General features: G+C 36.0%; 1 protein-coding gene across 1 annotated transcript; it reads right to left on the reverse strand.

The window, feature by feature from the left end:
* Nucleotides 1–28,462: 28,462 nt before the first annotated feature.
* On the reverse strand, nt 28,463–29,156 carry LOC307187133 (transmembrane protein 126A-like; the record flags this gene model as incomplete). Its single annotated transcript, XM_079922891.1, is given in 2 exon segments — nt 28,463–28,570; nt 28,574–29,156. Coding segments are annotated over 2 exon segments (588 nt in total). The 5' UTR covers nt 29,054–29,156.
* Nucleotides 29,157–72,089: the final 42,933 nt, after the last annotated feature.

A 72,089-nucleotide genomic window follows, 5' to 3' on the forward strand; every position in this document is an offset into this window, starting at 1 on the left:
TGGACGCGCAGGCTCAGCAGCCATGGCTCACGGGCCCAGCCGCTCCGCGGCATGTGGGATCCTCCTGGACCGGGGCACGAACCCGTGTCCCCTGCATCAGCAGGTGGACTCTCAACCACTGCGCCACCAGGGAAGCCCTGATCATATGGTTTTTATCCTTCAATTTGTTAATATGGTGTATTACATAGATTGATTTGCATTTACTGAAGAATCCTTGCATCCCTGGGATACATCCCACTTGATCGTGGTGTTTGATCCTTTTAATGTGTTGCTGGATTCTGCTTGTATTTTGTTGAGGATTTTTGCATCTATATTCATCAGTGATATTGGTGTGTAATTTTCTTTTTTTGTAGTATCCTTGTCTGGTTTTGGTATCAGGGTGATGGTGGCCTCATAGAATGAGTTTGGGAGTGTTCCTTCCTCTGCAATTTTTTGGAAGAGTTTGAGAAGGATGGGTGTTAGCTCTTCTCTAAATGTTTGATAGAATTCACCTGTGAAACCATCTGGTCCTAGACTTTTGTTTGTTGGAAGATTTTTTTTTTTTTTTTCTGTACGCGGGCTTCTCACTGTTGTGTTCTCTCCCATTGCGGAGCACAGGAAGATGTGGGATCTTCCTGGACTGGGGCAGGAACCCATGTCCCCTGCATCAGCAGGCAGACTCTCAACCACTGTGCCACCAGGGAAGCCCTGTTGGAAGATTTTTAATCACAGTTTTAATTTCATTACTTCTGATTGGTCTGTTCATATTTTCTACTTCTTCCTAGTTCAGTCTTGGAATGTTATACCTTTCTAAAATTTGTCCATTTCTTCCAGGTTGTCCATTTTATTGGCATAGAGTTGCTTGTAGTAGTCTCTTAGGATGTTTTGTATTTCTGTGGTGTCTGTTGTAACTTCTCCTTTTTCATTCCTAATTTTATTGATTTGAGTCCTCTCCCTCTTTTTCTTGATGAGTCTGGCTAATGGTTTATCAATTTTGTTTATCTTCTCAAAGAACCAGCTTTTAGTTTTGTTGATCTTTGCTATTGTTTTCTTTGTTTCTATTTCATTTATTTCTGCTCTGATCTTTATGATTTCTTACCTTCTGCTAACTTTGGGTTTTGTTTGTTCTTCTTTCTCTAGTTCCCTTATGTATAAGGTTAGATTGTTTATTTGAGATTTTTCTTGTTTCTTGACATAGGCTTGTATAGCTATAAACTTCGCTCTTAGAACTGCTTTTGCTGCATCCCATAGGTTTTGGATCATCGTGTTTTTGTTGTCATTTGTCTCTAGGTGTTTTTTGATTTCATCTTAGATTTCTTCAGTGATCTCTTGGTTATTTAGTAATGTATTGTTTAGCCTCCATGTGTTTGTGTTTTTTACGTTTTTTCCCTGTAATTCACTTCTAATCTCAGTGTGGTGGTCAGAAAAGTTGCTTGATATGATTTCAGTTTTCTTAAATTTACTGAGGCTTGATATGTGACCCAAGATGTGATCTATCCTGGAGAATGTTCTGTGTGCACTTGAGAAGAAAGTGTAATCTGCTGTTTTTGGATGGAATGTCCTATAAATATCAATTAAATCTATCTGGTCTATTGTGTCATTTAAACCTTCTCTTTCTTTCTTTATTTTCATGTTGGATGATCTGTCCATTGATGTAAGTGAGGTGTTAAAGTCCCCCACTGTTATTGTGTTACTGTTGATTTGCTCTTTTAGAGCTGTTAGCAGTTGCCTTATGTACTGAGGTGCTCCTATGCTGGGTGCATATATATTTATAATTGTTATATCTTCTTCTTGGATTGATCCCTTGATCACTATGTAGTGTCCTTCCTTGTCTCTTGTAACGTTCTTTATTTTAAAGTCTACTTTATCTGATATGAGTATTGCTACTCCAGCTTTCTTTTGATTTCCACTTGCATGGAATATCTTTTTCCATCCTCTCACTTTCAGTCTGTATGTGTCCCTAGGTCTAAAGTGGGTCTCTTGTAGGCAGCATATATATGGGTCTTGTTTTTGTATCCACTCAGTGAGCCTGTGTCTTTTGGTTGGAGCATTTAATCCATTCACGTTTAAGGTAATTATCAATATGTATGTTCCTATGACCATTTTCTCAATTGCTTTCGGTTTGTTTTTGTAGGTCCTTTTCTTCTTTTGTGTTTCCCACTTAGAGAAGTTCCTTTAGCTTTTGTTGTAGAGCTGGTTTTGTGGTGCTGAATTCTCTTAGCTTTTGCTTGTCCCTAAAGCTTTTGATTTTTCCATTGAATCTGAATGACATCCTTGCCCGGTAGAGTAATCTTGGTTGTACGTTCTTCCCTTTCATCACTTTAAGTATATGATGCCACTCCCTTCTGGCTTGTAGAGTTTCTGCTGAGAAGTCAGCTGTTAACCTTATGGGAGTTCCCTTGTATGTTATTTGTCGTTTTTCCCTTGCTGCTTTCAATAATTTCTCTTTGTCTTTAATTTTTGCCAGTTTGATGACTATGGGTCTCGGCATGTTTCTCGTTTGGTTTATCCTGTATGGGATTCTCTGCACTTCCTGGACTTGGGTGGCTATTTCCTTTCCCATGTTAGGGAAGTTTCTGGCTGTAATCTCTTCAAATATTTTCTCGAGTCCTTTTTCTCTCTCTTTTCCTTCTGGGACCCCTATAATGTGAATGTTGTTGGGTTTAATGTTGTCCCAGAGGTCTCTTAGGCTGTCTTCATTTCTTTTCAGTCATTTTTTTTTATTCTGTTCTGCAGCAGTGAATTCCACCATTCTGTCTTCCAGGTCAATTATCCATTCTTCTGCCTCAGTTATTCTGCTATTGATTCCTTCTAGTGTAGTCTTCATTTATTGTATTGTTCATCTTTGTTTGTTTGTTCTTTAATTCTTCTAGGTCTTTGTTAAACATTTCTTGCATCTTCTCGATCTTTGCTTCCATTGTTTATCCGAGGTCTTGGATCATCTTCACTATCATTATTCTGAATTCTTTTTCTGGAAGGTTGCCTATCTCCACTTCATTTAGTTGTTTTTCTGCGATTTTATCTTGTTCCTTCACCTTGTACATAGCCCTCTGCCTTTCCATCTTGTCTATCTTTCTATGAATTTGTTTTTTGTTCCACAGGCTGCCTGATTGTAGTTCTTGCTTCTGCTGTCTTCACTCTGGTGGATGAGGCTATCTAAGAAGCTTGTGTAAGTTTCTTCCTCATTGTAGTTTTGATTTGCATTTCTCTAATGATTACTGATGTTGAGCATACTTTCATGCGTTTGTTGGCAATCTGTATATCTACTTTGAAGAAATGTCTATTTAGATTTTCTGCCCATTTTTGGATTGGGTTGTTTGCTTTTTTGATATTGAGCTGCTTGAGCTGCTTGTATATTTTGGAGATTAATCCTATGTCAGTTGCCTCATTTGTAAATATTTTCTCCCATTCTGAGGATTGTCTTTTCATCTTGTTTATGGTTTCCTTTGCTGTGCAAAAGCTTTTAAGTTTCATTAGCTCCCATTTTTTTATTTTTGTTTTTCTTTCCATTTCTCTAGGAGGTGGGTCAAAAAGGATCTTGCTGTGATTTATGTCATAGAGTGTTTTGCCTCTGTTTTCCTCTAACAGTTTAATAGTGTCTGGCCTTACATTTAGGTCTCTAATCCAGTTTGTTTATTTTTGCATATGATGTTTAGGAGTGTTCTAATTTCATTCTTTTACATGTAGCTGTTCAGTTTTCCCAGCACCACTTATTGAAGAGGCTGTCTTTTCTGCATTGTATATTGTTGCTTCATTTATCATAGATAAGGTGACCATATGTGCATTGGTTTATCTCTGGGCTTTCTATCTTGTTCCATTGATCTATATTTCTGTTTTTGTGCCAGTACCATACTGTCTTGATTACTGTAGCATTGTATTATAGTCTGAAGTCAGTGGGTCTGATTCCTCCAGCTCTGTTTTTTTACCTCAAGACTGCTTTGGCTATTCAGGATCTTTTGTGTCTTCATACAAATTTTAAATTTTTTTCTTCTAGTTCTGTAAAATATACCTTTGGTAATTTTATACAGATTGCATTGAAGCTGTAGATTGCTTTGGGTAGTATAATCATTTTCACAATATTGATTCTTCCAATCCAAGAACATGGTATATCGCTCCATCTGTTGGTATCATCGTTAATTCCTTTCAACAGTGTCTTATACTTTTCTGCATACAGGTCTTTTGTCTCCCTAGGTAGGTTTATTCCTAGGAATTTTATTCTTTTTGTTGCAATGGTAAATGGGAGTGTTTCCTTAATTCCTCTTTCAGATTTTTCATCATTAGTGTATAGGAATGCCAGAGATTTCTGTGCATTAATTTTGTATCCTGCAACTTTACCAAATTCATTGATTAGCTCTAGTAGTTTTCTGGTAACATCTTTAGGATTCTCTCTGTGTACTATCGTGTCATCTGCAAACAGTGATACTTTTACTTTTTTTCCAATTTGTATTCCTTTTATTTCTATTTCTTCTCTGATTGCTGTGACTAAAACTTTCAAAATTATGGTGAACAATAGTGGTGAGAGTGGGCAACCTTGTCTTGTTCCTGATCTTAGTCGAAATTGTCATTTTTGCACCTTTGAGAATGATGTTAGCTGTGGGTTTGTCATATATGGCACTTATTATTTGAGGTAAGTTCCCTCTCTGCCTACTTTCTGGAGGGTTTTTTATCATAAATGGCTGTTGAATTTTGTCAGAAGCTTTTTCTGAATCTATTAAGATGATCATATGGTTTTTATCCTTCAGTTTGTTAATATGGTGTATCACATTGATTGATTTGCATATATTGAAGAATCCTTGCATTCCTGGGATAAACCCCACTTGATCATGGCATATGATCCTTTTAATGTGCTTTGGATTCTGTTTACTAGTATTTTGTTGAGGATTTTCACATGTATGTTCAGCAGTGATATTGGCCTGTAGTTTTCTCTTTTTTTTGATATCTTTGTCTGGTTTTGGTATCAGGGTGATGGTGGCCTTTTAGAATGATTTTGGGAGTATTCCTCCCTCTGCTGTATTTTGGAAGAATTTGAGAAGGATAGGTGTTAGCTCTTCTCTAAATATTTGATAGAATTCGCCTGTGAAGCCATCTGGTCCTGGGCTTTCGTTTGTTGGAAGATATTAAATTACAGTTTTAATTTCATTACTTTTGATTGGTCTGTGTATATTTTCTATTTCTTCCTGGTTCAGTCTTGTAAGTTTGTACTTTTCTAAGAATTTGTCCATTTCTTCCATGTTTCCATTTTATTGGCATATAATTGTTTATAGTAATCTCTCATGATCCTTTGTATTTCTGCAGTGTCAGTTGTTACTTCTCCTTTTTCATTTCTAATTCTATTGATTTGAGTCTTCTCCCTTTTTTTCTTGATGAGTCTGGCTAATGGTTTATCAATTTTGTTTATCTTCTCAAAGAACCAGCTTTTCATTTTACTGATCTTTGGTATGGTTTCCTTCATTTCTTTTTCATTTATTTCTGATCTGATCTTTATGATTTCTTTCTTTCTACTAACTTTGGAGTTTTTTTGTTCTTCTTTCTCTAATTGCTTTAGGTGTAAGTTTAGGTTGTTTATTTAAGATTTTTCTTGTTTTTGAGGTAGGATTATATTGCTATAAACTTCCCTCTTAGAACTGCTTTCGGTGTGTCCCGTAGGTTTGGGGTCATCGTGTTTTCATTGTCATTTGTTTCCAGGTATTTTTTTTTTCCTCTTTGATCGCTTCAGTGATCTCTTGGTTATTTACTAATGTATTGTTTAGTCTCCGTTTATTTGTGTTTTTTACATATTTTTTTCCTGTAATTGGTATCTAGTCTCATAGTGTTGTGGTCGGAAAAGAAACTTAATCTGATTTCATTTTCTTAATTTTACCAAGGCTTGATTTGTGACCCAAGATATGATCTATCCTGGATAATTTTCTGTGAGCACTTGAGAAGAAAGTGTATTTTGTTGTTTTTGCATGAAGTGTCCTATAAATATCATTTAAGTTCATCTTGTTTAACATGTCATTTAAAGCTTGTGTTTCCTTATTTGTTTTCATTTTGATTGATATGTCCATTGGTGAAAGTAGAGTGTTAAAGTTCCCTAGTATTATTGTGTTACTGTCAATTTCCTCTTTTATAGCTGTTAGCATTTGCCTTATGTATTGAGGTGCTTCTATGTTGGCAGCATAAGTACTTAACAATTGTTATATATTCTGGATTGATCCCTTGATCATTATGTAGTATCCTTCTTTGTCTCTTGTAATAGTCTTTATTTTAAAATCTATTTGTCTGATATGAGAATTGCTACTCCAGCTTTCCTTTGATTTCCATTTGCATATAATACCTTTTTCCATCCCCTCACTTTCAATCTATATGTGTCCCTAGGTCTGAAATGAGTCTCTTGTGGAGAGCATATATACAGGTCTTGTTTTTGTGTCCATTCATCCTGTCTGTGTCTTTTGGTTGGAGCATTTAATCCATTTATATTTAAGGTAATTATCGATATGTGTTTTCCTATTACCATTTTCTTACTTGTTTTGGATTTGTTATTGTAGGTCTTTTCCTTCTCTCGTATTTCCTGACTAGAGCAGTTCCTTTAGCTTTTTTGTAAAGCTGGTTTTGTGGTGCTGAATTCTCTTAGCTTTTGCTTGTCTGTAAAGCTTTTAATTTCTCTGTTGAATCTGAATGGGATCCTTGCTGGGTAGAGTAATCTTGTTTGTAGTTTTTTCCCTTTCATCACTTTAAATATGTCCTGCCACTCCCTTCTTGCTTGTAGAGTTTCTGCTGAAAGATCAGCTGTTAACCCTATTGGGATTCCCTTGTATGTTATTTGTTGCTTTTCCCTTGCTGCTTTTAATATTTTTTCTTTGTATTAAATTTTTGATAGTTTGATTAATACATGTCTTGTCTTGTTTCTCCTTGCATTTATCCTGTATCAGACTCTCTGCACTTCCTGGACTTGACTATTTCCTTTGCCATATTAGGGAAGTTTTTAACTATAATTTAGATCTGTAATAGCATGACCTCGCATAAGGCCCAACATACAAAGGATAGCCACCACTGACCTCCATGATCCAGATATCTCTACACACACACACACACACAGTGTCTTTCTTACTATCTTGTTAAATATAGTGTCCTATGGGCCATCCCAATGAAAGTTATCAGGAGAAACCTATGAGGAAGTAATTAGGATATGGCAGGAGAAAAAGCTAAATTAATATGCGATTTTAGCACTTGATTCCATGTGTAACTCTGGAGCACAAATGGCATCACAAAGTTCTTCCATCTTGATGCATAAGAGCTGAGTATTTTTTTACCCTTATCAGTCAGTTCTGGCTGAGAACCTCTACTGGGAAGGGTGACATAACCTCCGAGGAGTCCCAGGGTTAGATGGCTCCTGTTGGCCAAAGATAATTCTCCAGAGAAATATGTAGATGAGTCATTACCAGTCAACACTCATAGTAGCTGCTCAATATGGGTGCACCAACCCAGTAGTTCTAGGCAGGGCACCACCTTTACTATAATTTAGAAGACTACACTGGTAAGACAAAGCTGCATAATGTAATGGAATTGAGCTTGGACATAAAAAAATGATTAGAGCTAATTAGCAGCTTCAATGGAAAGGTTAAACAAAGGGAAAGAGACCGGGTTAATTATAGTATAGAATTATTGGAGCAATTAGGATTCCAGAATCCAGATATGACCTATTCAACTACTGCATCCTCTTTTTCATTATTTACTATTTTATTTTTCCTTTGAATATATAATACATTCACAAACATTCAAAATTAAAAATGTACAAAAGAGGATGCAATTTTTAAAAAAGCCTTCCAAACTTATTCATCTGTCATTCATCCAGTTTTCCTAAACAGAGTCAAGTCATATCTCCTTTCAGAGATAGTCTGTTTTCCTTTTGCCTTCTTAATTACATAACTGTAAATATACACGTGAGATCAGACCATCTTATTAATAAAAATTTCCTCATCCTTTTTTTCAGCTGCATAGTAGTTTTGTATGATTGCATAATATTTTATTTATACATTTCGCTGTTGATGAATATTTAGGTTCTTAATCATCTATTAGCATAATAACAGCAACAGATTATCTACCTACCTACCTATCATTTTATACACTCATGAGTATAGGTATAGAATAAATACCAAGAAGTAGAACCACTGAGTAAAATACTGTATCAGTTAGTTCAGACTAAATTATGTCATAATAGCAAATGGTGTCAAATCCTTAGTAGCTTACAAAACTAAAAGCTAATCTCTCACTTATGTTACATCTCTATTGCAAGATTCTTTGTCTCTTTTCTACATCATCCTCATTCTAGGACCTAGGCTAAAAGAGCAATCCCTTTCCAGAGCAAACTAGGTTTTTGGTAGAAGGAAAAGAGGACATGGTTAACTATATGATAGTTCTCAAAGCTTCTGCTTGAAAATAGTACCTGTCACTTCTACTTACAGTTCAGTGGCCAGAGAAGGTCATGTGGCCAAGCCAGACATCAGTAGGATATGGATGTACATTTCTTTCCTCATAGGAAGGACAAGCAAATAATTAGAATACCAGCACAGTTCACCACAATGTGTGGATATATTTTATAAATTTGAAAGATGCCAAATTGTTCTCTCTAAAAGTATTACAAATTTAAACTCATAAAAAATATATGAGTGTCTCCACCATTCCCTCACTGATACATTATGATATCAGACTCTTTGATCTTGGTCATCTGAAAGGTGAAATATATTTTGAAGTAAGCTTAATTTGAATTTTTCTTATCCTGAATGAAGTTCAGACTATATTCATATTCAAATATGTCTTAGCATGGAAATGTTTGAGTGCTTCTTTCATTAACAGTCTTATTCCTTTTATTTAGACACTATATTTCTGTTAATTCGACCTGTGGTCAGTAGTTTTCTGTTGTTATCAAGTTAGCTTGTACCGCTTTAAGATCCAGATTTTTTCCCACATACTGACAGCTGGTAAGTCTGTTCTTTACAGCTGACAAGCTATGTCTCCACCATTTTGTAGTTTTATAATATATTTTTAAAAATAAAACACAAATGTAGTACTTTTTATATCTTCCTTTTGAATATCATCTTGTGTTTAGCTCAATATTCAAACCTGTCTGACCCTTTTTGCATATTTTAAAATATTTTTTCTTATTAAAAATAATACATACAGAAAATATTAAAAATCCAGGCAAGGAAATAAAAATAACCCCTATACCTATTCTTCGTAGACAGCCATTTATTTTGAATGTATGTCACCTTTCATGTTAGATCATCTGGAATAGAGTCATTGGGGAATTTTATAAATAAGCTTCCCAAGGCTTTATTCATACCATCAAAATAATTAATAGTACCAGACAGATTTCCAGCTTTCCCTCTTGGCTTCTTCTCACTTGGCAATTATCAAGCAAATGGGTAATGATTAAAATCCAACGTGCTCCCGACAAACTTTTCTTTCTATGGTAGGGTGTCTCTTTACTTGGGTTTTTAGGGGTAATTAAGAATTGTAAATGTAGGCTTAAAGTGGCAAAAAAAGAAGAGGTGGGGAAGACTGAATTATTTGGGCTGGCTCTGGAGCAGAAACTTTTTTTCTAGAGGCAAAAGAGAAAACCAAACAACAATCCACTGTATAAAGTCAACGTCCCCAAACAGGAAAGATCATCTACCAATACAAAGTCTAGAAGGTCCAGAGATGAGAATCAAGGTTGGCAGTGGAGAATTCTTGGGTTTAGAGCCTTGTCAAGGAAAGATCAAACCAGCTATTGTTTGGGGACAGGGAAAATTCAAATTGTGCTCAACTGCCTTGAATATTTAACTTGCTCTTATAGGCTAGGGAGGAGGTATCTGGGGCACACAGGATGTCTGGACTGTTTTAAAAGTTCATTGTATCAGAGTCACTTGTCAGCCTCCTGTGTCTTTTAGTCCTTAGATCTAACAGGTGCTCATAAGGAGGTTTACATTTATGGTTCCAAACAAAAAATTGAAAAGTAATAATGTGATGTTCTAGAATGGACCTGGAAAAGTTGCTGGTTGCCCATTAATTAATATCTAATAATATTTACTAATTTTGGTGAAGCTCATAAAATCTCAGTGGCAGAAACTTCAGAAGTTATATCCTGGTGCCTGAATATCAAATGTCTGATATTCAGAATCCAATCAAAGACTTTCACATAAAGAAATTCATGAAGTTAAGTCTAAAAAAGAAGAGAGAGATGATTAAAGGATTCTTCCTGATCCCTGAAGTTAGTCATTTTTTGCCTGCCATCTTTTTTTTTTTTTTTTTTTTTTTTTTTGCAGTACGTGGGCCTCCCACTGTCACGGCCCCTCCCGCTGCGGAGCACAGGCTCCGGACGCGCATTGCCTGCCATCTTGATCTTCTCTTTTTCAATTGCTCAGTTGCAAATTCTGTGAATAAGTGGTTCGGGTTAAATGCAACCTAGCCATGCAATTTGTTTTCTGTCATGACCTATGGCACTGAAAACTATTTTCTTTGTATTTATTTCTAGGCTAGTTATCTTATAATTTTGACAAATGCCCTATGCCTGTCCTTGTAAGTAAAAAAACATGGGGCAGTTTTTCTAGTGAGACTCCCTATTTGTATCATCTTTACAGTTCAGAGGATTATGGTGACAGGTGATTGACAGAAGAGAAATAGAGTATATAAAGTGTTTTTTTTCACAAAATATAACCATTGATGAGGTCCTGAACTAGGCTGAGAATGGGGAAAGAAAAGAAGACATATCAAACTGGAAAAAAAGAAAAGCTGACAAGATTTGGGAATTGATTGGCTTTGAGGGATGAGGGAGACGCAAGGAGAGGGAGGAGTCAATTATGATTAAGGTTTTGAGTAAGGTGAAAGAATTGAAATAATAATGGCTTATTCGTTTGTTTTCTGAAACCAGTCAGAACTTTGAAAGCTGAGTAAAATGTTCTGATAAACATTGTCGTGACTTGAAAACCATATACCTGAGCAAACTGGATTTCAAAATTACCATGCTACTCTTATGGAAAATGGTGTGAAAAGAAATCCAACAGAAACTTCTAATAAAAATATCTTGTATTTGCTGTAAGGCTGTGCTGACAACTAGAGGAAATTACTCATCTGATTTTCTCTCTGTTTTTAAACAAAGAACCATCCCTTAGTAAAGAGGTGGCAAACTAGTCTGTTTAGCAAATCTGGCCAGCCTCCTGCTTTTGAACAGTTTGTGAGCTAAAAATGATTTTTAAATTTTTAAATTATTGAAAACATTAAAAGAAGAATAATATTTTATGGCAAGTGAAAATTATATAAACTTTGAATTTTAGTGTTTACAATTAAAGTTTTATTGGTACACAGCCATGTCCTTTCCGTGGCTGCTTTCATTTACAATGGCAGAGTTTAGTAGCTTTAACAGAGACCATATGACCTACAAAGCTTAAAATATTTATCATCTGATCCTTTAAAGGAGACATTTGTCACCCCTACCTTAATATAAGCTATATATCTAAAGATAAGTTAGGAAAGAATGATAATGTAACTTGAAAGCATAACTAGAAAAAACAGTGGGTTAATTTTAGCAATATTTTTGTTTACCCATTCACTCAATAAATATTTGTGGAGAGCATACTGTCTGTCAAGCACTATCTGAAATGCTACAGACACACATCAATTTAAACACACAGATTTAAACATTAGTCCACTTCTTACTAATGAAGCACTCTGAAAATGAGTGCTTCTTTTGGTTATTCCTGGCAAGAAGATGGCAAGGAAATACACTGCAGTTAGAATAGAGGGCTTCTCCTTAAGACTCAGTATATCTTGCCAGAATTAGAGTCTTGGCAAAACAAGAGGGAAGACAGTGAATAAAGTAAATGTATACATGTTTTTGAATTTGCACATGTTAACAACAGGTAGAAGTTTTCCTGTTCCTAGTGCTTTCCTGGTATATATTTAGTTTTTATTTCTAATCCTTTAAACAATTCAGTGGGGGTATCATCCTCATTTTACATATGAGGAAACAGACTGGGGATAAACTGACATATTTTTCAAAATAGTGCACTATGGCTATAATTGGTATGTTCTAGCATTGAATATAATTCCTCTCATTGCTTGAGTAAAAATATTAAATCTAACCCATAAATATGTTTGGATGATGTAGATTTTGTTGGAAATGGGAAAGCATATTACATCATACAGACTTCTTAAATATTTCTTTTAAACATCTCTTTTCCCCTAAAGATCCTCACAAGTTCTCACTTTTAAAAAAATTTGTCAATACATAGGAAGCCACTGATGGGCCTGTTTATCAATTTCTTACTATAGACTATTTTATAAATCAAGTATAGATGTATGTGTGTTTCTTATACAAAAATGTTATAGTTTCTATACTCTGTTTTATAGAACCTGAAGTTTCAATAGTGGTAATTTAAGTTTTACAAATATTACATATAACTATATATATATAATATTATATAAAATTATTATAAAATTATAATATAGTTATATATATATAATATATTGAAATAAAAATATAATGCTCCATCTTCCAGTTAAACAGGATGGACTGTCCATATATATTTACTTCTGTTCTTTCCAAAATTAGAAAATAACAGTAAAGAGATTCTAAAATGTAAACTCAAAAAGATAAAACGGATAAAACAAGGCAGATTAGGAATAGCTTTTTGCAATGCAAAATGTACAAGTATAAATAGTAACTGACTTAGAAGGCCCAAATATGCTGAAACCTAACCAAACAGTGGGGAAATCCAAGAAATGATCTAATTGTACATCAGAATTCATAACATAAAAGGCTAAGAAATGACAATGGCATGAATATCTGAAGGTGAGGGTACAGGCATGGCTAAAACAAATGGGAACTTGATACATTTCTTGTTAGAAGTCCAGATCCCATCCAGCACCTCAGTGGAAGACTGGAGGCTTATTCTCTGGTGGCAGTAAAATGGAAGTTCCTGATTGCCTCAGGAGGCCAAGTACTGAGGTGTGAAGGGTACTGTTCCCAAAATAGTGGCAGCCCAGGAGTATATATGCAACATTGAAACTGACCATATGTCTTTTCCCATTCAATTTCCAGAAGACTGGCAGCCAGACTTAGAACTTTAGACAAAACTATTCTCTAAGTAATGACCAGAGCTAAAGAAAAGATACTACTATTTTCCAGTGAAAGATTACAACCAAATCAGTACAGTGAAGGCTAAATTCAACAAACCTGTAGCTTCTAAACAATATTTTGTAATCCACTTAATACATGAATAGACAATAAAGGATCAATAGACGCTTCATTCAAGTGTGTAACATGAATGATAGAATCAAAAGACACAAGTATACAAACAGAAAAAAAAGCACTAAAAGGAAACAGATTATGTAAGGAGAGGAAAAATTCAAATATATATGTACTAATAATAATAGAAAAATAAAAAGACATTGCATTCATGACACAAAAATAGAAATATATATATGTATATGTGTTGAATATATATACATATGTTTCCTGTACATATCTTGTATACATTTATATATGAATATATTTATATATAATAATTTATATATAATATGTTTGTTCAGAGAATAAGAAAAACATTTAAAAATTAAAATTATAATAGCAAAAAAAGAAAATCTCATTACAACAGTTAGAAAATAAAATCAAGGAAATCTCCCAGAGAGTAGAGTAAACCAACAAAAAGATGAGAGTTAAATGAAAAAAAAAAAAAAGAAAATTAATGAACCAATCCAAAAGGAAGAACAGTTGAATGATAGAAGTTCCAATGAAGAAAGAACAGACGAATCAGACTCAGGGAATCAGTAAATAAACAATCAAGAAAATTTCTTGTAAGTGCCCACTGAGTAGATATAATGGATCTACTCCAGAGCACTTCAGAGTGGAAATTCAGACTACAGGTTAAATAGAAGATTCTAAAGCTTCCAGAAAGATAAAATAGGTCACAAACAAAGAATCAGAAAACTGGATGGTTTGGGACTTCTCGAGCAGTGCTGGAAACTGAGAGATAATGAAGATATAACTTTGGACCTCTGAAGTAAAAAGATACTGACTCTGGTTTTCTATTTGTAGACAGACTAACAAATCAAGGGTAAGGGTAGACATTTTCAGATATTCAAGGGCTTAAAAAAGTTTACCTCCCATGTGTCCTTCCTTAGGAAACTTTTGCAGGAATGCTGTACTAAAATGAGGGAGTAACGAAGCAAAAGAAAGACAGGGAATCCAGAAAATGGGATTTTCTTTCCTTTAAGAAAGAGGCAAAGAATATCTCCAGGATGGAGATGATGGAATATAACAGGAATGTAGCAAATCATTGGCCGGCAAGAGCAAGAATAGAGCAGCTCAGAAGGTTCCAGGAAGATTATCTCTAACAAAGTAAAAATGATAGAATATCTGATGTAACTGGGAGAGTTTGGGCATTTTTCAGTGATTAGTACATAGAAAATAAAGCCAACAACATAAAACAATTATTAGCTACAGAGGAAACAAAAAGTCACTTAAAGAAGTAAAAGTAGTCACGGCTTATACATAGCTTCTCTGTGAACAGTTCTTGTGTAAACATAATAAAGTTCCCTAAAAATTTTTAATAAAAATTATGCAGTGATTTTAGTGGGAAACTAAAGGACATGGGAAGTATGTGTATTTACTTCTGGGGCCTAGTTGAAGAGAGCTAAATCCTTATTTTCCATTGTAGGAAGTAAATAGATACAATCTAAAAGTGAAAGATCAAGAAAGAGCAATATTGTTATTTTACTTACACAAATGGAGGGAAGTTATCAAAAATAACAGCTAACTAAGAAGCTAAAACAGTTGAAAAAATTTACCTCTGAGAAAATGGAAGTGGCAGGAAGGGTTGGGGCATTGCTATTTTTCTTGGTAAGAATTTCAGAACCACTTGACACTTAAATGTGTGAAAAATAACTTTGGCAATCATAAAAATCAAATGGAGGAAAATGTTAACACTGAAATGTGTTAATTTTTAACAATTAGAAACAGATTCATTGACTTATGCAGCCAGGGTAATTCATTTTTATAGAAATCTCATAACACAGCTACTCTTAAAATATCTATTCGTAGACAACTTATTGTAGCTGGGCTGTTAATTAAAAGTGTGTAGCTTGGTGCTGTTATTACTATCATTATTATTAAGTTATAATCATTAAATTCAGGATTGCATATGTCCATTCACCTAAAATTGTGTGGTCACCTATTAGCTATTTTGGTGAGTGAAATGGGCTCTCCCTCCCCCAATAGCAAATGTTAAATTGATATAAAATTGAACAAAAATTTGCACGCAGAGTGATATAAGGATGCCAGTCTCATCCGTAATCTGTAATTACAGATGTTTGTATTTATTGAAATAACCTTGTTGAAATTACTGAATTACAGAATCATAAAATGCTAGAACTCATTTGAAAACATGGACATTGAGGCCCAAGAGGAAAAATGGCCTGCCCGTGATCTCACATCTAGGGGAAATAGAAAGTAGGAGAAATAGCTGCTTCCCTCTCAGCAGTGCTAATACACTAGGTTGAGCTATGCTGGACTAGATATCACAAGAGGCTGCGTGTTAGCTCATTTCTAAGACCACTGCAATTTCAATGGAAATCTACAGGTTAATTTTCTGTCCCAAGCAGAACACAAATAACCACTAATGAAGATCTCAATAAGTGAATGAGATACTGCATCATTAAAAAAGTAGAGAAAAATTAGGCCCAGCCTAAGAAAAAAAGTGATGTACTTCCAGTCCTGTTCTTTCTGCCCATGAAAAAGATTGTATTGCTACCTTCTCCTTCTGAAGATTAACATCAGCATAACGTTTTTTTTTTTTTGCAGGAACATGTGATAACAAAGGGTAGTTTTCACAATACGAAATAGTACATGTTAACTGTATTTTCCTAGATTCCTTGAAAAATGTCTTTTGTATCACTTAGGAGTTTTTGACTGTAAAAACAGAAACTGGTGCCAGCTAACCTAAGCAAAAGAGGGTTTAAGATAGTTAGGATGCATAGTGGAGACAGGGAGACCACAGAATAGGACTAGAACGAGCCTGGAAGAGCCAAGAAAGCTTCAGAGGCCTAAGAAACCAAATGTAGGTCTGGGCTGGACAGGGAACAGGCTGATCAGGCCACCGCCTCTGTGAAGAGGAAACTCCAACCCATTCTTCTCTTTTTGCATCACTTGCTGAAGATTCAAAGTGTATCTTGATACAGTTCAATTGGCTGAGCTTTGGCCATTTGCTCTCCTAAAACAGTGAGAGGAAGCAGGTGGCACTTCTTTGGTAGATTACCAGCAATCGGACTTCTCTGCCACCAAACTGCATGCTGGGAAAAGCCAGTAGGAAGTGAGGGCAGTATTAGAAATGCCAAAAAGTAGCAAATCCCTACTGTATCAAATCCCTACTGTAACAAATCCCTTTTTGTTAAACATGCCTGAGCTATTGAGTTGACTCAGTGGTCTGCGGAAAGAGCATGCTTCCTTGTTAAGATAGTAACTGGTTTACAGTGTTACATTTTTGGCAAACTGATAGTGAAAAGCTTATTAAGGGGACATAGGTCCTGCCAAGACCTACTTGCTTTCTTTCCGTATATTGGAATTCAAATGCAACACAGGTAAAACTTTTAGCTCAGATCAAAGGTAATACATCTACGTGGATGTAGAAAAATGTGGCATTTACCCAGTGGTCTATGTGGTGATGCTTAAAGATATGTCTTTGTGTATGGCACTGCATGTGTGTGTGTTAGAGGAATAGAAAAGGCCAGAACGGCCTGCAAAGTACTTCAGTATATTGATATCAGGATAATAAGCTTGACCTCTTTCAACAGGCTGTCATTTCCTGTCGGTCTCTTAAATTCATTGATTTTTTTTAGAGTTTTGTTTTATTGTTTCTCATTTCACGGTAAAATAACAGGAGCAGTAAGTCATTTCCTTAATCAGAAAAAAAATGATGATTTTTGGAATTTTATGAGTTGCAATACCCAGGAAAGACCAGGAAGATATATGCTAGAGAGGGTGGGGGAAAGGGAAGCAACAAGGGGAGCGGGCAAGGCTTTTGCTTCAACTTTTCTATACCAATAGCTTGTACAACATTATCTTTTAACAGTTCTGTGATTTTTTTTCTGTACTCTAAATTCCAGCAAGGAATTTACTGAAACAGCAAATCATCTCTCCTACAAACTAAGTGTCAAAAAGCTCAGTGAAGTGTTTAGAAATAATAAAGCAAGTGAAGGAAAAAAAAAAGAAACCGATAATAAGGTGAGGAGAAAATATTTTCAAATGAGATTTAAAATCAAGAGAGAAACATGTGAACTAGAGCTTCAAATAAACAAGGAGCAATGGAAGTCATTTAGGAAACCTGCAGATAAAGATTTTATGTGTTTTATAGAAGTGAGCAAAGTGTCAGCAAGTCTCAAGTCTGGTAAACATTGTTTGAAGTTAAATTTTCTGGTGAGGTGAGAAAATATAATTACATAGTCACTTATCGCTCATTTCTCTGTACTGGAAGTGAGGGTGGCTGACTTTTTCTCTATTGCATGCAACATCAGCACATTCTGAGGTTGCCTACAAAGTTACGGATGCCTCAAATTTATCTTAGCCTTTGATATGATGAGAGTTTAGTCATGTAAAGGGCTTTTAAAATGCAGTGCATTCCTATGCTGGCTAGGCCGTAAGTAACTTTTGAAAATAATTACATTGACCATATATTTTATAAAGGCTAAAGCATCTAAATGTAAATAAAACACAACATTCCTCAAATGTAGGTAGCAAATACCAAGATTAATTTACTTTTAGGGTTTGCAACAGTAAGACAATGTAACTCAGGTGAACTCAAGTGAAAATACCATTATAAAATATAACCATTGTTAGCTGTTCCTAAATTTGTAATTAAGTTTTTATGTTCAACAGAAATATATATACAAATGGTTTAATGGGCCAAACATTTCCATAAGAATTATCAAAATGTTCTGTCCTCCCTGTCTCCTGCATTTCCCACACCTCAGTGTTCGCTTTCAGCACTCACTTGTGTTTATTTCCCTTCATTTAACAATAAACATTGTTATATTGGTAGCTTTAAAGCAATTTTTAAGCATCAATTTATTAATTTCCCACTAGGGGAAATGTGGATTTAGCATTCTTTTTTTCCATCCTCTAACCTTCCTTACTGTACAAATTTCCCCATACTTGAGAGTTATAACATTACTTAGATCAGTACTCAGGGTTCACATCATTATATTTTTGTAAATGTTGACTGTGCTATATTTTATACTAGGATTATGTTTGCCTTCTTGAACAACCTTCTGTATACCTTCTTGCTGTTAAGTGTACTACTTTTTTACTGACTTGGTTTTCTATGCCCTTACTCTCCCTGAGTTTTTCCAAATTCATTAGGATTATATCAAGTTCTTGCAGACAACTCTTCAGAGGCTGCTGATCTGCTCCAACTGGATTGGTTATGCTGTATGCCTTAGAAATGCCATCATCCTAAGATCTACCTTCAATTTAAACCTAGAGAAATCCTATCCTCTCTCCTGAGCTGAAGCTCCCATTCTCTGCACCTCATGCTTTCCTCTTTCTTGATTTACTCTTCCATTAGGGTGAAGCAACTTTTCCAAGGGCTTTGTGAGAAAGACAGCATGGGAAACAAATTGTTAGGGAGGTTGCATATCTGAAAATATCTGTAGACTACCCTCATACTTGACTGGTAGTTTCAGTGGCATGGTGTTAATTGATTCAAAATAATTTTCCTCCACATTTCAAAGGCATTTCTCCATTGTCCTGTATCTTAAGTGTAACTTTGAGACATCAAAATCCTTTCTAATTCCTGATCATGGAAGCTTTTACAATCTTTTCCTTATCACTGAAGTCCTGAAATTTTACAGTTAAATGCCTTTGCGTCTACTGATTTTCAGCTGCTGTGCTTGCCATAATCTAGAAATTCATATCCTTCATTTCTGGGAATTTTTCTTGAATTATTAATGATTTTCTACTTTCTAGTTTTTCCATTCTTTCTGTCTGGGTTTCCTATTAGTCAGATATTGAATCTCCTAAAATGGTCCTCTAATTCATTTCATTTATTTAAAAATTTTTTCAATGGGTTAGGGTTTTGAAAAAAAATGCATGTTTTCTTTTGCTCTACTTTCTGTGAGAATTTCTTTTATCTTTCAAAACATTTTCTGAAGTTTCTATTTCTGTTGTTTATAATTTTTAAGAACAGTTATTCTATTTTATATAGCATTTTATTATTTTGTCATGAATGCAATATTTTTCCTAACTCTGAGCATTGTAATAAAACTTATATTAAAGTTTCCTTCAATCTGTATACTATCTGCTTCTTGTTCATTTTATTCTTTATTCATATTATAAGAGATAGATTAAAAGATTTTGGGGAAGCACACAGGGATAGTTTTTTCTATTGCAGACTGTGCTGTGTGAAGATCTGGCTGTACTGTTTTTTGGGAGACTCTGAATTTTAGTATTTTAGATCTTTCTCTTGGTCTGGTAAAAATTTACAGGAGAGAATATTCCAGATATATGTCTGCCTGCCAACATTCTGGAAACTGAGTGAGGAAAGAGGGCTAAGGGGTCCTCTACATTCCTTATATATATTCCTTATATAAACATTGACGACTCCTAACCATAACCTGCTCTCAACTATAGCTGCTCATCTATACAAAGACCTTTTGTTTTACCCTTCTCAGAGAATAAACCTTCAATCTTCTGTCTTGGTCAGTGTAGTTAGCTCACACTGCCGTGACAGTACCACAGACTGGGTGTCCTGAACAACAGAAATTTATTTTCTTCCAACTTAGGAAGCTGGAAGTTCAAGCTCAAGGTGCCAGTAAAGTTGGTTTTTCCTGAGGCCTCTCTCCCTGACTTTCAGACAGCTGGCTGTTCACTGTGTCCTTGTCTCAGGCTTTTGTCCGAGAATACACTCCTGATCTCTCCTCCTCTTTTTGTAAGGACACTAGTACTAGCCCATAACCTCACTTAACCTTAATTACCTCTTTAAAGGCCCTATCTCCATATCTAGTCACATTGGGGTTAGGACTTCAACATATGAATTTGTGGGGGGCACAGTTCAGTCTGTAACATTTGGAGAGAGGCAGTTGTTCAGCCATATAGAGTGTGATTGAGGATCTGTGGGTCTCTCTACTTCTTAAGCTCACTCCACAAATCCTCTTTTCATCCCACATTCATCCCTACCCCAGAGTTAGCAGGTGATGCCAGTTCCTGAACCTATTAGAGGTTCTATGATATAAATCATGTTGCTTCTTTTTCTCCCTCACTGCCAGCTTAGAATTAAGCTTTTTCAGAGTGACTCAATTAGAACTCCTCTTTCAGCTTCCCCAGTTCCAAAATTTTATATCATTCCTACCCCCGGAATGATATAATATTTAATTATGATAAAATGTTTAATAATGGGTATGTTATGGGAGTCAACCAATCAGAAAAGATGCTGGACTGATCAGGGTAAGCCCCAGCTAGATACCATGCAGGTACCTAGCAGCTGAACACTGGTGTTCTGCTTTCTACTTCTTTTACTCTTTGTGGCTATATGCCATATGAAATAAAATAAAATTCCTTTACCTGTCATTTTATGTTAGTTTCTAGAGGAAGCACAGTTAAATGTGTCTGTTTAATCTATTGTCTTTTGCCAGAAAAACATGTTGTTGTAAAAGTCAAAATTAAATGTGAAGCATTACTTTAATTCTCCTTATTCCTGGCTAAATGTGACTTATGAAATGTTTAAACATTGTAAGTGGACCATTCTCACTGGATAACATTCAGAAAGAGTTTAAGAAAAGATAAATTAAACTTTTAAGTTGCTCCAGGTGTTATAGTTATCTGGCTAATCCTCCAAATCAGGAAATATAAGAATTTTAAAAATCTTTTACTGTCATATTTTCAATATTTTTATCAATGCATGAATCCCTTTTAACCTTCTCTGGTGATCTTCCCTGAAATCTATCTAGTACAATATTGATAAATTTCCCCATTTGATTTCATATATACTTCTATCACTTAACTTACTACTTTTTAATGTGGCACGTATTGTTAATTTCCTACTCAATTATTATTCCTAATTCTTCCTTGATTTGGACTTAGATTTGATGTGTAAAATATTACTTTTCCAGGATCTCTCAAGGTATGTATGGCCATGTGACACAGTTCCAGCCAATGAGATAAAATCAGAAATGTGTTGAAATTCCTGTACACACTCAATGTTTTTAGAATAAATGAGTGAATGAATAAATAACCCCAACAAATGGTCAGATACTGTAGAAAATTTCTTGAGTTGGAAGTTTACAATTTTAACTCTTGTTAAATGACTCATTATTTTTGTAGAACTGAAGATTCTGAATCTTACAGCTCTGCTCTACCATGTTATATATATGTGGTTAAATCCCTGAGTCAGGGGTTCACAAACCACAGAGAGCCTGGGGCCCATTTTTATAAATAAAATTTCACTGGAACATAGCCACACCTGTTTATTTATGTATTGTCTATTGCTGCTTTCACACAACAATGACAGCTGAGTATTGAAACTGAGACCATATGACCCAAAAAGTCTAAAACACCAGCAATTTGGCCCTTTAGAGAAAAAGTTTGTGGATCTCTGTTTCTAAATCATTTAGCCTCTCTGAGGCTTCTTTTCTTTACCTTTAAACATTATAACTTCTGAGCATTTTAAAAAACATTTTTGGATGTATTTTTTATGACTAGAATTTATTAGAAAAGTAGTGAATAACCAGTAAAGATGTCTTTCACATTGTATCCCTTCAAATATTTGAAGACAACAAAGCATGATCTAAATCACCTTGTCTTGAAGCTAAATCACAGCAGTTCATCTAGCTGTTTCTCATATGACAAAGGGCACTATATTTTGTAAAATATTTTATTTTGGTTTGCAATGTTACCGTTAAAACTTAGAGCCCAGAACAAAATACAATCCCACAGTGTGATACAACAAGCACAGAGAATGACTTCCAAAATGGACAACTTTCTTGTAAACCAAATTCTGATTAACTCATTCCAAGATTATGTTTACTTCCTAACCACTTCATCTCGATATTGACTTTTGGAGAATTAAAACTTTTAGGTCTTTTTGACAGCCCCATCAATCATTTAAATTGACATATAAACCTTTTCATTTATTCCTGTCAAAATACGTCTCACTGATTTTAACCCATCTTCTAAATATAGTGAACTAATTTCAAATATTGACTCTGCCATTCATTATTTTAACTATTCCTCTAAATTTTGAAACGTTTAAAAAATTTAATGCAAGTGAATAACAACTCGTTGAAATAAGATATTGCCCTAGGGCAGAGTTGTGTCATCATTATCATCAAATTCATTTACCTGTATATATTTAACATATAAATAAAATCAGTTTTGCTGATTTTTTTACTATGTTTCAGGTCTGTGTTAAATCTTTTTATGCATTATCTTATTACATCTTCATGATAACGAGGATACTCCTAATATCCCCATTTTACGCATGAAGAGTCTGAGGCCCAAAGAAGCTAAATTAAAACTTGGGTAGTCTTACTCCATAATCGGTACTTTTCTACTAAGATGAATTGCTTCTTCCTAAGGGAATGCTAAAAAATATTTCCAAAGGAAGATCTTTTTTTTTTTTTTTTCTCCATTTAATTTCAAGAGAAGGGATTAGGGCACAGTGAGAAGAGGTACAGCCATAAATTGTGAGAATTTGACTTGAACTTTTAAAGCATTTCAACTTTGAGAAGTATATGTATGCACTGGTAGTGAACATGACCTTAAGTGTAAGGTATTTGGACTATGGGAAGGCTAAAGGAACACAGGAGACAGCTATAGATTAGTGTAACTGAGGAAGGAAAACTGCTTAACCTCTGAAGTCATTTTGTCTAATATACTGGCATTTAGTGTTGGAGTATTGTAGGAAGGAAAAAGTGTTTTCCCTCTACCCATCTTAAGTTCATTGGCTGAGGCCCTGGAAATTAGACTAACAAAAGACAGGTTAACGAGAGAAAAACAGACAAGTTTATTAACATGTGCATCCCGCGTACACATGGGAACACTCAGATGAGTAACGGGAAGCATGGTTAGAACTTGGGCTTATATAGCATCTTCACAAAAGTACAATAAATTTTTAAAGAAGTGACAAGGCAAAAGAAAACGACTTTGAGCTTCTAATGACTGGCAAACTGTGGGAGGGCAAATATATGGGGAAATTATTGGTAGATTAGGGCTAGTTTTCACAAGGTTTGTTAGGTAGATTTCTCTGGTGCCCTCTCTGAGCTGTAGGGGTCTAGAGTTTTCTCTTGGGATTAAATTGTGTCCTTCCTGTTTGCGGGGTTGGGGGTGGGACACCTTTACAAATCGATGTCCTGCTTTTAGGAAATAGGAGAGCAGAGCACTTTTCTTGTATCTGCTTCTTCTCAGTTGCCTTCACCTCAAAATACTCCTTATGACAAAATGGCATGTTTTGGACTGGCATATTCTGCTACCCTTCATTATAAATGGATGTTAGGTTCAGGAAAGCATAATTGACTTTAGTTTTATTTACCATATAGACTCCTAAAAGTGTGTGTGTAAAGGAGCTGGTCAGATAAAACACTCAGAATGTACAAAACCTGGTGGGAAGTGGGGAACTTAATGCTAAGAGCTCTTAGAAAAGGATACTTAACAAAAATCAGTGGCCTTGGGTTCTTTCACCTGCCCTCAGGGCATCTAAAAGGGCCTCTAGAGAAGAGAGAATAGAGGGAGATGGGGAGCCCTATTGTCTTTGACTGTCAACAATAAGTGGAAAAGTTACTGGCAATTAATATGGGTGCCAAATGTTGGTCAGTGAACAAGAACAGTCCTGTCTACAACTGTCTACAACTCTCCTGTCTACCATTATTTACTTTAACCTTAAGAAAGTAAGGTTAAGAGGTGGGAAACCGTCCCTTAAGGAGTAGGTTTAGCTTTAAAGGCTATATTCCCACATGTTGTGAAAGGGAAAACAACCAGCAATAATTTGTTTTAAAGAGATTCCTTTCCTTTTCTACCATCATGATTGAAGCAATGGGGAAAATTGCCTAAACTCTAAAATAAAAGCTAAGAACTCTGGCTCTTACTCATAACTATCTAGTAATATGGAGTATGACCTTGGGCTAGTTATTAACTCTGTCCATGTGTAAAACTGAGGATAATGCTAACGTCATTGGAAGAACATCTGAATTCATTAACAATGGTGAAGTATATTTGAAAATGTAATGTCATATTTCAGTATATAACTTTAAATAACCCATGTGCCACCCCATTGCACCAATCACTAAGGTTGCATAACAATTAATGAATCAGTTATGTATCAAACATCATGGGCTCTCCCACCTTATGAGAGTTTTTCTGATTTATAAGCATGAAAGTTATGCCTATGGAGGGAGCAAGTCAGTAAATTAAGAATAAATGATATAGGGCATCCCTGGTGGCGCAGTGGTTGAGAGTCCGCCTGCCGATGCAGGGGACACGGGTTCATGCCCTGGTCCGGGAAGATCCCACATGCCGTGGAGCGGCTGGGCCCATGAGCCATGGCCGCTGGGCCTGCGTATCCGGAGCCTGTGCTCTGCAACAGGAGAGGCCACAACAGTGAGAGGCCCACGTACCACAAAAAAAAAAAAAAAAAAAAAACAAGAATAAATGATATAATTGCCTGATATGTGTTCCACAGTCCTCATTTTTAGCCTGAGGGAGGAATGAGCTTTTCAACATTTTCCATAACAATGGTCTTTTTCAGAGCATTAATGATCTACAGATATATTTGGCCATAAAAACAAGACCAATTGGTTTCAAAACAACTCTAACCTCAATTAATAGGATGCAGGCTCCCCTGAGACTTTGTCAAGGTCTCCATTTTATTAAAGCATACCAGGACTATCAAAATTCAGGGAGCAAATGCTCAAATTGAAACAGATGTGTATATTTGATAGTGATTCACACAGAAGACCACCCTCCGGTGAGTCAGGGTCTTGGGTTCTTGTCCCAAATTTAGCTCCAATTAGTTCTGTGATTTGGAGCAAGTACTTTGTTGGACCTTAGCTTCCATAAATGTATAGTTAAAATTTAAAAGTCATTGAATGAGTAATATAATAATAGTATATTGATAGTTAACAAATATCCAGCTCTGAGTATCTATAGGCACTGAGCTAAGTGGTCCTCTTGCTATATTATCACATTTAATTCTCTCAACAACTGTATGAGATGGGAATTATTATTCTGGTTTTTTGGTGTAAAAAATAGCTGAGTAATCCTCGAGCCAGGGTTCTTAATCACCACTCTAATCATTCCAGGATGTATCTGCTTGTCCTGCACAGGATAAATTTAGTCTAATATACGAATATGCTTAAGAGTAAAAAACTTCTACAGATGTAGTCATTATTTGAGGTACTAAGGCAGTAAGTAGTCTGCTAAATAGAATCTGCTAGTCCAAAAGGGTTAATGTATTTGATGTGTCCAATGAAGGTGCTGGGTAAAGATGAATTATTTGTTGGTTATTCAGTGGTAGAGAGATGAGATAGGGACAAGTGAAGAGGACGGCTAGAGAACTTCTACCAATTAGTGAACAGAAGAGTCTTTCCTTCAGCTCCAGGATTAAGTTTTTCTGAGGTCTAGAAAACCATGTGACTTGCCTTTTCTCTGTGGGCACCTACAAGCATTTCATCCCATTTGTGATCCAAATTTCTCTTAACAGCCTCACTACATCTGTAAACATAAGCCCTCTGGTATCCCACACCCCTAGGGATTATCTATCATGAAAAGCACTCTGGACAAAAAGGACAAGGATGGGAGATGGTACACTAAGGGCCAAAAGATTGGCACAGGGCAACCATTCACCACCCACAAAACACTTGTGCAAACCACCAATTCCTAAACCAAGATTTGGTTTTCTTGATATTCAAATTTAACTCTAAATTAAAATATATAGATTTTCAGCTCTAAACATTTGCATAAAAAATTCTTATGCCAAGAACTTTCTGAGCCTCCAATCTTTGTAAAGTGGACCTACGCCTGAAAGGCCTGACTCCCCAAGTTCCTTATAGAGTCTCAGAGGCTGTCTCCCTCAGGCATTTCTTTCATGGCTGAGCAGCCTTTATGTGTGATCAGATAAAAAAGTTTCCATGATCTTTCTTCCTTGAGTTCCCAATTGACCATTCAAGCTCCGTCTCCCACCAAACCCAAAGCCACATCCTTGCTAGGCATTGTCAGACAAAAGCCAAGTTCCTACTCAGCTGAAGCTCTGTATATAGTACCATAGTCCTAGGCCTCACACTTACATCACAGAGCAGTAATTTTTAATTGAGTCATGGACAGTTTTGAAAATCTACTGGAAATTCTGGACCAAACCTCCGGAAAAATGCACACATGTAGAGAAAAAAAAAACACACATGTACATATATACATAATATACTCTTTCATTTCATGGTGTTCGGGACTCACTGAAGTTAACCCATGGACCTAAGTCAAGAAAACATGTCTCAGAAACTTTCAGGTCTCCCCTATCCTAATGCTCTATTTGGGACCTAGAGCCCATTATGGACATAAATAACATTCCCCCCAAAATAGTAATTAAATGTCTCTAATATTCCCTCACTTCTCCAATATATACCATTGATTCTCATTATTCATAGTTGTTTCTCTCTAAAAGTCACCATGAACACTGAATTAGCAAATACTGAAACACTGCTCCTAGGGGAAATACAGAGTTAGGTTCCCATGAGCTTCTGGTCACAGTAGTCTTATCAACCAATCAATACATAACTTTGTTTCTGTTTAAAGACAACTTATTTAATATATACTGTTTATTCACTTACACTGAAATTGAACTCACAGTCAACTGTGCTCTAGCTCACTTCTAAACAAAGCTTATCTATCACATATCTTTTCTCCATAAGGCACATCACAGCCTTCTTGCACATAGGAACACTAGACCGCACTTCTGCACTACACACGGGGGCTATTTTAAACAGTAAAGTTAAAAAAAAAAACAGAAAAATGGGCACTAAATAGACCATGGAAAGGACACTTGTTTACGTATGAGAGCTGAAACAAGGATGCAGAGCATCGCCTAGTGACCTGAGCTGGGAACGGGAGCAGCAAACTACTCTGCTCTGCACGTGAACACACATGACTGTGAAAGCACCATGACTATTGATTTTGAGGCTGCAAAAAGTTTGTAGCAAGTAGGCAGATTCACAAATACAGAATCCACAGTTAATTAGGATCGACTGTATATCTCCCCTCCAGCTTCTTACTCCCCATTTCTAAGGCCATCTAAACATCCCACCTCCTAATGTCAGTATCCTTGATTTCCAAGTTTTGAACCCTACAGTGTACAGTGTACAAATTCTAAGCTTGTATTTTACAAATGGTCATGTAATAAGCCACCAAATTTGGCTCAATTTGACCCCTACCTTAGTGAGCTCTATAACCTAGAGGACTCCAGTCCTATTCCCTTCAGTTCCTAATACTTATCACCACCATTCATATAATTTCTTTGTCAGTGTATAAATCAGATTTCATTTCTGTAGTACCAAGGCTTTTGTATACTTTTATAGAAAAAAGAAAATATCAATTATACAGAAATTCTTTAAAGGAATTTGAAAAGTAATGCAAGTCAAACTGAGTGGAAGGCTAATACAGAAGACATATAAATGCAAATTTCATTATTCAGTTTTAACTATGTCACCTCATTTATTGGTGGCACATTTTAATGCTTAATATCGTTAACCTTCTAACATGACTGCAATTATAAAGGATCTAGGTTTTTCAGGGGAGAAGTAAAATTTGGTTTTTTTAACAGTTTTTACAGTGGTGTGATGGTGAGGATCCTGGTGCCCAACGTGCAATTCCAAGTGACTAGAAGGAAGTTTTGAAATAGAGTTATACATTGCTTCTTTTTCTTTTTCAAAATAGCAGCTTATATTTCCACTCAAATTTAGGTTAAATGTATGGTCATAATAGAAACCAATGTTCCTTCGTTTCTTTTGAGCCACCAAAACAAATCTCATAAGATATCTTGCAATAGACACTTTGTACTAAAATGCTGTTAGAAATTCATATATAACAAAGGGTCTGAGCCTTAGGAGAGATGGAAAAACCATTGTGACATATATAGTGACAGTGTGGCAAGAAAGAACTCAGAATTCCAAGTGAAACATTAATAAAGAATCCATAGAACTTGATTCTGGCTCTGCATTTGGCCTCATGCCCTGAAAAGTTGATGGTAAACCACAGCCTACAGCTCTCAAGGAGAAAACCTTATGGTCTTCTTTATCAACTTTGCAATGAGTTAAAAATACCTTATGCTATGTTAGTGGATATGACTGGAATATATTCTATTTTCCTATGCAATTAAAGTAAGAACTATTTAAATTTACAGTGACTTATTCTAGTTGGCTATCCACTTATTTCTTTTTTTTATTTTCTTTTTATTTTTACAGTTTTATTTTTGTGTACAGATTTGCTTAACCATCACTGAATTTCTAGGTCAGGTTCAGGTAACTGAAGAGCCTTTATAAGTAGTTTATATTGTCTAGACCCAAGGTATGCTGCAAACCCAGTCTGAAGCAAAATGGGAAATTACATCTTTCTAAAGACAGGCTTAGAAATCCTAATCCAGTAATTTAAGATGTTTCCTTTCTTGGGTAGCAGGGCTGAGCTATACCTGGCTGCTAGGTCACCATTCACAGGGATAGCCAAGAAAACAGGGTACAGGCCACCAAAAACAAGACCAACCAGTCCACCTCGTGTGATGGTACAGGTTTCACAATGTAAATCACCTGTAGTCAAAGGTAAACTTACTAAACCTTTGTAAGATACGTGTACCGTCAAAAACGGGATCACTGCCATTGGTAAGCCAGCAGCTACACGAGCCTGTGTCACATGTAGGATGCATCGAAAGAGACTATTTGCTATTAGGCCACAGAGGGCAGCGTTAAGTCCAATATATGTTGATCCATTTTCAAGCAGATTCCTTTCTGCTTTTGGAAGTTGGTTAATTTTTCTGGTTATGATTTCAATTAAGTTCTTCTTGACAGTACCATCTGGTTTATGATTTTCCATCTTGAGCCTTAAATTAAAATGTCATTTTTCAATAATGTGTATCTTTTACTGCACCCCTTTACCCGGAATGCCGGTACCTTACGCTCTCCTCCCAGCAGTCACTGCCTCCTCCGGCCTCCATCAGCCACGCGAGTGCTCACTCCTACACTTATTTCTGTTGTTATGATTACTGAATCTTTCCAGGGTTACTTAGCAGCTAATGAGTATTTATCATGAGGTCCACCTTGCGCAGGGCTCAGTGAGTGATGAAGTCATTTACAAAGGCCCGGCCTTCAAAGTATTTAAAATGTAAAGTTGTGCTGTCCAGTACAGTAGCCACTACCCATAGGTGGCTATTTAAGTTTAAATCTAAAGAGATTAAAAATTCAGCTCCTCAGTTAAACTATAATCACATTTCAAAAGCTCAGTAGGCATAAGCACACGTGGCTAATTGCTGCCGTATTGGACAGTGAGGATTTCCATCCTCACAGATATTTCTACTGGGCTGTGCTTATCTACAGTAATACTCATTTAAGACCGATTTAAAAAAATGGTAAATTTAGAGTTTAATTCAATAGTTGAATTTCTTTTTTTTAAAGATATTAAGTTATAGTTGGTAATCCCAAATACAGCAATAACTTTCTCTATAGCTGGTGGTAGAATGTGGGAAAGGCATGACTTTCAGCCAAACTGGACCCCTCCTCCCTCCTTCCTTCCCTTCCCTTTCCCTTTCCCATCCCCTTTCCCTTTCCTTCCCTCCCTCCCTCACTTCCTTCCTTCCTTCCTTCTTCAGGTTCCAAAGAATATTCTGGGTTATTTGCATATATGTGTGGGGAAGGGAGAGGGGAGTTTGGGATCTCTCTGTTGGAGGAAATGAAGCAATGAGTGTGAATTCTCTGATTCTAAGCACTTTCTGTTACTCATATGAGGTGTTCTTGGATTCACCTCTTTGCATACTGTCTGAATGACCCCTTCTGTGTTTACCTAGCCTAACGTAATTGTCCTTTGTTTTTTTGAAATGACTTTTCACCAAGAGCTCATAATATCCTCTTCAGTTGCTAATTATTCCATTTCTTTCTTTATAACTTCTTTTCTCATATGAGCCTTCAGTTTGTATCTGTGCCATTTCAGGCCTCCCTATATATATATATATATATATATATATGAAGCTATTAATTGTGCACCTAATATATGTTCACCAAAATATTTTACCATAACACCTAGCACAGTACTCAACACATGGTAGGTTATTAGGAAATGCTGCTGATGGTTTAGAAGCAGACCCTTACAAAGTGAAATGATAACTGACCTACCTCAAAGTGTGAGAAAAATGTTTTAACATTACAAGATCTGTTGAAAATACAAAATGCAACCCAATTCCCTATTATTCAAAGGTAGTCTTTCCAAATCATTTTCAAAATGTCATGGTGAATTTTATGCTGTAATTTCTGACCATACAAAATTGGCTTTAACAAAATGACATAAAAAAAGCACTCATTTTCTGCTTGATAATTATCTCATCTCTCTTCACAGCCACATACTCATCCACAGTGTATACCACTGTCAGGCATTTTCTGTCCTTGGGTGTATTACGGTCACTCCAGTATATTAAACCTCAACTGTAGCTTAACAAAGTTGTGCCAGTTCATATGTATTCTTATTAAATATTTGTATTTGCTACTCTTTTGTTCTCTCTAATATTTATACATTTTTATCAGTGTTAAATTTTCTTGGACCTCTAAGTCATTAATGAATATATTGAATAATATTAATCTTAGTAACAATTCTTTGTGTAGTTTTCTCCACAATTCAGACAAAAGTATGAATTCCCAGAGTGTAACTGCCCGTGTATTTAGTACAGTCGTCCTCCAGATTCAGGGATTCAGTTATTCACAGTTCTAGACATTTGCTGTGCTGTGAACTAACACACAACTTTCTTTTATTGTTCACTGTTACTCTGGCAGCTCCTGCCATCTGTAGCTTATTCTACCTTCCTTGTTAAAAGTAAATTTATAAAGCATTAAAGAAAGGCATTAAAGATGGATAAGCACCCAGTGGAGTCTTCTAGGAAATAAGAGAAAAATTTTCGAAATAGAGGTACTTTCATACACTGTTGGTGGGATTATAACTTGCTACATTTTTTCCAAATGCAATTTGACAGTGTACATCAAGAAGCCCTTTTTTAAAAGTCTTTGGGGGCTTCCCTGGTGGCACAGTGGTTGAGAGTCCATCTGCCGATGCAGGGGACACGGGTTCGTGCCCTGGTCCGGGAAGATCCCACATGCCGCTGAGCCTGCGCGTCCGGAACCTGTGCTCCGCCACGGGAGAGACCACAACAGTGAGAGGCCCGCATACCGCAAAAAAAAAAAAAAAGTGTTTGGGGTTTTGTTTTTACCTTTTTTCCTAACAAAGGGGTAGATACTTGAAAAGCCATTGAAGAAAGACTGCGTAGACTGAATAAATCAAGGATTTTCCTACTTGATGGGACTTGCAGGTAGTAATTCCAGGTCTAAGAAGCAGAATCTATTGGATCATTCATTCTTACCTTTCTTGTGTCCCCAATGTAGTTAATTCTGTTGAGTAGAGGACTTGTTTACATTTAATATCCATTCCCAAAGAATTTGTCCCTCTCAAAAACTTTGTTTTTCACTATTGAGAATGGGGGAATGAATGGAGAAACACAAGTTTATTTGGAAAAGTCTGCACAATATCTTTCGACTATAATTTAGTTAGAATTTCATTGCATATCTGTATTAGTTACCCACAGTTTGAAAGTGGCTGCTGAAATTGTGGCAATTCTTACCTGTCCTACCTGAGAAGCTTAGTAGCACTGTAGGTCAAGGTTAACCAACTAATTTTGTGGATCCCAGACTGATCTTATTGAATACTGGAAGCAGTTCTTCATAGTGATCAAAACTTGAACAAAGCATTCAGGAAGGTATCTTACTGGTAGATCTATTCAAGGACCGCTTATAATGATGGGCTTTCAACATTGCTCATTTGTTTACCTGTATCATTCCTACAAGCATAGTACTTTGTGATTAGTGCCATAATTTTTTAAAGAAACCCCCTTTTAAAAGTCTCCCAAATGACAGTAGATTCATGTATTAAAATATTTGCCCAATAATTGTTTCATGTTTCATTAAATACCAAAAAGGACTTACCAGACCATTCTTTCACATGTAAATTAAATAGGCTTTAGGTTTAGGTATTCCACTGTATATTACAAACTTGCAGCAAAACCTGACCATAATGAAATAATTGTTTGAAGGTTATGTTGACCTTCTCTCAGGCTTTGAGTTTAACTGGTTAGCAAAGTTGCATGAACTCAACATAGACATCCAATCATTACTGCTGCATAACAACCTTCACTTATCAGTGGCATTGTTTGTGTGTGTTCACCTACCTTTTAATTTTTTTCCTTAAATACTTGATATACTGTTAAAATGAGATAAATACACATTTCCGGCTATAAAGAAAGACTGTTATTCTTTTATACCCATATGTTATATTTTCATCATTCAACTTACTGTGAATATTATTTTGGGTGCTAAAAAAGAGAAGGTAGGCTTGGTTATTACATTTAATGGGCTGTGTTCCTAATTATGGTTTCAAATTAATAATATAAAGTTAAATTTATTGTTGCGATAAACAACCCTCAAGTATAACTGTTTATAAACAATGATCCCCCTCCTGTCTCATTCAGAAACAGCAGTGTATGCTTTGCCAAAAGTTTATTTAATATAGTTGAGTACCTTTTTGTTTGTTTATTGACCGTTGGAAACTTCCAACTATATTCTTTTAAATTATTGCATCTTTCTGTATTTTATGACTTAGTATAAGCTGCCTTAAATTATTATTTGGACAAAACAAGATATTAAGAAAAAACATAATTTCATTTTTACTTCCATATGTCTATAAGTCATCTTCTTTAGCTGGAGGATGATAAAACTTGATTTCAAGAAGATTATAAGCATCAATATTATACTCAACTATTTTTATTAAAACTTAATTTCTTTAACTTCAGCGTTCCAGTACAATAGCAAGGGTGATCATTTATACATCTATAGAGTGAAAAACAAAAATTGCTAAAAATTACAAACCGAGAATGGCACAAGTGCTATGAGCCCCAAGTTAGATAGAAAATTGTAAACAGCAAAATCTTGGAGACCACTATGATGTATTTTAATTTAAATTTATCTACATGTGAAAATATGTGCAAATATTATTTTCACCTATATTTAATAATGTAGTACAAACAACTTTGGGTTCATCTTACTGCTGCAGTAAAAGCTGCATGTTGGAAATATAAGAAGTCTAGGGAAGATGCGCTGCTTTGGAGATGTTACAGCTCTTCAAATAACTGCCCTCATGTGTGAAGGTTAGGACTATACATTGGCATAAAACCAATCATTGAAACATTTCCAGCTTTCTGCAAGGTAAACAGTAATTTATCCAGACAGCTGTGTGCTTATAGATATCAATATAAATACAAGCTCACTGTGTATATAAAGAAAGGGAGGAAGTCTGTGTGTGTGTGCGTGTGTGTGTGTGTGTGTGTGTGTGAGCTTATATGTGTGTGCATTGTCTAGTTTTTGGAGAAGCAGATCGCTAACACAGAAAAAGCACTGGACAAGGAGCTTGTGCTTTTGCATGTGTTCTGTTTTTGACTCTCACTTGCTGGATATATAACCTTGGGTAAATGATTAAATACCCTTTTCTAAGTCCTAATTTCCTTCCATATCGACTCATCCACATTAAGGGATGTTTTGTAAGTATAAAGTAATGTGTGGAAAGATTTATACAAATGAGAATTTTTTAATCATTTCTTTTCATTTCAGGATTAAAAATGGAAATAAGAATATTAAAGTTACAGAAAACTTTGGAACCTACTCATCCAGCCTGATTTTACATTTGAGAGGAGAGACTCAGAGAAGATAAATAACTTGACCAAGGTAACAATATTAAAATATAGGTCTCATTATTTTGGGATCCAAAGCTGTTTTATTTTTTAATAGAAGCATAGTTGACATACAATATTAGTTTCTGGTGTACAACATAGTGATTTGACATATACATTATGAATTGATCACCATGATAAGTCTGGTAACCATCTGCCAGCACACAAAGTTATTGCAATATTATTAACTATACTTCCTAGGCTGTACATTTATTCCCATGACTTATTTATTTTATAACTAGAAGTTTGTATCTCTTAATCCTCTTCACCTATTTTGCCCAGCCTTTCACCCCTCCTGCCCCTGGTGACAACCAGTTTGTTCTCTGTATCTATGAGTCTGTTTCTGGTTTATTTAGTTTGTTAATTTGTTTTTAAAATTCCACATATAAGTTAAATCATACAGTATTTGTCTTTTTTTAACTTATTTCACTTAGCTTAATACCCTCTAGATTTATCCATGTTGTCATAAATGGCAAGATTTCATTCTTTTTTTATGTCTGAGTAGTATTCCACTGTGTGTGTGTGTGTGTGTGTGTGTGTGTGTGTGTGTGTGTGTGTGTGTGTGTATCACATCTTCTTTATCCATTCATCTATCAATGGGCACTTAATTCACTTCCAAATCTTAGCTACTGTAGATAGTGCTGCAGCAAACATAGGGGTCCATATATCTTTTCAAATTAGTGGTTTTGTTTTCTTCTAATAAATACCCAGAAGTAGAATTGCTGGATTATATGGTAATTCTATTTTTAGTTCTTTAAAGAACCTCCATACTGTTTTCTGTAGGGCTGCACCAATTTACATTCCACCAACAGTGGACAGGTGTTCCCTTTCCTCTGCATCCTCCCTAGCACTTGTTATTTGTTGTCTTTTTGATAATAGCCATCTGACAGCTGTGAGGTGATCTCATTGCAGTTTTGATTTACATTTCTCTGATGGTTAGTGATTTTGAGCATCTTTTCATGTGTCCGTTGACCATCTGTATGTCTTCTTTGGAAAAATGTCTATTCAGGTCCTCTGCTCATTTTTTAAAAAATTTGTTTTGGAGTATACTTGATTTACAATGTTGTGTTTGTTTCTGCTGTATACCAAAGTGAATTAGTTATACATATACATATATCCACTCTTTTTTAGATTCTTCTCCCATATAGGTCATTACAGAGTATTGAGTAAAGTCCCCTGTACTCTATGGTAGGTCTGTATCAGTTATCTATTTTATATATAGTAGTGTGTATATGTCAATTCCAATCTCCCAGTTTATCTCTCCCCTCACTTACCCGCCTTGGTAACTGTAAGTTTGTCTTCTACATCTGTGATTCTATTTCTGTTTTGTAAATAAGTCCATTTGTACCATTATTTTAGATTCCACATATAAGCGATATCATTTGATATTTGTCTTCATCTGATTTACTTCACTCAGTATGGCAATTTCTTATACATGTCAATCTTTCATATCAATAGTAGGTATATTCCTTATTTTAGTATATAATGACATTTTAAGGTAATTGTCTTATTAAAATAATAATATAATCCTTTGTGAAATAAATCAGAAGAATCTAAACTGCAGCCTAGAACACATCCATCCATTCATTAATGTAGCCAAATTCACCTGAGCTTCTACTTGGTTACATGCTTCTATGGATGCGAAGGTGAACCAGAGAGATATCCTGTCCTCAGAGAACTCATAGCTTATTGTGAGAGAGAGAACAAAAAGAACATAAGGATACATAACATAATGTAAAAAGTATTAAATACTTAAGAAAGTATTGAACTAGTTCTTGAAGCCTAGATTGGATTTGTACATATAATTGGTACCATAACAAAGGTACAGTGGCAGGAAAGCAAGTAAGTTTGGATGGAAGACAGGGTATATAAAAGCAACCAGTAGGAAATAACTGTTTTCCAGTTGCTTCCTTGTGTAACCCCCATACTTACCTTGTTTGAATTTTGCTGCCCAGTTTCATTCTTTACCATGAGAGCAGCATGGATGGTTAAATTGGCAAGTTAAGAAATTCAATATCATTTGATTATATACCCCAAAGTGCAGACAATCCTTTTAAAATTCATTAAAATATGTAATTTTAAACACAGCAGCCAATATTGACAGAGCATTTGATTGCTTTAACCAAAAAAGCAATTTTACACCCCGTGGTCAAAATAAGAAATCCTCAAAGGATAAACTGAGCTTTCAACAGCAATATGCAGTTTTAATCTTACTTTCTCTGTTAGTAGCGTGCACCTCACAATAGAGATTAAAGCGATGTGGAAAAGAAGAAGAGGTAAAAAAGTGACTATACAAGTTGCTACAGTTGAAGAAAAAAATCAAAAATGTTACAACCATGTGAATATTTTTAATCTACTTTCTATCATTATTATTTTGGATCTAGCAAGGATCTATAAGATCTCCCAACCCAGGTATAGCATAGTTTTCTTGTTTCTGGGAAAGAAGTCTATTTTGCAGGACAGTCAGTTGAAGACACATGAAGGAAAGAGAGAACTGGATACAATACTGCAGTTCTCTTTCTCATTTGGTATTTGTGCTGGAAAACTTGGAAGGCTAGATCTGTTACCTTTTGTAGTGAAGTAACATTTTTCTGCATTTTAAATAATAAAAATAACTAGCAGTTTTTTGAATTAAATAATTTTTTTTTTTGCCTGGCTACATTGAAACACTAAAAACACTTGGAGAGTGAGCACCAAAATATATATCAATACACACATCACCTATGGAGATGCCAGATCTACTTGGTGCACAGGACTTGTTGAAGTAAAGAGGAAATGTACCCAGACCAACCTCTATACGAAGGGCAGACACCACTGTAAATGAGAATGTGCCCTTTAACACATAATACACTCTGACCAGGTTTGGTAAGAGAGGCACCAGAATTTGTCAATAGTAATGGTGTAGAGGCCACCATATTTAGGTACCTCTAGGTAGCTATCCATGAAGTGTTTTTTCTTATGACTTCATGTTTTATGAAGGTGATACAAAGATTGATTGAGAATGATCTTTAACAAACTATAAAATGGGTGTAGTGTGTTCTTATATCAGTCGTAGTTCCTCTTCACAAAGCTCCTTGAAGTGAGAGACTCTACCTTGTTGACAGTTATATTCCTAAGCCCTATCACTGCACTGTGGAACATAGTTAACCACTCAGATATTGTTGAATGACTATATGCATGACTGAGCAAATAAATGATCGGGTGAAATTAAGAAGGTATAATAATCTGTTAATAATGAAGCCATGTAATTGTTCTCTCTAGTGTCCAGTTCTCTTTGGGTCCCACATTTTAGGGTTTGTTGTCAATATGTCCAGCCCTCCCTTTTGGTCTTATTACCAAAAACAGAACATATATTTAACCTGTCTTTTAAACCTGAGAACAACAATGTAATGATACAGCTCTGTCTCTCATTCCTGTTCTTGAAGGTCTAAGAAATTCTCAGGGAAGATGCCTCTTTAACTTTCCAGTGATGCCTTCGTTTGTAGGAAGGGGTTAGTATTCTTTAGCTCTAGCAGGAGCATTTTCCCCTGCAGTCCAAGACAGCTGAGAGGACAGGGGTGCTGAGGAGAAATGCAGAAAGCAGAATGCTTTTTAGAAGAAAAAGTCTCTGTTTGGAGTCTTTACTGAAAATTAATCTACTATTTCACTACTATATACTCTACTAATCTAATGTGATCTACTACTGTGTCACGAAACTTTCTATGTGGTCAAGAATCAAGGATGTCCAGTCAAATAGTTGATAAGAATTTAATAAAAGATGACTGGCAAAGGCAAGGTTTAAGGAATAGAGCAGTACTTGGGCGAGTAGCAGTACAGAGTTGTTACCACCTAGGATGGGAGGGGCATCCCCACCTGAGTGGGTGTAAGGGAGTGTTGCCTGACAGGAACTGGGACCTGTGGTAGAGGTCATACACAGACAAAACACAGCAACCTGAAAGGGAGGGACCTGGTAAAATAAACACTCACCCTCTTCTCCTACCGACTGCTCTTCTATCAGCACCAACAAGAAGCCAAAGGGTAGGGAAGCCATTGATAAGTTCATGGGGCCAGCTTTCTATGCAGACCAGGGTATGGAAGCACACATCATAGATCTGGATGGGCAAAGGTTAGCTGCCTCATTAAACCCTACTTTCTACCAGTCTAGGTCTGCTCCCAAACTAGATCCCCTCCCAGTACTAGCTAAGAGAGATCTTCAGAGAAATGTTGCTCTTTTATAATGTGGGTAATTCCCTGATTTAAGAATATATGACCTACCAAATTCTGACTTCCAGAACTGATCAGTGAAGAGGTGATTACTCGTACTGCGAACAAATTTACACAGGACTCCCTTTACAAAGAGCTCTCTTAATGAAGTTATGAAACTGACTTATACAAATGGTTTTAGGTATAATAGTTACAAAGCGCTGATAGGTGAAATCTACTGTTCATGCATGACTCTATCACTATTACCTATTTTAGATTCCCTGCTCCCCCACAAAGTATAAAAAGTCTTCCTGCTGGGCTTCCCTGGTGGCGCGGTGGTTGAGAGTCTGCCTGCCGATGCAGGGGACACGGGTTCGTGCCCTGGTCCGGGAAGATCCCACATGCTGCGGAGCGGCTGGGCCCGTGAGCCATGGCCGCTGAGCCTGCGCGTCCGGAGCCTGTGCTCCGCAGTGGGAGAGGCCACAACAGTGAGAGGCCCGCGTACCGCAAAAAAAAAAAAAAAAAAAAAAAAAAAAAGTCTTCCTGCTTACTTTGCTTTTCCTAGCACTAGTCAAGAGCCTCATTTATGGAAATAAGTATCTGACAGTCATCGTTTCTTTTTTTTCTCTTTTGTGTTGAATTATATTGAGATGACAAAGGGGGCTGTCATGACTTCAGAAATAAGAGATTTGAATACTTGTCTTCTTTAACTTCTTGATGGTTGAGTTGTAGGCTAACTCCCCATGGTCTTCTCTATAATGTTGAAAAGAAGAGTAACTAGTTTGAAAAGTGAAGGGAATATGACTAATGTAAGCCACCTCCAGTGGTTCAGTGACATCCCTTTACCAAGAAGAGAGAAAGGGAATAAAGGTCCAAGGTGAGAGAGAGATAGCATCACTCCTTATGAATTTCAACACTAGAGGTTTATAGATTTTTAATGGTAAAAACACTATTTTTTCCTGGCCCTTTGTCATGCCTCCCCTTACAGTAGTCCCATTTTGCTCTTAATAATACACATTATTTTTGGCTATTATGCAATTTCTCTTTTGTTTTCTTCAGAAAATAGGAGATTACTTCTTAAAAGAGAAGCAGACAGAAAGATGCTAAAAATGAGAGTGGGGAATAGACTAGAATTAGTCTCACTAATTACTAATTAGTCTTACTAATTACTAATAAACTAGAATTAGTACTCACAAATTCCTAATGATGCTGTAATTCCCAGGGGGAAATATTTATTTATGTAAAGACATTTGGTTAATTATTTATAGAAGTAAAACTCGGGAAAATTCCACTCCCACTGTTTTGATCTACATATACTGTCCCTAGAGGCCTTGTCTCCTGCCATATGGGTTTCCATTCTCAGAAGCAGAAAGTCCCTGTTTGCTCCTGACCTTGATAGTGCCTTTTTAAAAAATGAAATTTGTAATAGTCACAACGACACTGATTTTGTGTGTTTTTAAGGTCCATTATTTTATAGTCTGATTGCCCTTTAAAAAAAACAAACAAACTTTTTTTCCATAAATACTGGAAAGACATACATTTGGATGTCTTGATGTAGTTCAAAAGCCAGAATCAACTTATGTCCTTGCTTGACCAGCATCATCAGCTGGGGTGACACCATTAAGTACCTAAGGCTTAATGCCCTGCCACACGTGTCTGATAATGCCAGGCATAACTTCATGCTCCAGAAGAGGCCAAAGAAAGACCCAGATAATATCAAGCTTGGCAAATAGTAGGAGAAGAAGAGGGTGAAGGCAATCATTTATTTAAAACACATGAAGCTTGGATTTTTGCTTTTGCAATAAAAGAAGAGAGAGGAGGTACTAAAATGCAGCAGGTTTTTCATGGTGAAAGTATTCTAAAAATATGAAGTGTTTTATGACAACATTTCCCAGGAAATTATAGAGTTCCCCAGGCAAGAAAAGTACTTCCTGCATGAGTAGTTTCCACCTTTGTACACCCCATTTCTTTTTCTTGTGATTTTTAAATATCCATTTGAAAAATTATAATTTTATAATAGGCACTCTAATGAAAAGTATTAAGAGGAATCATCTAATGCTAATGACAGTAATAGTCAAAAGTAAAATCACTCCCACTCATTCTCACATTTTAATGCAAGGGCGTTTAGGGATCATACTGATAATTTATTATAAAAGAGCATGATTGGTAGTCATTACCTATTCAGAAGCAAATGTGAAAACATAATGGTCCAAACACTCTATTAAAAAAAGATTTAGGTTTGTAATGGAGACACACAACTTTATTGTGCCCTTCATATAACCAGTAATCCCCAGTTCAATCAGCTGAAATAATATTTTATTTAAAAGGTTTAGGCTTATATCAAAGACACACACTCTGTAGTGTCCTTCATAATACCAAAGATCCATAGTTCAGTCTGCTTAGTTAAAGAATTTTCCCTTTGGTGAAAATAACAAAACAAGTTTTCTTTTTTCTGACATCAGATAAGAAAGCCATTGCCATCCTTTAGTGCTTACATCTTTCTCAAGTGGAGGTTGCGTGCAAAACTCAAACACAAGCTGGATTGTGATTAAAAATCCTTAAAGCATGTTGGACAGGGTCCTATACGGATGATGATCATTTTCATATTTTCTGTAACAACCCAAAGATTGCATAATTCTGATGGAAAGTAATAGGGAAAGCAAGCCAAAATTGTGGGCTGAATATGGCTTTTTGTCCTTTAAAACACTGCTTTCTATGTGTTGCAATTGAGCGACTGGAGATGTTAGAAGGGAAGTGAAGGATGCTTGCCAATGTTGTGAAACCGGTGGCTTACGAGAGAATAACATGAGGTGTTAGCCTCATAATAGATGACATTCTTGAAGAATTACTTATAGGTATATTGTCCAAAGCTTCACCAATCTTACCATCAGCTATGCTTCCTTCTTTTGAAACTTTACCAAAACATACTTCTAAACTCTAAAATGGTGGGCAGTTAGATGGATTTATAACTAAATTCTAAAATTTTCTGTTGAAAGACTGATTTCCTCTCTCTCAGAGAAAAGAATATGAGATTACCAGAAAGATGACAGCAATTGCCGTTAAAAGGAGTTAAGGCCCACTCTATCTGCTGATTTAGAGAGGACTTTTGTAGACAAAATGTTGCAGATGTAAAATTGGCATAGATAGTCAGGAGTAATGTGTGACCTTTGGCAAAGGAAGGGATGCAATCCAAAAACACAATATTCTGGGGCCAGTGGCAAAAGAGGAAAGAACTGGAGCAACTAGGTGAATTCAAAAGAATATTCCTGGGTTTACTGTTTTCATGCAGTAAAATTTTAGGAAATGCTGAGAGACTGAATAAAGAGGCAAATGTATATATATCAACCCTCACTAAATTGCATGAGAAAAAAGCATAAACCATTGGCTTCAGTAAACTTATTGACTTGCAGATAGAGTTTTTTCCGGAATTCTGAGTTTATGCGTAGATGGTGTGTTAATTTTTGATAATTTAGATGGTGTTTTCCTTTAATTAAGTACTTTAGTTGTGTGGCTAATAGTAGATATTCCTAAGAATACAGGGAATGGGGGTGGAGGAAATGTGCTAGTCAGCAATATCCATAAAATTAATTATCTTGGAGAGTTTAAGGGAAAAAAATGTGCATATAGGTATAGTATATGTCATAAACAGATGTTTGAATCCAAGATTTGTGGTTGTCACCACCAATGCTTTCATATTCATCATCCTCACAGACCAAGGTCCCAAGAATATAAGGCATTTAACGAGGATCACAAACATTCTAGGTGACTCCCGTCAAATTTAAACTCCTGTTTTAAGATTCAAGCCTCATGCAACCTATGCTAAATTATATTTCAGGGTATGGAAAGGAATGTGCATACATCATTGTAGAAAGGTCATTTAATGATAGTTTTGATGAAGGTTATATTTTTATTTATTTTGTTGGCCTCAAAAATGATAAAATTATTATTCTTTTAAATTATTATATTATTTTACAAATTATTATTAATAAAATATTAATTATCTTAATGATAAATTTGAATTCTAGCTACAGATTCAAAAAGTATGACATATACACCTAAAAGTATTTAGGTAGAATTTAAGTCCATAACTTGTTAATATTTAACAGAGGAACCTGGTGCTTATCAGGAAGCAGAATGGATTCACTAAAGATATGACAGTCTTTTCAATAGGCATTTGGAGAATTCTTCCCTGAAGATAAGCTAGAACAACATATGCAGTTACATAGGTTCATAGCCAAATAATCTTACAAAAATTTTTTTAACAACTTATAGGTCATTTTTTAATGGGACAGAAGAAGATTCACCACTTCACACTGTTTTATTCCCATATAAATATATAGATAATATACAGTCATCTAGAATCATAAGAATCAAGATCAAAGTCAAAACAATCAAGGTAAAAATTCAAAATTCTACATTATTTTTCAAGTAAAGCAATTAAACAGCTCACTTGGAAAAAATAGTAAGCACTTAAGTTAACTGAAACTTAATATATGCCACCATGTGTAGTGAGTTGCCAAAAATACTCATGAAAATTTAATTTATACTAAGAGAAGAAGAAAGAACATACTTAGACCACTGTACTCATCTTGGTCATATCCCATATAATATATTTATATCTGGTTACCATGTTTTAAAATGTACTGTGATAAAGCTGTAGAAAGTTTTGAGCATGGTGGCTAGACTACAAAAGGGACCTTGCCATATTATGTAAGAAGTATCTAAAGTATCCAGGATGTTAATTCTGGAACTAGAAATCCTTAGCTGGGGATGTGAACGCTATCATAAAATGTAACAAGTAAGCTCTTGTAAAAATACTAACAGAATTGCTTTATAATTGGTAATCTTAAAGCATAGACCAGTGAATAGAAGTTCAGAAGGAAATCTCATTTCAATATTAGGGAAGACATTCTTATGTTTAGTAAATACTTGAAATTGAGATTTGTTTCATTTCAAGTCCATGAGCTCCCCATCACTGGATGATCAAGTGGCATATGTCCTATAAAGAAAAGCTGACAATGTGATCTGTAAGGTCCCTTCCAAAACTAAAAGTGTGCAATAAATGCCTACATTAAGAAAAAAGAAAGATCTTAGACAACCTAACTTTACACCTCAGGGAACTAGAAAAAGAAGAACAAACATAAGCCCAAAGTTAGTAGTGGGAAGATCAGATAGGAGATAAATGAAATAAAGACTGAAAGGTCAATAGGAAAGATCAAGAAAACTAAGAGCAGTTTTTATTTTTTGAAAAGGTAAAATAGCAAACCTTTAGCTAAACTAACCAGGAAAAAAAGAGAGAGGATTCAAATAAATAAAATTATAAATGATAGATATCACACAAAGGATTGTAAGAGACTACTATAAATAATTATATGCCAGCAAACTGGACAATCTAGAAGGAATGGATAAATTCCTAGATATATACAACATATCAAAGCAGAATCTTGAAGAAAGAGAAAATGAGAATAGACCAATTGCTAGTATGGAGGTTGAATCAGTAATCAAAAACCTTCCAACAAAGAAAAGTCTCAGACCAGATGGTTTCACTGGTAAATTCTTCCAAACATTTTGGGAAGGATTTGCATTAAATATGGATCTGTATTAATTCTTCTAAAAAATAGAAGAGGTGGGAAGACATCCACATGTATATTATGAGAATGGCATTACCATGATACCAAAACCAGACAAGGAAACAAGAAAAGAAAACTACAGGCCAATACTTCTAGATGCACGTAGACACAAAACTCCTCAACAAGATATCAGCAAACGAAATTCAACAGTACATCAAAGGATCATACACCATGATCAAATGGAATTTATTCCAGGGAGGCAGGGATGGATCAACATCTGCAAATTAATCAATGTGATACACCACATTAACAAAATGAAGGATAAAGTCATATAATCATCTCAATATATGTAGAAAAAGCATTTGACAAACTTCAACACCCATTCATGATTAAAAAAAAACTCTCAACAAACTGTGTGTAGAGGGAACCTACCTAACACAAAAAAAGGCCGTACATGACAAGGCCATAGCTAAAATATTCAACAGTGTAATGCTAAAAGTTTTTCCTCTAAGGTCAGGAACAAGACAAGGATGCCTACTCTTGTAATCTTTACTCAGCATAGTACTGGAAGTCCCAGACAGAATAATTGGGGGGGGGGGGGAGAAAGAAAAGGCATCCAAATTCAAAAGGAAGAAGTAAAATCATCTCTATCTGCAGATGACATGAAATTATATATAGGAGGCCCTAAGGTCTCCTAAAAACTCTACCAAAAAGCTGTTAGAAATAATAAACAAATTCAGTAAAGTCGCAGGATAAAAATCAATATAAAAAAATCAGTTGTGGCATGGGGGAGAGGCTTCCTGGATGATTTAACCTGGGAGTGCCGCTCGTATGAGGCGCAGTTGGGCGCCGGTGTGCGTGTGGGCCCTTGCTCACCTGCCAGCCTCCAACTGCCCAGTGACCATGATAGCCATCTGGCTGACAGAGTCTTGGTGCTCCGGCCGGGTGTCAGTCCTGTGCCTCTGAGGTGGGAGAGCCGAGTTCAGGACATTGGACCACCAGAAACCTCCCAGCTCCATGTAATATTTAACAGCGAAAGCTCTCCTAGAGATCTCCATCTCAACGCTAAGACCCAGCTCCACTCAACAACCAGTAAGCTACAGCACTGGACACCCTATTCCAAACAACTAATAAGACAGGAACACAACCCTACCCATTAGCAGAGAGCCTGCCTAAAGTCACAATAAGGTCACAGACACCCCGAAACGCACTGCCAGAAGTGGTCCTGCCCACCAGAAAGACAAGATCCAGCCTAATCCTCCAGAACACGGGCACCAGTCCCTTCCACCAGGAAGCCTAACAACACACTGAACCAACCTTAGCCACTGGGGGCAGACACCAAAAACAAGGGGAACTACGAACCTGCAGCCTGCAAAAAGGAGACCCCAAATACAGTAAGTTAAGCAAAGTAAGAAGACTGAGAAACACACAGCAGATGAAGGAGCAAGGTAAAAACCCACCAGACCAAACAAATGAAGAGGAAATAGGTAGATTACCTGAAAAAGAATTCAGAGTAATGATAATAAAGATGATCCAAAATCTTGGAAATAGAATGGGGAAAATACAAGAAACATTTAACAAGGACCTAGAAGAACTAAAGAGCAAACAATGATGAACAACACAATAAATGAAATTTTAAATTCTCCAGAAGGAATCAATAGCAGAATAACTGAGGCAGAAGAACGGATAAGTGACCTGGAAGATAAAATAGTGGAAATAACTATTGCAGAGCAGAATAAAGAAAAAAGAATGAAAAGAATTGAGGACAGCCTCAGAGACCTCTGGGACAACATGAAACATACCAACATTTGAATGCTAGGGGTCCCAGAAGAACAATAGAAAAAGAAAGGGACTGAGAAAATATTTGAAGAGATTAGAGCTGAAAATTTCCCTAATATGCGAAAGGAAATAGTTAATCAAATCCAGGAAGCACAGAACATCCCATATGGGATAAATCCAAGGAGAAACACGCCAAGACACACATTAATCAAACAATCAAAAATTAACTACAAAGAAAAAATATAAAAAGCAGCAAGGGAAAAACAACAAATAACATACAAAGGAATCCCCATAAGGTTAACAGCTGATCTTTCAGCAGAAACTCTGCAAGCCTGAAGAGAGTGGCAGGACATATTTAAAGAGATGAAAGGGAAAAACCTACAACCAAGATTACTCTACCCAGCAAGGATCTCATTCAGATTCAACAGAGAAATTAAAACCTCTACAGAGAAGCAAAAGCTAAGAGAATTCAGCACCACGCAACCAGTTCTACAACAAATGCTAAAGGAACTTCTCTACGCAGGAAACACAAGAGAAGGAAAAGACAACAATTACAAACCCAAAACATTAAGAAAATGGTAATAGGAACATACATATCAATAATTACCTTAAATGTAAATGGATTAAATGCTCCAACCAAAAGACATAGACTGGCTGAATGGATACAAAAACAAGACACGTATATATGTTGTCTACAAGAGACCCACTTCAGACCTAGGGACACATACAGACTGATAGTGAGGGGATGGAAAAAGATATTCCATGCAAATGGAAATCCAAAGAAAGCTGGAGTAGCAGTTCTCATATCAGACAAATAGACTTTAAAATAAAGACTATTATAAGAGACAAAGAAGGACACTACATAATGATCAAGGGATTGATCCAAGAAGAAGATATAACAATTGTAAATATTTATGCACCCAACGTAGGAGCACCTCAATACATAAGGCAAATGCTAACAGCCCTAAAAGGGGAAACTAAAAGTAACACAGTCATAGTAGGGGACTTTAACACCCCACTTTCACCAGTGGACAGATCATCCAAAATGAAAACAAATAAGGAAACACAAGCTTTAAATGACACATTCAACAAGATGGACTTAATTGATATTTATAGGACATTCCATCCAAAAACAACAGAATACATTTTCTTCTCAAGTGCTCATGGAACATTCTCCAGAATAGACCATATCTTCGGTCACAAATCAAGCCTTGGTAAATTTAAGAGAATTGAAATCATATCAAGTATATTTTCCAACCCAAATGCTATGAGACTAGAAATCAATTACAGGAAAAACTCTGTAAAAAATACAAATACATAGAGACTAAACAATACACTACTTAATAACCAAGACATCACTGAAGAAATCAAAGAGGGAATCAAAAAATACCTAGATACAAATGACAATGAAAACACAACAACCCAAAACCTATGGGATGCAGCAAAAGCAGTTCTAAGAGTGAAATTTATAGCAATAAAATCCTACCTCAAGAAACAGGAAACATCTCAAATAAACAACCTAACCTTACACCTAAAGCAATTAGAGAAAGAAGAACAAAAATCTCCAAAGTTAGCAGAAGGAAAGAAATCATAAAGATCAGATCAGAAATAAATGCAAAAGAAATGAAGGAAACAATAGCAAAGATCAATAAAACTAAAAGCTGGTTCTTTGACAAGATAAACAAAATTGATAAACCATTAGCCTATCTCATCAAGAAAAGGGAGAAGACTCAAATCAATAGAATTAGAAATGGAAAAGGATAAGTGACAACTGACACTGCAGAAATACAAAAGATCATGAGAGATTACTACAAGCAACTCTATGCCAATAAAACGGACAACCTGGAACAAATGGACACATTCTTAGAAAAACACAACCTTCCAAACCAGGAAGAAACAGAAAATACAAACAGACCAATCACAAGCAGTGAAATTGGGACTGTAATTAAAAATCTTCCAAAAAACAAAAGCCCAGGACCAGATGGCTTCACAGGCGAATTCTATCAAACATTTAGAGAAGAGCTAACACCTATCCTTCTCAAACTCTTCCAAAATGTAGCAGAGGGAGGAACACTCCCAAACTCATTCTACGAGGCCACTATCACCCTGATACCAAAACCAAAGATGTCACAAAGAAAGAACACTACAGGCCAATATCACTGATGAACATAGATGCAAAAATCCTCAACAAAATACTAGCAAACAGAATCCAACAGCACATTAAAAGGATCATACACCATGATCAAGTGGGGTTTATCCCAGGAATGCAAGGATTCTTCAATATACACAAATCAATCAATGTGATACACCAAATTAACAAATTGAAGGATAAAAACCATATGATCATCACAATAGATGCAGAAAATGCTTTTGACAATATTCAACACCATTTATGATAAAAACCCTCCAGAAAGTAGGCATAGAGGCAACTTACCTCAACATAATAAAGGCCATACACGACAAACCCACAGCCAACATCGTTCTCAGTGGTGAAAAACTGAAACCATTTCCACTAAGATCAGGCACAGGATAAGGTTGTCCACTCTCACCACTATTATTCAACATAGTTTTGGAAGTTTTAGCCACAGCAATCAGAGAAGAAAAAGAAATAAAAGGAATCCAAATTGGAAAAGAAGTAAAGCTGTCACTGTTTGCAGATGACATGATACTATACATAGAGAATTCTCAAGATGCTACCAGAAAACTACTAGAGTTAATCAATGAATTTGGTAAAGTAGCAGGATGCAAAATTAATGCCTAGAAATCTATTGCATTCCTATACACTAGTGATGAAAAATTTGAAACAAAACACTCCCATTTACCATTGCAACAAAAAGAATAAAATACCTAGGGCTAAACCTACCTAAGGAGACAAAAGATCTGTATGCAGAAAACTATAAGACACTGATGAAAGAAATCAAAGATGATACAAACAGATGGAGAGATCTACTATGTTCTTGGGTTGAAAGAATCAACATTGTGGAAATGACTATACTACCCAAAGTAATCTACAGGTTCAATGCAATCCCTATCAAACTACCAACAGCATTTTTCACAGAACTATACAAAAAATTTCACAATTTGTATCAAAACACAAAAGACCCTGAATAGCTAAAGCAATCTTGAGAAAGAAAAATGGAGCTGGAGGAATCAGGTTCCCGGACTTCAGACTATACTACAAAGCTACAGTAATCAAGACAATATGGTACTGGCACAAAAACAGAGATATAGATCAATGAAACAGGATAGAAAGCCCAGAGATAAACCCACACATACAGTCACCTTATTTTTGATAAAGGAGGCCAGAATATACAATGGAGAAAAGACAGCCTCTTCAATTATTTGTGCTGGGAAAACTGGACAGCTACATGTAAAAGAATGAAATTAGAACACTCACTAACACCATACACAAAAATAAACTCAAAATGGATTAACGATCTAAATGCAAGGCCAGACACTATCAAACTCTTAGAGGAAAACATAGGCAGAACACTCTATGACATAAATCACAGCAAGATCCTTTTGACCCACCTCCTAGAGAAATGGAAATAAAAACAAAAATAAACAAATGGGACCTAATGAAACTTAAAACTTTTACACAGCAAAGGAAATCATAAACGAGATGAAAAGACAACCCTCAGAATGGGAGAAAATATTTGCAAATGAAACAACTGACAAAGGATTAATCTTCAGAATTTACAAGCAGCTCAACATCAAAAAAACAAACAACTCAATCCAGAAACGGGCAGAAGACTTAAATACACATCTCTCCAAAGAACATATAGAGATTGCCAACAAATGCATGAAAGAATGCTCAACATCACTAATCATTAGAGAAATGCAAATCCAAACTGCAATGAGGTATCACCTCACACCAGTCAGAATGGCTATCGTGAAAAAATCTAGAAACAATAAATGCTGGAGAGGGTGTGGAGAAAAGGGAGCCCTCTTGCACTGTTGGTGGGAATGTAAATTGATATGGCCACTATGGAGAACAGTATGGAGGTTCCTTAAAAAACTAAAAATAGAACTACCATATGACCCAGCAATCCCACTACTGGGCATATACCCTGAGAAAACCATAATTCAAAAAGAGTCATGTACCACAGTTTTCACTGCAGCTCTATTTATAATATCCAGGATATGGAAGCAACGTAAGCATCCATAGACAGAGGAATGTATAAAGGAGATGTGGCACATATATACAATGGAATATTACTCAGCCATAAAAAGAAATGAAACTGAGTTATTTGTAGTGAGGTGGATGGACCTAGAGTCTGTCCTACAGAGTGAAGTAAGTCAGAAAGAGAAAAACAAATACCGTATGCTAACACATATACATGGAATCTAAAAAAAAAAATGGTTATGAAGAACCTAGAGGCAGGACAGGAATAAAGACACAGATGTAGAGAATGGACTTGAGGACACAGGGAGGGGGAAGGGTAAGGTGGGACGAAGTGAGAGAGTGGCATGGACTAATATATACCACCAAATGTAAAATAGATAGCTAGTGGGAAGCAGCTGCATAGCACAGGGAGATCAGGTCAGTGCTTTGTGACCATCTAGAGAGGTGGTATAGGGAGGGTGAGACAGAGATGCAAGAGGCAGGAGATATGGGGATATATGTATATGTATAGCTGATTCACTTTGTTATAAAACAGAAACTAACATACCGTTGTAAAGCAGTTATACTCCAATAAAGATGTTTAAAAAAAATCAGTTGTATTTCTATACACTAACAACAAACTATCAGAAAGAGAATTAAGAAAACAATCCCTTTAAAATAGCAAAAAGAATAAAATAGGATTAAATTTAACCAAAAAGGTTACAGATCTGTACACTGAAATCTATGACACTGATGAAAGAAATTCAAGAAGACACAAATAAATAGATATTCCCTGCTCATGGATTAGAAGAATAAGTATTGTAAAAGTGTCCACACTACCCAAAGCTATCTATAGATTCAATGCAACCCCTATCAATGTTCAAATGGCATTTATCACAGAAATAGAAAAATCAACCCCAAAATTTGAATGAAACCACAGAAGATCCCAAATAGCCAAAGCAATCTTGAGAAAGAAGAACAAAGCTGGAGACATTATGTTTCCTGATTTCAAACTATACTGCAAAGCAATAGTAATCACAAGAAATACGCTATTGGTGTAAAAACAGACACATAGATCAATGGAACAGAATAAAGAGCCAAGAAATAAACCCATGCATATTTGGTTAATTAATTTATCATAAAGTAGTGAAGAACATACAATGGGGAAAGGATGGTCTCTTCAATAAATGGTGTTTAGAAAACTGGACAGGTACATTCAGAAAAAAAGAAAAAGAAAAGAAATTGAACTCTATCTTACACCACTCACAAACATCAACTCAAAATGAATTAAAGATGTGAATGTAAGCCCTGAAACCATAAAACTCCTAGAATAAAACACAATGGGTAACCTCCTTGACAATGCCCTTGGAAATGATTTTTGTGGATTTTATTATAAAAGCAAAAATAAACAAGTGGGACTACATCAGTCTAAAAAGCTTCTGCAAAGCAAATGAAACCATCATCACAATGAAAAGGCTACCTATGGAATGGGAGAAAATATTTGTAAATCATAAGTCTGATAAGGCGTTAATATCCAAAATATTAAAGAACTTGTACAACTCAATAGCAACAAACCAAGAATCTGATTAAAAAGTTGACAGAGGAACTGAATAGTCGTTTTTCCAAAGAAGATACACATGGCCAACAGATAAATGAAAAGGTGTTCAACATCACTAATCATCAGGGAAATGCAAATCAAAATTACAATAAGATATCACTGTTAGAATGGGTGTCATCACAAAGACAAGAGGTAGCAAGTGTTGGCAAGGATGTGGAGAAAGGGGAACTCTTGTGCACTGTTGGTGGGAATACACGTGGGTGTAGCCACTATGGAAAACAGTGTGGGAGACCTCAAAAAAATTTAAAAAAGAACCACCCTATGGTCCAGCCATCCCACTTCTGAGTATATATGCAAAGGAAATGAAAACAAGATATCAAAAAGATATTTACACTCCCATGTTTACTGAAGCATTATTCACAAGAGCCAAGTTATGGAGAAAACCTAAATGTTCATCAATGGATGACTGGATAAAGATAATGCAGTATACATATACAGTGGAATGTTGTTCAGCCTTGAGAAAGACATCTTGCTGTTGGTAATAGTGTGGATGGACCTTGAGGGCTTTATGCTAAGTGAAATAAGTCAGACAGGAAAGATAAATACTATGTGATGTTACTTCTGTGTGGAATCTAAAAAAGCCAAATTCACAGAAACAGAGACAAGAATAGTGGTTACTAGCGGCTGGTTGGTGAGGGGAATGGGGAGATGTTGATCACAGAGTATAAACCTTCAGCTATAAGATGAATAGGTTCTGGGGATCTAACGTACAGCATGGTGGTTATAGTTAACAATACTGTTTTATATTCTTGAGAGTTGGTAAGAGTGTAAATCTTAAATGTTTTCACTTCAAAAAAGGCACAAGATAACTATGTGACATGATGGAGGCATTAGCTAATGCTGTGATGGTCAACATTTTACAATATATATGTGGCTCAAGTTAACACCTTGTATACATTAAACTTACAAGGTGTTATATGTCAATTATATCTCAATAAAGCTGGGGGGAAAAGATAGATGTGTTTTTTATATGCATTTTTATTCTGCCTTTTTGAATGAGGAGATTGTTCTTCTAGAGAGTCTGCTTTTCCATCGTTCCGTACCACTTAAGGGCTGTGTGTGGCAACCAGCAGGAACAGAGGATACTAATATTGATGCCAGGGAAGTCAGTCTGGGAGCAAATGATCTGAGGAGTCCCAGAGGTTTGAAGGCAAGTCTTTGAAGAGGCCCTCTGTATGGCAAGCCTCAGATCTGATGTGGCTGGTTTGCTGCACCCCTGATTAGATGAGATTCCTTGAGTGAGACATCTGCAACCTAACTCTTCCTGGTGACTTTACCCTCAGACAAAAGCCTATTTTATCTCTGTGTGGCAATAAAGATAAAACCCAGTTTAGTTTGTTTTAAAAAAATCATAACACCACAATCCTCTCTACTTCCTCATACACAAAAATCAACACAGCCTTTCTAAATGATGCATCTCTGGGCCACTTGAGATAAAACTTTTCTCTTTCCATCCAATGCTCTGGTTTTTTTGTAATAATTAAATATTGCAGGAAGAAAATGAAATTTTCAGATGAGCCAGTGATATTCCTCTCTTATGACCCCTTTGAATTTCAGTGATCCAGCAGACTATCTTGGCTAGGAAGACTTTGTATTTTAATATTTAGAGAGCATCAAAATAGAAACCAATTTATTAAAAACAAGCCCAAGAATACAGCATCTGATACTACTATTAACTTGATAGAGAGGTATTAGTACAGATAGTGGGGTATTTTTAGCCAACTGTTCTTGGGGGAAAATTTTTACCAAAATTTCAAGGTAGATACATTAAAATTCAAAACCATACCTTCCTTTGCAGGTTAGGGAGAAGAAAGCATCTAAGACTAATATTCAAATATTTGTCTCTTTTAAAAGAGCTGTTCAAAATGAAGCCCAGAAAATGACTATAGCACTGTACCTTTGGGTGATTATCATGTAGGGGAATTATTGCTGGTTTAACATTGTCAAAATGACTTCTCCAAAACAATGAAGACTGCCCTCCACACCCTCAGCCTCTTCATCTTTCAGGTGGAAGGGATGGGCTTCCAAAGAGGAGATAAGGTTGAGGAGCTTTATTAGTATAGTAGGTAGAATGGATAACCCTCCCCCCTTATCCTAGGAGACTGTAGACTGGGTTCCTTTGATATGATCTGGGGCAATGTCAACTGAGAGGGAGGCACCAGGGGCCAACCAGGTGAGACTCTGCTAATCTCTAAGAAGCTTTAGGCCTGTTGATGTATTAAATGTCCCACTTCCAAAGCTGAAAGATAAATCAAGTCACTGTGTGACAAAAAATACTTACATATACCTGATGGAAAGTTACAAAACCAATTCTAACCCTCATGGTGTTCATTTTAACTGCTTGTTTCAATTCAGTTCAGTAGATGTTGGATAATTTTCTAGTACCCGTTTTCTTCTTTTGCTTGTTTTCTTTTCTGGGACTGTGCTGTATCTTCTGAGCCTTCCCCTAAGAATTAGGATGGGTCCTCTGAACCCTCTAGCTCGTCTCCCTCTGCAGGTTTCCCAGGTACCTATTGTCTCCTTTTGCTGCTCTCCATACGCAGATACTGTCCACTTTTCTCTTCTCATTCCTTGAGCTACAGCTACTGCCACAAAGTGGGGAGATCATTTTTCCCCCTTTCAGCCCTCACAGCTCTTTAGGTTTCCAAATTGCCACCTGAAGTTTCAGTTTTATAGTCTTGCTTATTAAGGAGAAAAAGAGTTCTCTAGAAATAAGTTCAAGGAGAATTAAAGGCTATAACCCAAAGCTGCATATTTTCACTATTGATTACAAGCCTAGTATGTCAGGCCAAAAACAGGCTAAAAAAATCCCTGTACCATTCCCAGCCTCAGGACGTGCTTTTACATAACTGCCTCACAGCCATTTCCTCTTTCTCTGATATCCTGAGGGGCCTGACTCTTTGTCACCAAATCTCCTTTTCTTGCTCCCTGGAAGTCAATGAGGTACTCACGCATGTAGGGCTCCAGATAACCTGCCATCATCACAGAATTGCTAAGTGGACATATTATACAACCACTGTGGCCTCCATCTCAGTTTCCAGAACTCTTCGGGAGTCATAAATATGATTACCTATAAATAGACAAACCAAGAACCAATGGAGCACTGTCTTCTCTGATTTCATGTACATTGCCTTTTGTTTGAACCATAATCCTAATATTACATACGCTTCAAACCAAAATTGACAGTCACTTTTTATTCCTGTGATATGTTTTCTCAAATACAATCCCATATTTCTGATTCTCCTTTTCATCTTTTCACTGATTTTTCTTATTTCAGATTATGTGCAAACAACAGGGGGATTTTGTTAAACTCTAAAATTATCCCGATTTCCCAGACTTAAAATCTACAAGTAAAAATAACCAACAATCTGACGTAACTTTGATAATGTGTGATGTTAAACTAATTAAACAAGGACACTATTAGACTGAGGTGGCACAAAGAAGCAAACCAAAATCTTAGCCTGTAAATGCCTCAAGATTGCAAAATTGAAACCTAAGGACAACCAGTCACAAACAACCAACTAGACTTTAAGCTACAGCCAATCCACAATTTCCTTCTACTTTTTCTCTTTAAAAATCTCTCCTCCTGTTGGTGGAGCTCTCCTAACCACTTCCTATTTGGTTATGCCTGACTCTAATCGATTTTTGCCCGAGTAAACTCTTAAAATTTTTAATATGGCCCAGTTTATCTTTTAAGAGTAAAAACCAAAGTTAAATAGCTTTTATTCCACCAAAACAGTATAATCAGGCCATTAAGTACTTGTCACCCAAACCTATAACTCTCCTCACCTCAAGCTCCTTAGAAAGACCTTGTTCATCCTCTTGTCATGCAGTCGATTTATTTTAATTAAAATAAGCAGTTATTTCTGAAAATAAAATAGAAACAAAGTTCGTGTGGAAATGCACATTGATATAAATACCATGTCATATCTATAGGATGTTTAAATATCATAAAAACATATTCCAAATGATTGTTCATTACTCACTGATTCTGAGGATGAAAGTAATTTGAAATTGAACAATTGAAAGTGAAAAAAAATCCAGTATTTTTAGTATTTAGCATAGTATTAGAACAGATAGAACTGTATATGTATTTTAAGTGTTGGCACTGGTCACGTTTCAAATTAAACAAGAATAGTTGGATGTAATTAAAGCAGACATCTGCCTTGAAGATAAAGGCTACAACCATTTAGCTGGCTAAAATGCTTCTGATTCTTGGTTCTGCCAGAGATATTCAGAATCCATAAAGAAGAACCTGGGATGTCAGGGATTCCAAAACTATTGCTGAAAGGAGGCTGAAAACACAATGTAAAGATCAGTGAGCTGTTTCTCTATTGACGCCTTTTTCTAGTAGCACTATTTCCAAGTTGGAAGCATCAGTTTTCTAAACCTCAGAAATATTTCATAAAAACTCCATTTGTTTTTCATCTAGAGCAACTATATAATTATCACTAGCACAGGATCATCTCATTTTTTAGCAAATTTTAAATGAAATCTAGTTGCATTGATATTTTTATGCCATGAATTTCTTTTTTATTTGTTATCCAGGTGTTTACTGATTTGCCAAATATTACAATTACCTTGAATATAGCAACATAATAATTTATATTTGTATTGACCTTACATTTTTTAATGTGCACAATCACTTGTATGGGCAGATAAGCATTATTACTCCCAATTTCTTTATAATTAATAAGCTTCATTTCTTCAAGCAGTTTTAGCTTCACAGCAAATTTGAGCAGAAAGAACAGAGCAGAGAGTTTCCCTTTACCCCCTGTTCTCACACATGCACAACCTCCCCCATTATAAAAATTCCTTAGCAAAATGGTAGATTTATTACAATAAATGAACCTACATAGACACATCATTATCACCCAAAGTCTGCAGTTTTCACTAGGGTTCATTCATTCTTTGTGTTGTATACTCTATGGGTTTTGACAAATGTATAATGACATATATCCATCATTACAGTATCAAACAGTATTTTCACTGCTCTAAAAATCCTCTATGCACAGAGGATTTTTAGGACAGTGAAACTTCTGTACAATCCTACATACAGTGGAGGATACATATCATTATCCCTTTGTCCAAACTCATAGAATGTACAACACCAAGAGTGAACCCTAGTCTACTGTAGTCTCTGGGTGATTATGATGTGTCATTGTAGGTTCATCAGTGGTAACAAATGTACCACTCTGCTGGGGATGTTGATAATGCAGGAGGCTGTGCATGTGTGGGGGCAGGGAGTATATGGGAAATCTCTGTACCTTCCTGTTAATTTTTCTGTGATCCTAAAACGACTTTGAAAAATAGTTTTTTAAAAAATCCTCTATGCTTTGCCTATTCACCCCCACCCCACAACCCTTGGCAAATACTGAAATTTCTACTGTCTCCATAGCTTTGCCTTTTTCTAGAATGTTATATATTTGGAAACATACAGTATATAGCTTTTTCAGATTGACTTCTTTCACTTAGTAATATGCATTTATGTTTCCTCTGTGTCTTTTCATGGCTTCATATTTCATTCATTTTTGGTGCTAAATAATATTCCATTGTCTGGATATACCACAGTTTATCCATTCACCTACTAAAAAACATTGTGTTTGCTTGCAAGTTTTGGCACCCATGTGCAGGTTTTTGTGTGGACATATGTTTTCAACTCCTTTAGGTTGTTTGATTGCTAGATAATGGGATAAGAGTATGTTTAGTTTTGTAAGAAACAGCCAAATTGTCTTCCAAAGTGGCTGTACCATTATGCATTCCCACCATCAATGAATGAGAGTGCCTATCTTTATATTTAAAGAGGGTTTCTTGTAGACAGCATATGGTTGGGTCTTGTTTTTTGATCCAGTCTGTCAGTTTCTACCTTTTAACTGGTAAATTTAGCCCATTGATGTTCAAAGTTATTATTGACATAGTGGATTAATATCTAACATATTTGTGCCTGTTTTCTATTTGCTGCCTTTGTTCTTTGTTCCTTTTTACTCTTTTTCTGTCTTTTGTGGTTTTAATTGAGCATTTTATATGATTCCATATTTTCTCCTTTCTTAGCATATCAGTTGTATTTCTTTTTTTACTTTTGTTAGTGATTGCCATAGATTTGCAATATATACCTACAGTCAATCCAAGTCTGCTTTCAAATAACAGTATATCAATTCACAGGTATTGCAAATACCTTATAATAACAAAATATTTGTAATTCTTCCCTCCCATCCCTTCTATAATTGCTGTCATTTATTTCACTTATACATAAAAGGACGTAATCTAAGATTTGTTGCTATTATTATTTTGAACAAACTGAAATCTGTTAAATCAATTAAGAATAAGAAATATGTTAAATCAAGTAAGAATAAGAAATATTTCATCTTCATTTATTAATTCTCTAATGTTCTTCCTTTTTTATGTAAATCCAAGTTTCTGACCTATATCATTTCCTTCTCTCTGAAGAATTTTTTTAAAATGTTTCTTGCAAGGCAGGTCTACTGGAAACAAATTCCCTTAATTTTTATGTATCTGAGAAAGTCTTTATTTCTCCTTCACTTTTAATGGACAGTTTTGCAGGGTACCAAATCCTAGGTTGGTAGGGTTCTTTTCTCTCAATACTTGAAATATTTCACTTCATTCTCCTCTTGCTTGTATTATTATTATTTTTTTTTTAGGAGAAGTAAGATGTAATTATTATCCATGCTCTTCTATAGGTAAGGTGGGTTTTTCCTCTGGCTTCTTTCATGATTTTTCTTTATCTTTAATTTTTTTAAGTTTATTTATTTATTTATTTATTTATTTATTTATTTATTTATTTTTGGCTGTGTTGGGTCTTCATTGCTGAGCATGGGCTTTCTCTAGTTGCCGCAAGCAGGGGCTACTCTTCATTGTGGTGTGCGGGCTTCTCATTGTGGTGGCTTCTCTTGTGGAGCATGGGCTCCAGGTGCATGGGCTTCAGTAGTCGTGGTGATATGCCTATGTGTAGGGTTTTTTCTTGGTGTTATCTGCTTAGTGTTCTCTGAGATTCCTGGATGTACATTTTGGTGCCTGGCATTAATTTGGGGGAAATTCTCAGTTATTATAGCTTCAAAGACTACTTCCGTTCCTTTCTCTCTTTAGCTTCTCCTTCTGGTATTCCCATTGCACATATGTTACAAATTTTGTGGTTATACCACAGTTCTTGGGCATGCTGTTCTATTGGGGATTTTGTGAGTATGTCTTTTTTCTCCTTGCTTTTCACTTTTGGAATTTTCTATTGTAATATTCTTGAGTGCAGAGATTCTTTCCTAGGCTGTTTCCTGTTTACTGATGAACTTATTAAAGGCATTCTTCATTTCTACTACAGTGTTTTTGATCTCTAGAATTTCTGTTTGATTCTTTATTAGAATTTCCATCTCTTTGCTTACATTATTCATCTGTTCTTGTACATTAGAGTTCTTAGCATACTAATCATACTTGTTAAAAACTCCGTCTGATAACTCTGGCATTCCTGCTGACTCTGGTTCTAATGCTTGTTCAGTCTCCCAAAACTGTTTTTTGCCTTCTAGTATGCCTTATAATTTTGTGTTGAAAGGGAGACATGATGTACTGGGTAAAAAGAATGATAGTAAATAGGCCTTCAGTAATGTAGTGGTAAGGTGTGGGGGAGGGGAAGCATTCTGTAGTCCTCTGATTAAGTCTCAGTCTCCTGGTGAGCCTATGCTCCTGGATTTTAAACTTCACCAGTGATTCTCAGGTTTTCTCCCCATTAGTCAGCACAGAATGGCTAGAGGAGGCTGGGGTTGTGTGTTTCCCTTCCCGTATGTGGAAAGCTAGAGGGAAATAGAGTTGAGTATTTCCCTCCCAGGTAAGTTAGGCTATTATAAATCACCAGAAACTTAGGCTCTGGTAAAACAATTTCTCCTGAAGGCAGGCCTTGTTAAGAACAGAATGTTTCTTTTTATGGCTGAGTAATATTCCATTGTATATATGTGCCACATCTTCTTTATCCATTCATCTGTTGATGGACACTTAGGTTGCTTCCATGCCCTGGCTATTGTAAGTAGAGCTGCAATGAACATTTTGGTACATGACTCTCTTTGAATTATGGTTTTCTCAGGGTAGTGAGGTGGATGGACCTAGAGTCTGTCATACAAAGTGAAGTAAGTCAGAAACAGAAAAACAAATACCGTATGCTAGCATATATATGGAATCTAAAAAAAAAAAGGTCATGAAGAACCTAGGGGCAAGACGGGAATAAAGACACAGACCTACTAGAGAATGGACTTGAGGACACGGGGAGGGGGAAGGGTAAGTTGGGACAAAGTGAGAGAGTGGCATGGACACATATACACTACCAAATGTAAAATAGATAGCTAGTGGGAAGCAGCCGCATAGCACAGGGAGATCAGCTCGGTGCTTTGTGACTGCCTGGAGGTGTGGGATAGGGAGGGTGGGAGGGAGATGCAAGAGGGAAGAGATATGGGAACATATGTATGTGTATAACTGATTCACTTTGTTATAAAGCAGAAACTAACACACCATTGTAAAGCAATTATGCTCCAATAAACATGTTTTTTAAAAAAAAGAACAATGTTCTTGTACCTTTCAAATTGGCTTTTTTCCCCTTTCTTCTTGCTGGAAGCTTGAGGGGATTTTTCTCTGATATTCACCTCATGGACCTGATTGAGCTCCTGTGCTCTTCTCCAACAACGACAGGAGTCTCCCTTGAGTTTAACACTCAGAGCTGTCCATGCTGAGCTTCCAGTAATTCATCAATTACAGTTCAGGTTTCCTTACCCTGGCACTGGTTCCCACAGTGCTTGTGGGTTTCTGCTTTGGTAAGTTGGGATTCTCTGTGTCCTCTTGTCTGATGCTCCAATTTTGGGGGCAGCAGTTACCCTGTGTGACATCACATTTCTGATGATTCAAGGATTTGTTGATTTTTCCATTTCTTCAGCTTTTTACTTGTTATTAGGATGGGGTAGTGACTTCTAAGCTCCTTACATGCTGAACTGGAAACCAGAGGTCACTATTCCCATTTTAAGATGAGAAAAATAAGAACTGTAAGAGGTAAGTCACTTCCCAAAGATCGTACAGGTATTAGAGATAGAATTGAGACCTAGACCTACTAACCCCAAGTCTGAGTTGTCAACCTGTTTTACAATTGTGTAAAAGGAGGCTTGGATTCTTACTTATCTATTCTGAAAGGAAGTGACTAAATTGGATTACTGATTCAATTTCTTATATTCAGGAAAGAATGTCATTAAAAGACCATTCTATTTCTCAGAATTCATCTTATTTAAATTATAAAAACTTATATACACAAATAGGTTTATTACAGTGTGATTTACAATGGGAAAAATGTAAATAGCTGGAATGATTATGGTAAGTATGTATGTACTTGCAATAGGATATTAAGAAAAGCAGGTAACAGTAGAGTAAAATGTTTATGATACTGTATTAAGTGAAGAAAGCTGACTATAAAATTGCCCATGTAAAATAGACGGTGAAGGAAAATAGAAAAAAGTGCTAGCTGTGAGTATTGAGCTTTTTTAAAAAATTGTATTCATTGTAATAAATATGTAAAAAGTAACTTTTAAAAAAATATGCGTCAATGATACTTTTGTATGTCGGAAACACTGTACTAGTCTTTGGATAAAAGGACAACTTATTTCTCACAAGTTTAGTTTAAAATTTAGAGTCATAAATATCAGCTTTTGACAGAAATATATCATTTTTTTACATGGAGGAGTATGCTAGTATAATGGGTCCTAGGTTGTTCCCCTTGCTATTACATGTATTTAAATGAATGGCTCTCCAGGGGCTTACTAAAATGGCATTGCATGTTAGTTTAAACTAGGTATTTATGGTACAACAATGTAGAGAATAAAAGGAATGCAACACTGGGCAATTTATATAGAAAAGGATTTTCTATATAAATCCTTTTGTGGTTTTTCTATATTTAGAAAAAATATATTTTAAATTTTTTAAATTTATATTTTTTAAATTTAAATTTTTTAAATTTAAATTTATATTTTTAAATATATATATTTCTATATTTATATTTTGTGGTTTTTCTATATTTTCTATATTTTTCTATATTTCTATATTTAGATTTATATTTTCTATATAAATCCTAATGTGGTTAGGTGCAAGGCACCATCAACACAGGCTTGTATTCACGCTCATTCATTCAGCTCACAGTAGAAAATGTGTGTGCCTAAATCCAAGAGAGTAGATAAGTCTGACTTGAAATGTGTTTCTCTCTTTGGTATAATGCTTTTTTTTTAGTTCTTTTTCAGTAATTCCTTGCAGCTCCAGCTTACACACAATGAATTGTTGGTTCCTTTATTGAAGGGGAGGGAGGGGGAGGAACACCACTTTTTAAAGCCAATACCAAAGAAAATAACTCCTTTTGTGTAAAGAGGGATCAATAGTAGTCTCTGTGTTCTTTCTGTTTCTTGTTTGTATTTTCTGTTGATGTGTACAAAACCTAGACATTTGGCTTTAAGTGTTGATTAAAACTTTTTTTTACAGAAAGAATAGAAAAGAAAGAGTAATTTTAACCACCATTGCACTACTTTTAAAAATTCCATTCTGTTCTTAATTCACATACCCTGACAAAAGAAAGAATCTTGAAGTATGTCTACATGCCAAAACACTACCTAACTTAAGTTTCATTATTTTTTTCTAGGGTAATGAATGCAATTATGAAAGAGGTCCAACTGGAATTATTTTAAAATCACAAATTTTCAACCATATAATTATTTGCCTCTAGCCATCTCTGCCTTTAATTATTATGCGGAGATGATTGTCTCACTTTGAACAAGCGGCTGAGTAGAATGCAAGGAGGAGCATTTCCCTTCCATGTGATGGTCCTTTTCCATTCTAGGGCCCTGATTGCCTTTATACCAAACCAGGAATGGAGATGCCCAAATCCATTGGGATGTCCAGTTTTTTCAGGAATTACATGTATCAAAAGGCCATTTTCTTTTTTTTTTTAAGATCTTTATTGGGATATAATTGCTTTACAATGGTGTGTTACTTTCTGCTTTATAACAAAGTGAATCAGTTATACATATACATATGTTCCCATATCTCTTCCCTCTTGGGTCTCCCTCCCTCCCACCCTCCCTATCCCACCCCTCCAGGCAGTCACAAAGCACCGAGCTGATATCCCTGTGCTATGCGGCTGCTTCCCACTAGCTATCTACCTTACGTTTGGTAGTGTACATATGTCCATGTCTCTCGCTTTGTCACAGCTCACCCTTCCCCCTCCCCATATCCTCAAGTCCGTTCTCCAGTAGGTCTGTGTCTTTATTCCTGTCTTGCCCCTAGGTTCTTCATGACATTTTTTTTCTTAAATTCCATATATATGTGTTAGCATATGGTGTTTGTCTTTCTCTTTCTGACTTACTTCACTCTGTATGACAGACTCTAGGTCTATCCACCTCATTACAAATAGCTCAATTTCATTTCTTTTTATGGCTGAGTAATATTCCATTGTATATATTTGTCACATCTAGGAGACAGGTCCAAAAAAATATTGCTGTGATTTATGGCAAAGAATGTTCTGCCTCTAGGAGTTTTATAGTATCTGGTCATACATTTAGTTCTTTAAGCCATTTGGGGTTTATTTTTGTATATGGTGTTAGAGAATGTTCTAATTTCATTCTTTCACATGTAGCTATCCAGTTTTCCCAGCACCACTTATTGAAGAGACTGTATTTTCTCCATTGTATATTCTTGCCTCCTTTGTTGAAGATTAATTGACCATGGGGGTATGGGTTTATTTCTGGGTTCTTTATTCCATTGATCCATATATCTGTTTTTGTGCCAGTACCACACTGTTTTGATTACTATAGCTTTATAGTATTGTCTCAAGTCTGGGAGGGTTATGCCTCCAGCTTTGTTTTTTTCCCTCAGGATTGCTTTGGCAATTCTGGGTCTTTTATGGTTCCATATAAATTTTAGGATTATTTGTTCTAGTTCTGTGAAAAATGTTATGTTGATAGGGATCATGTTAAATTCATAGACTGCTTTGGGTAGTATGGGCATTTTAACTGTATTAATTATTCCAATCCAAGAGCATGGGTTATCTTTCCATTTCTTTGAATCATCTTCAGTTTCCTTTATCAGTGTCTTACAGTTCTCAACATGTAAGTCTTTCAGCTCCTTGATCAGGTTTATCCCTAGTTATTTTAAATTATTTTGATGCAATTTTAAAGGGATTTTTTTTTTTTTACTTTCTCTTTCTGACGTTTCATTGCTAGTGTAAAGAAATGCAACAGATTTCTGTATGTTAATCTTGTATCCTGTTACCTAGCTGAATTTGTATATCAGTTCTAATAGTTATTGTGTGGAGTCTTTGGGGTTTTCTATATAGAGTTCCATGTTATCTGCATATAATGATAGTTTTACCTCTTCCCTTCCAATTTGGATACCTTTAATTTCTTTTTATTGTCTGATTGCTGTGGCTAGGACTTCCAATACTATATTGAAGAGAAGTGGTGAAAGTTGGCATCTTTGTCTTGTTCCAGATTTTAGCAGGAAGGCGTTCAGCTTTTCATTACTGAGTATAATTTTGGTCTTGGGTTTGTCATAAACAGCTTTTATTATGTTGAGGTATGTTCCCTCTATACCCACTTTGAAGTTTTTATCATGAATGGATGTTGAATTTTATCAAGTGCTTTTTCTGCATCTATTGAGATGATCATGTGGTTTTTGTCTTTTCTTTTGTTGATGTGGTGTATCACATTCATTGATTCCCATATGTTGAACCATCCTTGTGATCCTGGGATGAATCCAACTTGATCATGGTGTATGATCCTTTTTATGTGTTATTGGGCTCAGTTTGCTAATATTTTATTAAGGATTTTTGCATCTATATTCATCAAAGATATTGACCTATAATTTTCTTTTTTGGTAGTGTGTTTTGTTCTGGTATCAGGGTGATGGTGGCTTCATAGAATGACTTTGGGTGTGTTCCCTACTCTTCAGTCTTTTGGAAGAGTTTGAGAAGGTTTGATATAAGTTCTTCTATGTATGTTTGGTAGAATTCCCCGGTGAAGCCTTCTGGTCCTGGACTTTTGTTTGCAGGGAATCTTTTTATTACAGATTCTATTTCACTTCTAGTGATTAGTCTGTTCAAGTTATCTGTTTCTTCTTGGTTCAGTTTTGGTGGGCTGTGTGTTTGTAGAAACTTTTCCATTTCTTCCAGTTGTCCAATTTGTTGGCATATAGTTGTTCATAGTATTCCCTTATTATTTTTTTGTACATCTATGGTATCAGCTGTTATTTATCCTCTTTCATTTCTTATTTTGTTTATTTGGGTCCTCTCTTCTTTTTGGTGAACCTGGCCAGAGGTTTGTCAATTTTGTTTACCCTTTCAAAGAACCAGCTCTTGGTTTTATTGATTTCTTTTCAATTTTTTAAATCTCTATTTTGTTTATTTCCTCTCTGATCTTTATTATTTCCTTCCTTCTGCTGACTTTAGGTTTTGTTTCTTTTTCTTTTCCTAATTGTTTTAGGTGGTTGGTTAGGTTGTTAATTTGAGTTTTTTCTTGCTTTCTGAGGAAGGCCCATATCACTATGAACTTCCCTCTTAGGACTGCTTTTGCTGCATCCCATAGATATGTATGGTTGTGTTTTCATTGTCATTTGTCTTGAGCTATTTTTAAATTTCCTATTTGATTTCACTGTTGATCCATTGTTCTTTTAGTAGCATATCATTTAGTCTCCATGTAATTGTTTTTTTCTCTTTTTTTCCCCCCTGTGGTTGATTTCTAGTTTCATGCCATTGTAGTCAGAAAAGATGCTTGAAATAATTCCTATCCTCTTAAATTAGTTGAGGCTTGTTTTGTGTTCTTGTATGGTGTCTATCCTAGAGAACATTCCATGTGCAGTTGAAAAGCATGTGTATTCTGGTTTTTTGGATGTAGTGTTCTATAGATATCAATTAAGTCTAACTGTTCTATTGTGTCATTTAGGGTCTCTGTTGCCTTATTGATTTTTTTCTGGAAGATCTGCCCATTGATGTCATTGGGGTGTTAAGGTCTCCTACTATTATTGTATTCCTATCACTTTCTCTCTTTATGCCTGTTAGTATTTGTTTTATTTATTTAGGTCCTCCTCTATTGGGCGCATATATGTTAACAAGTGTAATATCCACTCCTTGTATTGATCCTTTCATCATTACATAGTGTCTTTAACTTTCTTTAAGGCCTTTGATTTGAAGTCTATTTTGTCTGATATGAGTATTGCTACTCCGCTTTCTTATTATTTCCATTTGTATTAAATATCTTTTTCCATCCCCTCACTTTCAATCTATATGTGTCCTTCACCCTAAAGTCGGTTTCTTGTAGACAGCTTATTGTAGATTCTTGTTTTATTATGCAGTCTTCCACTCTGTATCTTTTGATCAGAGCATTTAATCCATTGACATTTAAAGTAATTATTGATAAGTATGTATTGCCATTTTAAACCTTGTTTTCCAGTTGATTTTGTATTTCTTCTTTATTCCTTTCTTCTTTTTGTTTTTTCTCTTGTGGTTTGATGGTTTTCTTTTGTAGTATGCTTAACTACCTTTCTTTTGGGTTTTTATGACTCCATTGTATGTTTTTGATTTGTGGTTACCCTGTTTTTCAAGTATGTTAACCCACCACTGTATCAACTTGCTTTAGACTGGTAGGCATATGAGCTCAAATATATTCTAAAAGATCTACATTTTCTTACTCCCCTCCCCTACATCTTGTGATTATTATATCCTATTTTACATCTTCATGTTTATCCTTTCACTATTCATTGTAGTTATAATCACTTTCACAGAATTTTTTAATTGTTTTTTAACCTATGTAGTGGTCTGTTTAAGTGAGCTTCAATCCTTTTATATATTTACCTTTCCTATTGTGATTTTCCCTTTCCTATAGATTCTTGCTGCTTCTGTATTTAGAGAAGACCTTTCAATATTTCCTTTAAGATAGGTTTGGTATTGCTGTATTCTGTTAGTTTTTGCTTGTCTGAGAAATTCTTTCTCTCTCCTTCTATTCTAAATGATATTCTTGCTGTGTATAGTATCCAAGATTGTAGATCCCTTTAAGGACTTTGAATATATCTTGCCACTCCTGTCTGGCCTGAAAACTTTCTGTAGAGAAATCAGGTGATAGCCTTATTGGGGGTTCCCTTGTAACTAATGCTTTGATTTTCTCTTGCTGCCTTTAGAGTCCTCTCTTTGTCTTTATGTGTTGCCATTTTAATTATGATATATCTTGGCGTAGACCTGTTTGAGTTCATCTTGTTTGGGACACTCTGTGCTTCCTGTATCTGGCTATTTCCTTCTTTAGGTTTGGGAAATTTTCAGCCATAATTTCTTCAAATACATTTTTGATCCCCTTTTCCTTTTCTTCTCCTTCTGGGATTCCTATTATGCATAGATCCAATAGATCTCATATGTTGCTTTCTTTTTTGTTTTTTTCATTTGTCTTTCTGTTTACTGTTCTGATTGGGTGATTTTTGTTATTTTATTTTCCAGATCACTTATTTGTTTTTTTGCATTATTTATTTTGCTGTTCATTGCCTTTAGCTCAGTTTTCATCTTGGCAGTTGAGTTGTCTAATTTTGATTGTGGGCAAATTATAGTTTGTGCCCACTCCTCTTCATAGTTTCTAGTTACAACAATCCACATTTCTATTGATAGCTTTTCTTAATTCCTTCAGCATTTTTATTTCTTCCTATTTGAATCAGAGTCTTGTAGACTGGAGCAGTTTGTTTCATTCTTCTTTCAGAGGACTTCTCGTTTTTTTTTGTTTTTTTTTGTTTTTGCAGTACACGGGCCTCTCACTGTTGTGGCCTCTCCCATTGCGGAGCACAGGCTCCGGACGCGCAGGCTCAGCGGCCATGGCTCACGGGCCCAGCCACTCCACGGCCTGTGGGATCTTCCCAGACCGGGGCACGAACCCGTGTCCCCTGCATCGGCAGGCAGACTCTCAACCACTGCACCACCAGGGAAGCCCCTGTTCTTTTAATTGGGAGTAATTCCTTTGCTTTTTCATTTTTGTTATATTTCTCTGACTCTGTGAATTTAGGAGAAACAGTTATCTACTATGGTCTTGAAGTGTTGTTTTTATGTGGGAGTGCCTCTGTGTAGCCTGCTTGAGTCCAATATTTTTGGTGAGAGGGCTGTTTTTGGTATGGATGCTTGCCATGTCTTTCCTCAGGGTGTGCTGGCCCCTGTCCTTTTAACAGGGGGTGTGTTTATTGTTGTGGTAAAGAGAGCCCATACTGGATGTTGGGTAGGGCCTCCTCTTTGCTCTGTGGGTTTCACAGCCCTGTCAGGTAGGGTCTGCTCCCAGTTGTTGTAATAGAAGTCCTCAGATCTGATTCTAAGTTGTGCTGTGAAGTAGGTGGGACTGGAGCACTCCCCCTGAGAAAGGAGCCACAGTGTGTTCCTCCCTAAAGATGCCCACCCACCCATATGATACTGTGATGCCACCTGCCACCCAGTGTATGTGCCCACAAAGATCACTGTTGATGACACTGCCTTTGGCAGCTGCCTCCTCTTGGGGGCTCCAGTAATCAGCTTGGAAGTCCCTTAAGCATGCATGCATGCTCACAAAGCTTCCAGCATGCAAATCCACTGGATCTGAGTCCCCTGAGCCCACAGACCATCAGCCCAGATGGTGCTCAGAGGCAGGTGCAGTACTGGTCCCAAATTCGACTGGAGCAAGAATACATTGGAGCTGCTTCTCCACGCCTGCAGTGGGATTGCTGGTAATCAGCTCAGATTTCAGCCCTGCCTCCACATGTGCTTGCCCACAAAGTTTGCAGAACCCATGGTGGCCCAGAGCCATGCCCCATTGTGAACACATTGACAATGAGGTGACTTGGTGGACCCACATCCCTCCCTTCCCCTTGTGTTGACAATGGGGCTCCTATGGCAGACTGACGCTCTGTCCTACATGTGCCCTCAGCTGCTGCCTGGCCACACTCCAGGCCCTTTGGGCTGTCTCCATGCAGCCAAACCAAGTCTCTCCACTGAAGCCCGAGTTGCACCACCCAGTCACTGCACACACCAGCAACCATGCTCCTTGGGGTGGAAATTGTGGCAACATGTCCAAGATTGCCTGTGTTGGTCTCTTTCTACCCTGCAGTACTGCAGGCCAGCTCCCACACTCTCCTCTCCAGCCTCTAAAACTCCCTACCTGTCCCAGAAGACCTACCACTCAGTGAAAAATGTTCCCAGGGTGAGGAAAGCTTTCCTCTTTCACAGCTCCCTCCCAGAGGAGCTGTTCCTATTCCTCTTCTTCTCCTTTTTCCCTTTGTCCTGTCTGGTTACCGGGGGATCTTTCTTGTAGCTTTGGTTGTATGAGATTTTCTGCAAGCTTTCAGTAGGTATCCTCTGGGAATTGTTCCACATGTAGATGTATTTTTTATGTATTCATGGGAGGAGGTGAGCTTCTCACCTGCCAAGTCCTTCTCCTCTGCCATCTTGGACCGGTCCCCCATGCCATATTTGTGTTGTTTTAAGCCACAAAGATTGCAGTAATTTGTTATTACTGCAATAGAAAATTAATGCAGATTTTCGTAGCCGAAAGCAGGATGCTTTTGTAATAAATACTAAAATGTGAAAATAGATTGGCTTTGGAACTGAGCATTGAGCAGAGGCTGGAGAAGTTTGAGGAGCATGATAGAAAAGGTCGAAATTCAGTGTGTTTGCTTAAGTGAAAGTAACAGAAGATAGCATTCCACAATCTTGTGTTCTTTGTCAGTGCTTATTAGTCTCATAGAATTTGCTTCAAAAAACTCAGCACAGATGTTTTCAGTATGTATCATTTTGAAAATGTATGTATCATACTGAAAATGTATGAAGAAAAAGGGGACCATCTCTTTTTGTTTTAAAATTCTGATAAATTGGGATTTGTAAACTAACATAGCTTTGAGAATAAAAACGATTTTTGTTTGTATTTAGCTGAGATTCATGTTTGATAGATAAAATACATTAAAAACTATGCTATAAAAAAAAGAGAGAAAGCCTAGACTATCTTGAAAATACTGTAAGGAGAAATATGGATTTTAAAGGTGCTGCCAGTGAAGGCTCAGAAGGAAATAAGGAACATATTATTTGAAACTGAAGAAAAAATCTTTATTATATTGTGACAGAAAACTTAGTATAACTGTGTCCTAGAGTTATGTGGAAAGCAGAATTTGTAAAAAATGAAATTGGAATTTAGCTGTGATTTCCAAGCTAAATGTTGAATGTATGGTTTGGTCTTTTCTTTCTGCCTAGAGTAAAATGTAAAAAAAAACTGAGAGAAGAACGTTAAACAAGATGGAACTATCACTTGATGATATTGGAAGTTCTCAGCCTATCTAGATTTTAGAAAATGCCAAAATTAAGAGATTCATTGTCAGAAAAAGCCAAGGTTGTAACCTACAGCCATGTGCTAATATCTCAGAAAGATCAAAAGTTCAAATATTTAATTATATCAAAGGTTCTGTGAAGACATTAAGGATGTAACTCACAAACTTCATTAAAAAAGAGAGCAACTTAGAAGCTTAAGGGTCTTGTCCCCCACCATCTCAGCAAAAGCCAAAAACAAAGAAGAGATTGTGTAGGGAAATCTGTGCACAAGCCTCTTTTCTAGTAGATTGAATCCCTGTGACATACACAGGAGACCTATAAGGTTCCTGAGAATTTTATACCAGCAGAAACACTGCCAGGTTGAACTGAAAGGGAAAGTGCAAAATGCAAGAAGTCTGTCTGATCCTGAAATTCCATAGTCAGGAAACAGACTGATAAAACTACTCAGTTATAAACATGTGCTACTTTGCCTTGAAAGGGAAGGATGGCTCTGAGGATTAGAACCTCAAATCCAGAGGGCGGGAAGCCTAGTGACAAAGAGGATTATTCCCAGGTATAGACCAAGACCAAATGGAGTTTGCCTGGTTGAATTTCTGTATTTCTTGGGACAAGTGACTTTTTTTTCTTCCCACTTCCAATATGCTTTTGGACTGGAATTCTAGAGCTATTATCCTATGCTTGTACTATCATCATATTTTGGGAGCAGATAATTCTTCTTTAACTTCAAAGGTCCAAAGAAAAAGAGGAATTGTATACTAGGGTGAATTATACACAGAGCCTCACTGATATGTAATTTAGATGATTTAGGTGATAGGATTAGGTGGTTTCAAGATGATGAGATTTAGATGAGAATTTAGACTTAGTTGATGCTGTAATGGGCTCAGAGTTTGGGGGATCTTGGGATGAGGTGAGTGTATTTTGCCTACCAAGTGAACATGAATATTTGGAGGCTAGAGGGCACTATGATAGGCAGAATAATGACCACCAAAGATGTCTATGTTCTAATCCCCAGAACCTGTGAATATGGCATTTTGCATGGTAAAGGGGACTTTGTAGATGTCATTAAGGTTAAGGACCTTGAAATCAGAAAATTATCCTGGATTATCTGGCTGGCTTAATCTAATCACATTTGTCCTAAAAAGTGAGAAACTTTCTCAGCTAGAGTGAGAAAGGTGATTGTAAAAGAAGGAAGAGAATAATTTTCTCTTTTGTTTTTTTCGCTTTATATTTTTTACTCCTAAAAATATTTGAATAATTTTTTTAAATTCCATGTTAATTTTCTTGTTTGTTTTTTAGTTACACTTCTTTCCTTTTTTCTTTTTTCGGTTGCTCCAGGTCTTAAAATATACATCCTTAACTTTTCTGAGTCCATGCTTAGTACTACAATGTACTATTTTATGTAAAATATGAAAATCTAACAACTGTGTAGGGCCATGTCCTCCCTGTCTCTTATTTTATAATTGTTATATACAGTACATCTACACATATTATAAACTCTGTAATGTTATGTTTTCAAACAGGTATATAGTTTATAAAGAAATAGAAGAAAATGACAAAAAGAAACATAAGAATAGACTTTTGCATTTACCCAGATATGTACCATTTCCAATGTTCATCATTCTTTTCTGAATTTCAAGTTTTCCATCCAGTCTTTTTGCTTTTCTTGAATAGCTTCCTCTTTCTTTACTAGTCCTTCTAGTACAGATCTACTGCTTCTAGTTTTTTTTTTTAATCTGAAAATGCTTTTATTTCATCTTCATTTTAAAATGATAATTTGGATATAGAATTCTTCATTGACTGTTTTGTTTCTTTCAGCATTTTAAAGTTGTTGATCTGATCTCTTGTTCTGGTCTCCATGGTTTCTGATTCAGAAAATTTATTTCTTGCCCTTATGCAATTTTTGTCTTGCTACTTGTTGGATTTTTCTCTTTATCTTTGGCTCTCAGCAGTTTGCTGTGTAAGTAATACATGTCTTAGCTGAGCTTCTTTGTGTTTATCCTGTTTGGTTTTCCTCTAGCATCTTGTAGCTTCAAATTTTGGTTTTTTTAATCAAATTTGGAAATTTTTAATCATTATTTCCTCAAATATTCTTCTCCCTCATTCTTTTTTTCTCTCCTTCTGGAACCAAATTAATGTATTTGATCACCAAAGGTCAGCAAACTTTATCTGTAAAGAGCCAGACAATACATAATGTAGACTTTGCTGGCCATATATGATCTCTGTTACATATTTTTCTATTTCTTTTTAAAAATGTTTAACTGTGGTAAAATACACATAAAATTGACCATCTTAACCATTTTAATATGTACACTTCAGTGGTATTAAGTACATTACATTGCTGTGCAACCATCACCACCATTTAACTCCAGAAATCTCTTTATCTTGAAAAACTGGAACTCTGTACCCATTAAACAATAACCATCCACCCCACCCTCTCCCTAGCAACCACCATTCTACTCTTTGTCTCTATAAATTTCACTATTCTAGGCACATCATATAAATTAAATAATATAGTGTT

Source organism: Stenella coeruleoalba (genome assembly GCF_951394435.1).
Source record: "Stenella coeruleoalba genome assembly, chromosome: 5".
In the NCBI taxonomy this organism is placed as follows: domain Eukaryota; kingdom Metazoa; phylum Chordata; class Mammalia; order Artiodactyla; family Delphinidae; genus Stenella; species Stenella coeruleoalba.